General features: G+C 30.3%; 1 protein-coding gene across 2 annotated transcripts; it reads right to left on the reverse strand.

The window, feature by feature from the left end:
* Positions 1–1,414: 1,414 nt before the first annotated feature.
* On the reverse strand, positions 1,415–34,286 carry LOC142324954 (aldo-keto reductase 1B-like). Of its 2 annotated transcripts, XR_012756459.1 has the most exons (8): positions 34,097–34,286; positions 24,047–24,214; positions 17,275–17,391; positions 16,081–16,275; positions 12,097–12,303; positions 11,782–11,854; positions 5,443–5,591; positions 1,415–1,669 (listed from the first exon to the last, which is right to left on the reverse strand). XR_012756459.1 is itself a non-coding variant. In XM_075366119.1 (7 exons), exons 1-7 carry the CDS (start codon positions 34,169–34,171, stop codon positions 1,627–1,629), a joined length of 954 nt encoding a protein of 317 aa, XP_075222234.1. In that variant the 5' UTR covers positions 34,172–34,285; the 3' UTR covers positions 1,415–1,626. The 2 variants fall into 2 exon arrangements, 1 of the variants encoding a protein (XP_075222234.1); XM_075366119.1 differs by lacking the exon at positions 11,782–11,854 and having other exon boundaries at positions 34,097–34,285.
* Positions 34,287–72,089: the final 37,803 nt, after the last annotated feature.

Here is a 72,089-nt window from a genome sequence, read left to right on the forward strand (position 1 = left end):
CAATAAAAAAAATATGAAAAAGAATCAGAAGTTATTAGTGAAATAAAATTTTATGTACTTTTAAAGATGTCTATATGTAATTTAATAGGCATTATTACATATGTGTATATAATAGATTTGGTAAAACATCAGATTATTTAATATTATTTGAAAATTATAATTTAGAATTGTATTATGTTTGGATTTTTTAATTAATTTCTCTTTAATTTTATTTAATTATTCTGGAATTTCTGTTTAATCTACATTAAAATTAACTACAGACTGACTGAAAAATAGATCCTTACAAGAACAAAAAATACACAAAGGCACACATGCTCGATCTTTAATAAATGCAAAAAATTGTTATCTTATAGTTCATTACTCCTCTGATATTGTCAGGACAATCAATTCGTTCGTTTTTTGTTGGCAGTCATTTAATCGCTCTTTGATATAATCAGTCTTTGGTTTGATATAATTCTTCTGATCTTAATTTGTGTACACGTTCTCTTGTTTTCAAATTTTTTCTCTTTATATTCATCATCCTCTCTTAATTTTTTAAAAATTCTTTCCTTGGTCTTAACGTTTTCTTCCTCTTCATATTCATCTTCTTCTCGCTTTTTTGAGATATATTTCTTTATGTTATCTTTCTTTTTCCTGTATGATTATTTCTTTTCAATTTTTGATTATCCACCAAATAATCCAATAATAACTGAATATTTTTCACTGTAATGTTGAAATTAACATTTGTAACCAGTATACAGGAGTTCACTAAACGAAATAGTTTAATTATTATTAACTTTTATTTATACGATACCAGAATTTGAAACTTTTGTTAAACAGCAACCCACAAAGATACAAGTAATACCGATCTAGTAATACAAGTAATAAAGGGACTTTTACTGTATCCTAATAATAACTGTACAAATATATTTGATGTTAATGAAAACTAATATTTCAGCAATTATGTAACTGTCCACTTTATTAAAGAATTTGAGGATCGTATCTCAGCAAAAAATGTGTATATGTAATTTAATAGGCATACAAGGAAGTCATGTGGTACCCACATCAGATTTTTTTTATATTAAGGATGTGGCAGGTAGATAAAACTAGTACAATCATGGCATTTTAATAAATAATGATTACTTATATAATTAATGAAAACAATCTTTGTAAGATTCATATTATTCCTTTGTAATGTTAAATTATATTAAAATAAACCAGCTTGTACAGAATATTGAGATAAGACAAATCTTACCTTAATTTTTTTTGCTTGAAAGTACTTTCATGAAAAATCAAGGTATTCATAGAAAAATTAAGGTAAGATTTGTCGTATCTCAATATTCTGTAACAGGTGGTTTATTTTAAATAAATTAATGAAAAGTAGGTCTATATATATATATATATATATATATATATATATTAAAAAAAACAAAGATAACTGAAATAATTTATTTACTGAAAATACATTAAAAAAAAATACTTACAAAAAATATTCATGATAATTTTATTAACTTGCTCTTAAGCAAATTTTGAACATGTGGAGAAAGTGCAAATTGGATTACAAGTGTCATTGTATGTAAATATTTGCTTAACAATATAACAGGTAATACAATCTTTTTATTTTTCACATTTCTTCATAATTCTCTTTTAAAATTCATTGCTGAAAGGATAATCCTTATGATCCTTAACCCTGAAATAAAAAAATAACAAATTAAGGCAGCTATGATAATACTAAGGTACTATAACGTGTACACTCCTCAAATCAAATTTGGAGGAGTCTAAATCCACAAACAAGCATCAAGAATTGCTTTTGGATAGAAAAAATCTTTTGTATGCTATCTCTTATAACAAAATTATTGACTTATAATTTTAATGTTATATTTATCTTCACTTTTATTAAAATAAATAAATTTATGTTCCTTTAGAACTTGAGTTAATGTATTTTTTATCTATATGCAAGTACCACAGCACATCAAATTAAACAGAAATAAGCATATTTTCAATAAGCATGTTTCATTTTCTCCCCTGCCAGCCATTTTATGTTATGTTTTTTCAATAAAAATGTGTCTTGAGAAAAGATTGAGATATTTTAACCAACATCTACAACTGGTATACATGTATCCAACATATATAAATAAGTTTGAAAATTTTATTACCTTTAACTTTTTATCAACTTATTTTATTAAATAAAATGTTAAAAACCTTCTTTGTGAACAAAATAATACCCCATTTATACAAACTGATAAACAGAATTATTTTTCACTGATGTTTTGCTTAGTTGAAGTATATCAACCTTTTTTCATTATTAAAAAAAAAACAGTTTATGTTACAATCCATATTATTTAAGTCCACCAAAGTCAAAGATGATAATTAACTGATGGTCATGTTCAGCTGTGAAGTGTAGGACTGGTTGTCCATAATTGTGCATTTTCATAATCCTTTTCAAACATCACAATTCCATTCACACCATCATCATGTACGGTCCTGTTCATGTGCTCTGTTGCAGTTTGTACTGCCATAACGTGAGAAAAATTAAGGACTTTAGGTATCTTTTATTATTTGCTGTATCAGTATTGCAAGAAAACAAAGTAGTTTTATGAACTGCTGAAATCTTTGATGAATCATTTTGGCCAACTCTCTTTTCCACTTATAGTTAATGTGAAATTACATAAATAGTAAATTCTGATCTTTTTATAGATTTCCAGAGAAAGATCAAGATGAATGGATTCTAATATTCCTTTTGCTACTTGTCTGTTAACTTTACTATTATCCGTATATTTACAAGGGTAAATCAAATATAAACTATATTTTTGTTCCTGAGCATCTACAATTGGTAGGACTGGGCCCGTGCTTCTAGTATGCTTGGGTGGGGTCATTAGGAGTGGGGTGAGCCGGTCATTCCACACTCCCAACCAATTCTTCAGTAACACTCATAATGTCAGAGCAACAGGTGCACCCCTCCACTGCGCAATGCATAATTATAAAATTTCCGGCTCGTGACGGAAATTTTCCAGAGATTGCACAGTTAGGGGACCAAACATTGTCAAGAACTCGTGTGCTTGCCTGGCACAAAGCGTTCAAGGAAGGACAAGAACGAGTGGAAAATCAGGAACACAATCTCTGTCCTTAAACCAGCATTACAGATGAAAACGATTGTGTGGTTTGAGACTTTCTTTAAGACGATCGACAGCTGAGAGTATCCTAAATTGCAGCACAGGTCGGAATAAGTTATGAGAGCTGTCAAGTGATCATCACAAATGACCTACAGTTCCGTAAAGTGTGTGCCAGATCGTTCTCTTGCCTTTTGACCACAAATCAGAAGTTGAGACATTTGGAGGTCTGTCAGAGACTTACAGCAAGGTTTGTGGAAGGTTATGTGCAATTTTGAGTCAGATCGTCACCTACGACCAAAAATGGTCCACCACTACACTCCCCAGTCAAAAATATTGCAGCGCCTGCTGGTGGCCTATAAGTGTAACACTAATCTAAGAATCTGCTTTGTGGTGATACCACAAAAACCGCATCAAAATCAGCCCAACCATTTTAGAGAAACACATTCTACTGCAGCACCCCCTGATAGCCTATAACCATAAAACATGTCTAAGAACCTGCTCTAAGTGGTACCTATGTAATGCAAAAAACTGCATCGAAATCGGTCAAGTAGTTTTGAGGAAAATGGTGACAGACACACATATACACACACACGCACAACCTTTTACCCCAAACATACATACCATCTCTGTTTTGTTGTGGGTAAAAAACTACTCGCTCAATTGCAACCAAATTTTTACCAAGTGAAGAAGCTTTCAGTCCTTCATCTGGGTTGGAAGGCTTCATTAAAACTAGAAACTCCTTTTCTGAAAAGATTATAATTTATTAACTATGAAAATATCTGTTCTAGAATTAGCAGCAAAACCCACTAGGCATGGTAGACTGAATAAATGATATACAAGAAATACCTTCCAAAAAGTATTATATGTAACTGCCGTACCACTGTAATGTTGGACAGTACAGATTTGTTATATACTACCAATAAGCTGAATAAGTCACAACAATAACAATAATAAAGATACCTTATTTCATAGCAAAACACATTAAACGTTTTAAATTTGTGTAGTTCGTTAGTACCAAATTCAGACACCAGCACTGTCATCAGTATTGTTAAAAATGGATACATTTACTGATGTGGAATGTGCTCGCAGTGTTTTGGTTTCATTATCTGTAGCCAGCAACTACAGTTCAATGTAATTTTCATAGAAAGTATGGTAAGGAACCTCTTAGTAGGCATACAATTTACTCTTGGCACCAAACCTTCTTTGAAACATATTGCTCTGTTACACATACAAAATCACCAGGATGCCTAATCGTCTCTGTAGCTGCTATGGAACAACTCAGAGAAAGCTTTACACACAGTCTGAAGAAATCAACTCTACATGTATCAGATGAGACTGGCATTCCATACATGACTGTTTGGTAGGTATTACATGAACGACTGCATTTGAAGTCATACACTGTTCAACACATTACAAATGATGACAAAGTTGGGTCAGCTGCAGTTTTATTTGAAAATGATGGGTAGAATTGCAGACGATACATTTTTAGACAGTGTAATATTTTTAGTGACTCAACATTTCACATCAGTGGAAAGGTAAACACCCATAACTGCTGAATATTGCGTAGTGAAAACCCTTAAAATTTGCAGCACATTCGTGACTGCCCTAAGATCCATGTTTTTCTATGCCATAAGAAAAGACAGTACAGCCTGTTCTACCAGGAGGCAACTGTAAATTATATTATTTATGTGGACCAGCTTCAAAATTTTATAATTTTTCATTTATATGATGATAACCAAGATGGACACCATTACTATTTAGCAAGATGGTGCACCACCTCATTACTGCCTAGAAGTCTGAGATTTTCTTGATATTCAATTCCCAGGTCAGTGGATTGGTTGTGAAGATCCAATTGTATGTCCACATTGCTCCCCAGATTTGACCCTACTAATTTTTTTTGTGGGGCTTCATTAAAGATTGGGTTTACATAACACCTTTGCCTGCTGAGCCTTACTTCTTGTTGAGCTAAGACTTTGAATTAATGTTGTAGCTGCAGAGGTAACGCCTGACGGCGTGGGACAAGGGCCTGGTTCACTATGAGAACAGACTGAAGAATTCTTCTCCATCAATTGGGAGTGGAACAGCTAGCACAGAACAGTAAAGTGTGGACATGAGATTTATCTATGAAGTTAAGAACTGACTTTGATTTTGACAGGTCACAGCAATATGTAAGGAAGAAATTATTATTCATTTCTCAGAAAAATATTATTCTCATAAATTTTCACAACTCAGTCATGGACAATAAAAATCACAGAATTAAAATTAAACACTAATTTAGAACAAAACTAAACACTTAAAACTTTAAAAACACAAAAAAATGTTCTTTTAGCTAAATTAAAAATGTACATACCAGTCCAAATGGAGAACACGTCCATTGCAATCAAAACTATCAATATACTTAATATCTTCTTCACTAAGTTCAAAATCAAATATGTTAATGTTGCTCTCAATACGTGACTTAGTTACTGATTTCGGTATAACAATATTTCCTCGTTGTACCTATATTACCAATAATTACACTAATGAGATCTTAATGAAAAAAATTTCATATATAACATTTATAAATAACTTACTATTACTTATAGCATATAACTTATTGTTAACTTACTGTTTATAGCATAAACAACTTTTGTAAATAGACATGCTAGGACATTATACAAGTCCCAACATATAAACAAATTGTCAGTAAAAACAAAGCTGATTTAAAATTAAAATAAGCCATTGTATGTAATAAAAACATATGAGATCTATTCAGAGATTAGGCCTAACTTTTTGAAAAAATCATTTGACTGAATGTTTACAGCAATATAAAATTAATATCCTTCAAAGTACTCTTTTTCCCAACATCCCTTCCACTTCAAGAAGCGCTTTGGAATTCACTTGTAAAAGTAGCTTTCAGAGTGTACTGAAAATTTTCTTTTATGGTTTCTATTTTGTATGTTTCTTTTTATCTATGTCCTTTTAACAGCACTTTTAATTTTATAAATAGAAAAGTCTATAGAGGCTAGGTCAGGTGAGTATGTTGGGTGTGGGATGACAGTGGCAAAATTTTGATACATTACTTACAAAGTACCAATGACATGTGGGCGGGCTGATGCACTGTTAAATTGTTTTGTCAAAGTTCAGGTCTCTTGTTCCTTATTTTTGCAGACGTTTGATAACTTCTAGGAAATAGTGGCAATTGACTGTGTCCTGCAGGTAGAAACTCATAGAGAACACAATATATCTTTAATGTTACAAAAGTCAGTCAATAGTACCTTTGAGTATGAACTTTTGTATGTTAATTTGGTCTTTGTGACTACCCACTACAATGACAGTTTTTATTTCAGAAAAATAGCATATAACCATGTCTCATCCAGTGATGAGGCATGGTTATATGCTATTTTTCTATATATATATCTGGTTATATGATAATAACCAGTTTATTATCATCGACAAGAAGGTTTTTTCAACATCCCCAAATTTAAAATTTCCTGACCGACTGCTGCTACATGATTTTTATGTCTAGATCTTTAAAAAAATTGTTGGCAAAATGATGTGTTCCTAATTTTTCGATAAGGATTTTGTGACAAGGATTCACTCCCAGTCTTTTCTTCTATTTTACAAATTATTAAACATTGAATTGACCTCACCAAATCATTTACTTGGGCAATACGGAATGTGTCTATTGGCCTTTTTGGATGAGCATAATGTTTGGTAGATTCTTAACTACTTTTAAAACACCTGAATCACTGCGATAGAGGATTCCTCCATGTAAGCCTTTAGAATTATTTTGTTTTAGTAAAATTTTTGCCAAGCTTTACACAAACACCTTCCAACTTCAAACGTTTTACAAAAGTAATCATCATAGACACACAAAGGTGTCGGGATGAGCAGGACTATTCATTAGTGACTATGCTGGGCAGTGAAACTGATCGTATGTCTGAAAATATCACACCAGAGAAAAAAAATTGGTTAATCTTTAAAGACCTCTTACATTATTTACAAACAGCAAAGATGTTTAGGATTATGCTGTAAATATTATACTTTAATTTAAAAATTCAAAGAATTATTTTAATTTGTAGTAACATTATAATGTCTCTGAATGAATTAACTGCCTCCACAATCATTAAAACTGGAAGCAGTCTATTAAAAATGTTTGAACGTAATCCATAAAACGCTCCTCTATTTTGCCTTCATTATACTTAATTGATGTTTGATTTAAACTATATATTAAAAGTATAAAACTTAATCAATAATCAACTTAAAATATTTATACAAATCTTGCGATCAACTTCAGTTTAAACCAAAGTATAAACAATATTAAAAGTAGAAAACCAAATCAATAATCAGTAACTTAAAATATCTATATAAACATTATAACCAACTTAAAGCCCAAATCATTACTTAGACCATACAAGCAATTGAAATTATTACCCACAATTTATAATACATAAATATTTAATAGTGGGCTGTGAACATACAACAATACAAATAGCATTACATTGATTCTTTTCATGTGATTTTCTGTAGTGACAGAATAATGAATTAAGCAATAAAATATTCATTGAAGGTAAATATGAAAGTTAATACACTATTGATTTTGCTTCAAAGAACTAGCAAATCACTTTAACAAGTAGGTCATTTTACAAGGATAATTTAAAATGACATGATTTATTATAACTTAAAATATCAAGGCAAAAAATAGATGAATATGAATAAATCAAGTTGATTCTTATGTAAAATAAAAAAAGAACTTCTCATGATTTATTTCATTCATCTTTCAATTAGCTCATCATTAAATAAAAGACAATCAATCCTCTTTAGAAGCAAAATACTTACAACATCAAAATACTTAAATGTTTCACATAATGTTTCTTTTACATAAAAAATAAAATTATGTCTAATTTTTCTGCCAGAGTATATTTACAAAGCTATTATGCAGTTCATTTATCATTGTTATTCCAGATGGTACTATCATTAAAAGTGCTTGCTTTGTAGCTATTAAGAAACGCCTTAAGAATAAGGATTGAATAGTTTATTTGATCTTTGTTAAGTTGATTGTCAATTTAGTATATTGTTTTTGTAAAATTTCTTATTTTTCAAATGTAACAATGGTAGCATGTGAAAAAAGTTCCACATGTTTAGCATACGACAAGCCTCATCTTCTTACAATTCCAGCAACATTTTGGTCATCCCTTACTCTAAAGGTTGGTCATATCAAAAATTGTTTCAGAAAAAAGTTTTAGGTTATATTTAGAGGACTAAGAACCACTTTAAACAGATTTGATACTCTGCCTATGAAGGGAGGTATGATTTTTTGTCTCTGAAACCCAATTTTTTCCACCCCTTGGGTCAATGACATCAAAACTTTGGTGACATCAAAACTTTAAGTTTTAGGCCCTTATCCCTTATTAGTAGAAACTTTAAACAAATTTGATATTTTACTTAATAAGAAAGTTATAGCAATATTTTGTTTTTTTCAAAAAAGCCCTCCCATTTCCACCCCCATGGTCCGATTTTGCCCATCAACAAACTTGACTGAGATTTTGGGTTGTTATTTTATATATCAATATGAAATTGAATGGCCCAAAATTATGGCAGTTATCGTGTCCGCAAGAAAGTGAAATAAACTTTTGAACTGACAGTGGTTTTTGGGTCTGGGGGATGTGAAATGCGAAAATACGTCCAAATTTTACAGTAGTTGAATCATGGTACCCATTTACAATAGGTAGCTTTCTTATGAAATCTACCAAAAATTTGTTTATTAACAAATCAGTTAAGGTGGAAATGGGCTTCATCTGACATCCACAGTTTAACAAAATCAATGTATTTGTTTACTTTTACAACCATTCATTCACAAAATCAATGTTGCATTATGTGTTTGTTTGATTTCAGCCCTGGAAAATCTGCAACTTGTATAGATGTAAAGTTAAGTCCTGCAACAATATTCTTTGAACAGTTAAACTTTGAAATTGTAAACACACTGCATTATAACAAACTGAATGGTTTGGGGGCTTCTTATCATAGTTACTTGAACAGTCCTTGATATTGTGTGGCATATGAACAGTTTGTAAAACATCTATGTATGATTTTCCAAAAATTATACATTTAGTGTTAAATGCAAGTGGAATTAACAGGATTGTGGCAAACTAAATTATACTGGCAGCAAAATTCTCTCTGTGCAATCCCATAATGTCATTATTTTTATGAAAAGCTTTGATGGCAAAAGCACGTTACAAACCATGCCAATTAGACATCATCACTAATTGGCAAGATGGTATGAGCTGATTTCTATGAGTTATTCAGTGCTGACACTCACCCAAGGCTACCAACACAAATTTCAAAATTTCCAATTTTTCTGAAAACCTTTATGTAATAAAATTCCATACTGAAACAAACCAGATGTAATTTCAAATTTTCTATAATGTTCACTCAAAAATTCTTTGTCACTTTCATCAACATTAAAATTTTCTCCCACTAAATGTAATTAATCTTCTTTCAGGTATAATCTGTAACATTCTACTTCTCCCAATTACCTTCAGATTCAGCCAATATACTGTTCAACCTTATACTCTCAAAGTAGTAGTAATAAATTTTCACTTATTGATCTGTCATTAAAGTAACAGTGAAATTTCAACTTGTATAAAGTCTGACTGTGGTTAAAATTACAAAAGAGAATATAGAACGGAAAAATATGTTCATTTTGCTTTTTGTTAAGAATAAATTTTACCTCATTCATCTTGTCACATTTATTATAAAAAAATTTATTTACTATTGATAAATAGATAATGATGACATCAATACTAAGTTTACAAGCTCTGATGTCAAGTATGTTAGTGATTTCAAAGGGTAGTAAAATAACACACCTCAAAAATAACTTGCATCTTAAATGAATATAAATGATTCTAAAAATGATCCTATCAAAATAATTACCATTTTTTTCTAAACTTTTCTATATCAAGTTACTGAAATATATCACTACACAAATTATATTTTGCGTTGATAGTTTACATTATAATTTCATTCTACCAGTGTGTTTATCAAACAATTTTAATCAATAATTTTGATACACTAAAGCAGTAATAAATTAAGCTCTTTTTTACCATTTTGATAATAAATTACTGTCACTAAAAGTAAATTACTATTAAGTATGAGTAAATAATTTTTTTTTTTTTTTTGTAAATTCTGGTCTTTTCATAAGTTCAAAATATCTTACAAAAAAAGTTATTTTAAATAGGTTCAAGCAAGTTTACACTAATAAATAAAATAATAAACAAAGTTTATAGGTACGATTCATAACATGGACCAAACTTCAATGAAACTGATATTGAAATAAGTATTTATTTATTAATAACATGAATAATTTTTATATGTTCTCACTCCTAAACACCATCACATTTTATAAAAACACTTATACATGTTAAAATATAACCTTTATTATTATCATGTACAAGGGTAAGTCAATTATTATCCGCAATGTAGTTATAAATTTTATTGCAATACAAATAGGAAACTTACATGTAAATCATTTTTCAACATAGTCTCCTTGCATTTCAACGCACTTGGTCCATCGTTGCACAAGCTTCCTGATGCCCTCATAAAAGAAGGTTTTCAGTTGAGCTGTGACCCAGGAATACACCACTTCTTTCACTGTTTTGTCCGAGGTAAATCGACGGCCCCTTAATGGCTCTTTGAGTGGACCAAACAAGTGGTAGTCAGAAGGGGCAAGATCAGCACTACACAGAGGATGAGCCAGTACTTCCAAATTGAGTTTCAGTAGTGTGAGCAGCAGTATGTGGACGGGACAACACCTTTCGACAGGAGTCCTTGGTGTTTGCTTCGAATTGCAGGCCTCAGCTTGGCAGTAAGCATCTCACTGTAACGCGCACTGTTTATTGTCGTGTCCCTTTCCTCATAATGTTCTACATACTGGACCTTGTGTGTCCCAAAAAACCGTAAGCATTAGTTTTCCTGCAAATGGTTGGGTCTTGAACTTTTTTTCAGGGCGAATTTGGATGTTTCCATTCCATACTCTGCCGTTTACTCTCCGGCTCGTAATGATGGATCCATGTTTATCACCAGTGATGATTCTGTCTAAGAAGTTCGTTACCATAGCGATACAAGCCTTTTTGGCAGAAGTCCATGCGCGTTTGTGTATACAACTGTGCGAGTTGTTTTTGGACCCATTTTGCACAGACTTTATGAAACCCAAGTCTGTTGTAGATGATTTTATAGGCAGAACCGTGACTAATTTGCAGATGATGTGCCACTTCATCAATAGTTACTCGTCTGTCTAAGAAAACCATGTCACCTGCACGCTCAATGTTTTTCTCAGTTGTGGTGGTAAACGGTCGTCCGGCTCCTTCGTCGTGCGTAACACTTGTGCGATCATTTTTTAATTTTTCAATCCATTCGTAGACACTCTGTTGTGGCAACACACTGTTCCCGTACTATACCAAAAGTCTTCGATGAATCTCGGCCCCCTGATACACCTTTCGACCACAAAAAACGGATCATTGAACACTGCTCTTCTTTGGTGCAAACAGAAAGCGGAGCAGCCATGGTTAACAGCAGGACAGTGATAATGGAACTAACCTAGCAGCATCAAACATGCACAATTAAACCACGCATGCGTCATCTACACAACACGACAGTAATACCAACATATATAAAAATATAACTAAATTGCGGATAATAATTGACTTACCCTCATATGTATGACATTCCAAACAGAAATTTTTAAAAATCATCATCAATATTATTTGTACGTGAATGCAATTCTAGACAAAACAAATAACAATGATTCAGATGAAATTATTATCTAAATTAATTTTATAATAAAAAAGCAAAGAAAAAAAAATAATAATAGTAAATGAATAAAACAAACACTACAAAAGAATCAAAATCATTCTTCACTTGAAAAGCACTTTACATCATTAAGACACTTCAAATGAGTAGTAGAATGATTTTAAAGTATAATTGACAAAAATTAATTTATTTTTAACAAAAAAAATTCATTTACCTGATATTTGATTAGCACCTGAGCTGGAGTTTTTGAATATTTTTCAGCAACATTTTTAAGGTTAGGATCATCTAAAAGTTGAGGATCTTCAGGTTTGGCCCATGGACGATCAGGTGAACCAAGCGGGCTGTATGCTGTCAAAATGATTCCCTTTGAATTGCAAAACTCTTGTAATTTTCTTTGATTCAAGTATGGATGACATTCAACCTGGAAAAAGATTAATATATATAATCTATATTGTTAAATGAGGTTAATTAAAAAAAAATTACAGGAATAGTCTAATAAATATATAAATATACATGATAATCACAGTGTTATCAGAATTATGTGTTATCTGTATATATAAAAATGAATGTTTTGTTTGTCCTATATGTGTTCCTATACCACTCATTCGATTGCGATGAAACTTCGGTGAGTTGTTGTGTGCAAACCTGCGAAGGTTTCTGAATTAGCTTGGACCCATTAGGTGGCCCTGGAGTCGAGATATTTAAAAAAAATTGCATTTATGGACCGATTTGGTTCATATTCAGAATATATATTAATTATGTGAAAAGAAAGATTTTTCCAAAAACTATACCTGCTAGGTGGCACCGGTATCAAGATATTTACAAAACAAACAAATATACAAACAGACTTTCTTCTTATATATATATATATATATATATATATATATATATATATATATATATAAAGGCAATGTTCATATATGTGTCCGCTATAGACTAAAAAACTACTGCACCAATTTACATGCGGGCTTTTGCAAAATGGTCCGCGTTCTCCGGCAAATGTTTAAAGCTATTGAAATCCTTGATCTGACCATTAGAAAGAAAGTTTGGAGTATTTTGAACAGATTACTGTGTTTAGAGAGTATGAATTAAATCCAATAGGTAGTGCTGTTCTGACAATTGGATTTATTTACATTCTGACTTTTGTGAAAGGTTAAATTTTGTGAAGTTTCTTAATGTTCAGCATTAATTGTGATGATTTTGTAGCCACATCTTTTTTCATTAAAAATCTGATAGGTAGTGCCTGTTGCTTTGCCAATTGGATTTATTTATATTCTGACTTTTATAAAGTGAAAAATTAAATTTTGTGAAGTTCCATAACATTCAGTTTTTTTAATGTTTTATCAAACTTTCAATTGTGTTCATTTAATCTATATATATATATATATATATATATATATATATACCTGACATAGCTTCACATTGCTGGATCTGCTAGTTAATAACAAATATCAGTTGTGGCACGTATAGGAATTGAAAAAAAATCTTGTAAAAAAGAATATTTGCAATTGTAGTGAAAAGAAATAACTAATAAAAATTAGAATGCCTGTTAAAAATGTGAGACTAATTAAAATTTTCAAATATTTAACAATTTTAGTTTAAAATGAAAAAAATTATCTTCCAAAAATCAAAAAAAAAAGAAAAACACTTAAAAGTGTGATGTTTTGGAATCTCTGTTCATATTACAATTGATCCAATAGGAAGTAATATCAAAGAATTGATATCATTAAAGTAATTGATTGATTGAAGTAATGATTCCAATTTTGAGGTAGTGCTATTCCCCCTCTTCATGGAAAATTGTACAATTTTAAAATAAATCATTAGCAGCGTCGCTAAAAAAGAGATTCACTTGCCATGGAATCCCTGTTGAGGTCAATTTATATTTATCTTTATTGTTGCACAAGGTTTATAAGACCCCCATAGACACTTATGTTGAATGCTTTATAGAAAATGTAAGAAGAAAAATTACACGACTATAAAAATTAAAAAATTAATGAAGACATCAGACCAACCATTAATCTGTAAAAGTATATAGAAATAAATATTAAAACTACGTGCAGTTTTGCACTTATTTATGTTTTTCTAAGAGAAAAATTTAAGCATCTTGAAGACATATCAACCTCCTCCTCCCCTTTTTTTAAACTTCAATCAGTAAAAATTCTATACATTTTTTTTTCTTTAATAAAAATATAATGGCCTTGAATGGACACTCCATAATTTAGGAATAACTTTAAGATAACTCATTGTCAATAATTCCCTACTGAACACTTTTAATATCCTAATATATACCTTATGTGTAACATCATCTTTACCAATTTTAAAATCTCTTCATATTTTGGGACACATTTCAGAGTATAAACATTTATCATGAACCTCACATATTTAGTAGTTTACTATCACACTTGTACTGTGATCATTCTTATTTTGGCTGCTGAATATAGCAGCACGCACTGTCCATTCATCATTCATCATTCACCATCATCCATGACTGTCAAATGCATGAAAATGAATCTCCAAACCTAATAAACTGGACTGCATTTTTTTCTAATCTCTTGTACTCAAGTATAGTTTCAACACTGGGGTTTTCATAGATAAAAATAATCATATATCTAAATTAACTAATTGTTATTGTTAATTAATTGTAATTCTTCCCAAACTTTAACCTAGATAATATGAAGTAGTGATCTTCTGCAAACATGGCAGTACTGGCTTTCTTCAAAATGATGTCCTGAAATTAGTGGATTGAGACTGAATAATTAAAACAAATGAACGCCTTATCAGTGACTTGAAATTTAATTTTTTTCTTCAAAGAATTTTCAGTACCAGTTGAGAATATGTTTGATAGTTATGTTTTTTTTGTAATGAATGTTTCAGGAAGTTGATCCAATGATTCCAAGAGTGCTATTAATAAACCTTAGATTACACCTATCCCGTATGGGGGGTAACCCATCTAAGTTACTTAAAATTTTTGCCAAATAAATTAATTAGTTTCATAAATTGTAGAGTATTTTGTTATTAATGATTAATAATGTGCTATACTTATTATTATTCTTATCTTTTGTCGATGAAATTACACAAAAGCTTTGAAACTTGTACTGGGAATATAGAAATGAAACCTAATAGTATATGAAAAACACCACGCTTGATCGCAATTTGAACCCGAGACCTCCAGATGAACAGCCTAGATTCCACCACTTTATATTAAATTTTTAGCTAAGATCTCCATTTATATCTACTTGAAAAGTTGGCTGGCATTTTCTAATTTCGGATGTGGCTTAAAGAAAAATTTTAGAAGATTAAACATGATTAAAAAAAAAAATTGTAATCTCATTATTTTACAAAAATTCTCAGATTACCATTTTCTAGACCAGAGGTTGGTAACACGGTGCCCACAGGTGCCATGGCACCCTTGATGAGATTTTTATATGCCCTCACCATATTACACACCTACTAAGCCCAACAACCACATCGGCATCGCACATATATAAGACAATCAAGATCAGTGTCAACAAATAGCAATCAAGGTCATACACTAACACTTGCTACTTAGCACGTAGGAATATTCTCGCTTCTGATAAATTTGGTAGTATGTTACCATATTCTGAGTGCTATGTATTTTGAGTGTTATTATTATTGACTATATTTCATTATTTACGTATTATTAGTAACCATATAATGCAAGATAATCGTGCTTTTCACTATCAAATACGTATTGTACTTACTGGTTAAATGGTACATACAGGATGGTTATTTTATAAATAGCCCATCATGAATAATTATACAAGAAAAAAAAATGTATTATTTTAATGTTGATTGGGAAGAACAATTTTGTTTTTTGTTTTTAAAGGCAAATGTATCTGCTTATAGTGTAATAATAGTGCAGTGCTCCCAATAACTTTTAAACTTATTTTGTGCCCATACTGACAAAAAGCTTGCCGACCTCTGTTCTAGACAATGATTGTTTTGTGAGACTTCCTAGTGAGGTTATAACATTAAAAAAAAGCTCTAACGAATAAAAAGAGCCCATAAATAAAAATAATATACTCTGTGAAGAACAGTCATTGAACTTCCATCAATAAATAAAAATAATATGCAACATATTACTATTACAAATAAAAATAGAATATAAAGCAACACCAAACAGACTTTAAAAATTAATTACAATCAATAAATTCAAAAATAAAAAAATAAGAAATACCTGAATGACAACAGGTTTGATTTCTGCTATACTTAATATTTTCTCAATCTGCTGGCTATTAAAATTTGATAATCCAATAGACTTGATAAGACCATCCTTAACACACTTTTCCAGCTCTTTCCATGTGTCAATATAATCTGTTGTACTATACAATATCTTATCATTTTCATCTTTAGGGAAAAGATCACCACCTTCCTTGATAGAAAAAAATACAACAAAAAATCAGGAATAGCATTTATTTGTACGTAAAATAAAATTACCATTATCTAATGTATTTTAATAATTTAATAACCAGAATTAAGATAATAGAAATGCTGAATATACAGCTTAACCAATCATTTTTAAGCGTTTGACATTCAGGTGGCGGGAAAAATAGCAAAAATGTCTGAAAATTACATTAGGCTTGTAAATTAAAAAAAATTGAAGAGCTTTGAAAGAAGTTATAGTTTTAACTAAACTGTCACAGTAGTGTTGAGTATGGTTAAAAAAAGAAAAAAATAGAACACAGCATTAATAACTACAAGAAAACTATTTGTTTCTGTGAAACTAATTATTATCGATTAAAATTATAATAAAAGTGCAAGATATCTTAACAACAAATCTTTAAAAAGCAAAAGTTAAAATTTTATTTGCTTTAAACATAATCAGTATCAGATATTTTTACTTTAAATTGATTTTTTTTTACTGATTATATGATACCTTTTCAGGCATTTTTAATGTGTTTACAATAGAAAAATGCAAAGGTAAATTTTGAGCTTTAATAAAATTATACATAATTTTATACCTGAAATTTAATAATTTATAATTAATAATTTATAGCTGTTAACAAGGCTAGCTCAATATAGACAAATTTATTTATTTTACAATGTGTAAGAACTATACAGTTATATATTTATTTACTTTTACAAATAATAAGGAGGAGATGAAACATGACTCTTAACACTGATCTCGTATAGGAAAATCACATGAAAAAAATATTTTTTTAAACAATAAAGAAAAGCCTCTTGATCTGTTATTGCATCTTATATGGACACAATAACTTCACGGAGAACATACTAAACAAAAGCTGGGAGGTAAGAAAAGTGTGCAGCACATTCATGCTAGGAAATGAAAAGCCTGACCAAAAGTCTTAAAATAACAAAGAGTATTTTAAAGTTTTAGGAAAAAAATACGTATTCAAATGATTCAACTCACTTTATATCCCATAGGCCAATGTATAAGATATAAATCTAAGTATTCCAATTCAAGGTCACTTAATGTTTGTTTTAAGGCAGGAACCACAAGATCCTTTCTGTGGAATGTATTCCATAACTGAAAAAAACAAGCGATCATAGTTTAGATTCTATTAATTTATTAATACTAAAGTAAATGTAAAAAAATAAAATTATGTAGTGTATATATGTAAACATATATAGTATTATATATATAAACATATAGTATTACATTCAATACTAGCAACATACTCAAATTTCTTCTTCAAATAGGGAAAGAATTAAATCGGAATCCAATAATTTATTACTTAAACTATATACATTAGTACAACAATTAAATGATACAGAATATTTATCAAAACAGTTCAACAAAAAAATCAAAACTTGAATACTTTCAGATGAATGTCAATTCGTAATACAACTACTATTAATATAACATTAATGTGTAATTAAAACCAGATTTCTCATACAGAAGCATGAAATAAAATTTATATCATTAAAAAAAAAAGTTATGTAAGAGTTATAGCTAAAAAACATAACAAAACAGAATTGCACATTGGAAACAGTCACTTCAAGGTTATAAGAACAACTAATCTATGACATTCACGTTGTCCATCAGGCGAAGGGGATAGTGAACAGTTTCCTGTAATTAAAATTAGTAGTGGCAATTATATGCATATAAAAAGCATCACACAACTTATAATAATAACAACTTTTATAACATTCATGTTATAAAAATAACATAATACAAATACACACCAATTTCAGTCATGGAGAGACATATTCTGCAATCTTTTTACTTTTGTTTTACTCAATACAAATAATAAAAAAAATGAATGAAGTTGTTTTTGAGAAAAAAACTAAATATTGACCACAGCTATGGCCAACCCCAAATATTAATACAGAATCATGAGTTCCTTTTATAGACTTCTAAAAAGGAATGGTTTTCAACAAAATATTTTTTTCACTTTCAAGCCCCCCAAACTGATAACCAAAAGTACTGTTTTTGATTATTTATTTGTACAAGTTACTCGGGAGATCACGTACTAAGTTTCTTATATTAAGATCACAAAAAAATGTTTTAAATAAAAAACTCACAGTATCACTAGCTAACTGGAAGAGATTTGTTTACTTTTAATCATCACTGCTTAATATCATATTGTTATAACATCATACACTATATGAAGTTATTCTGATATCACAAATATTTATCCCAAAATTTTAAGTAAATTATTTTGAATGCTTCTTATGAAAAGAAGAAAAAATATATTTACCACATAACAGACAACTTAAGTTAAAACTCAGTAGTAACCATTGTTTCTTTGTATTTCTGTTGTTACTTTTATCAAAAAGTATATATTTCTTTAAAATTTCTGCATTTCTTGTACCATATCCTTAATATTTTGCTGAATAATTGACACTATGGTGGGTGAGGTTTCATACTACCAGCGTGTCAGACAGAAAGTCACGATTTTCAAAACTGACTTACAATCTTTGAGATACTACAGATCATTGAGGCAGAGGTGCGTCAAGTGATCTGCAGTATGGCACAGCACAAGGCCCCCGGATATGATTGTATCACAATGGAGCTCCTAGTCTGAGCACTTCCAGTAGTTCTTGGTCCTCTAACTAGAATATATAATAGGTTGCTCTTTGTCGGCCACCTTCTGGCATGTTGGAAGTGTGGATACCTGATATTGTTGTACAAAGGTGGTGACAAAGATCCTGCTGTTAGTTCTTGTTACTGTCCACTAACGCTCTTACCTGCAACTGGCAAGGTGTTTAAGAAGGTCCTATATTTGCATATTAATGTTAGACTGGTCACTGATCATTTGCTAATGGACAACCAGTATGATTTCCGACCGGGCAAGAGCACTGAGGATGCCATACTAAAGGTGATGGACATAGCTTCCTCCAGTTCATGCAAAATGTATTAGGGATTTTTCTGGACATATCCGAGGCATTTAACAACTTATGGTGGCCCTCTGCCCTGTTTCAGATGTGGAAGCATAAGTGTACATGAAATGAATTAGAATGCTCTCAAGTCACTTCAGCCATTGGATCGTTTACCTGCATGATAGCAGCTTGGACGTTCATAAGACCTTAACAAAGGATGCCCTCAGGGCAGTGTTCCGAGTCCCCTTCTTTGGATTATAGAATTCAATTTCATGTTATGTTTGAGGTTGCCATGTGGTTGTCTTGTCGTCGCTTATGCTGACGATACACTGCTACTAATTGAAGGGGATTCACGTAACAAGTTAGAGTTCCGAGCTGCACATGCTTGTGAGACACTTTCACTGTGGAGTTTCCAACATAAGATGATTTTCAGACCAGAGAAAACCACAATGATGTTGCTTAATGGCTGATTGGCTGCTTCCTGATGAATCCGGGTTCAGATGGCTGGTCTCCCCATTCAGTACGTTACGGCTCTAAAATACCTGGGTGTTATCCTTGATGAGAATTTTCAGTTCAAGGAACATCTAGAGTATGTAGCAAAAAAGGCTGCTGATGCTTTTTATGGAGTCATTCATCATGATTGGGGGTTGAATTACCATACCATGCGTATCCTTTACAAAGGTGTCAGCAAAGCTATTATGCTGTATGCTGCGCCTGTCTGGCTCACTGTCATGGTTGACAAGCCTGTCATGGCTTTTAGGTACTGCAGGAACATTTTTCTGCAGGCCCAGCGACTCCTCTTGCTGGCTGTTATAGGCAGTTATAGAACAGGCAGTCTGTGTTAAAGCTGGAGTCAAACCAATAGATATCTTAGCTAATGAGCCACATTTCCAAGGTAAATAATCTATTGATGTCAGAACAAAAGCAGGAGATTGAAGACCGGGACCTTGCATCTTGGCAGGTCAGGTGGGACGAATCCCCCACAGGTCACGCATAGTATATTATAGTGTCCGATTTAGGTGTGATTTGATGGGTCTCCCCCAATCAGTATATTGCAGTTTCTCCAGGCATGGTACCTTTCGGGTGAGTTTGGCTGTTTCATTTGGTGGATTCAAGTCAATACCTGGATTGTGGGACTGATGATACAGTGGACCACATCCTCTACGTCTGTCCCCGATACGAGGTCGAATGTTCAAGAACTATTACAGATTTGAGAGAATACATTACTTTCTGAATTTCTGTATTATATGGATGATCCGCGAAGAGTGATCTATAGTGACTGGTTTTCTTTGCGCCCTTGCGATGTGTAGGCCTGCAGAGGGAGTTTAATCGATGTACTCGATAGTGGTAGGATCCCGGGTGGCTAGGGTTCCGGCCTAGGCATTGGATTTGTTGGAGGAAGGCGCACTGACATCATGCCACGGTTATATTGGTGTTTGTGATTCGAATTGGGGGTCCCGCTGGTGGGGGTGGCCGCGCTACCAGGGGGGGGGGCTTCGTTCCGCCAGTGGCGATCCTGGTTGTGACTTGGAAATCCCGCATGAGACTGATTGAGGTTACGTTACCCTTGTTAGGTGATCTAGACTAGTCGACTTATTTGGGTGGAGGTCTTAATTTCTATCTTGGGTAAAACATAATTTTGACTGGTATGAGTGTAACACTGATTTAACTTTCAACTCGTTCGTTTTCGTTGGCATTCACAGTCACGAACGGTGCTGTCAAATCTGGACTAGGTGCGGGGTTCGCGCTTCCGCGGTTTCGGTCAGTTAGTTTGAGGGAATCATGTTAGGTTGAATGTTTAGATGTCCGTTTGAGGCCTACGTGAAGGCGAAATTTGATTTGTACTTTACTGATGCAAATGTCTGCCGAGGCATTTCCATCGGTGGCATCCCGATCGAGGCTTGGCTGACGACTGAGATGTAATCAAAGGGTCTAAAGACGACCTCCGATAAAGCCCCTCAGGCTCAGAACGGAGGGGGTGTTGTGGCGTCACAAGGTGGGTGCTACCTCCTACTGGGTTGGGATGCATTTCTGTTAATTTTTTTTTTAATACAGATGTAAATTTTGGAAGGCCTACTCATATCTTAAATGTAAATAAAATTTAAAACGTAAAAACAGGAACAATAATAAACTACCTTCAAAATCATATAAAAAATATTACTTTTGATTTCTTTTTTAAATTGTAACATTAAGAATTATAGTTTTTAGTTTTATTTTGGACAGATATCAAAACGTTGAAATTTTAAATAAGTGAATAATTTATCTGCGTTTACTTTTAGGTCGGTTTAGTTTTTTAATTTATCCTGTACTGTTTTATTAAAAAAAAAAGTAACATGGAGGAAAATTGAAACAAGTTGTATCATTATAACAAACATAAATATGGGTTTTTTTTTGTCTTCAGTAATTTTACTGGTTTGATGCAGCTCTCCAAAATTCCCTATCTAGTGCTAGTTGTTTCATTTCAATATAGCCCTACATCCTACATCCCTAACAATTTCTTTACATATTCCAAACGTTCCCTGCCTGCACAATTTTTTCCTTCTACCAATATTAAGCAACTATCTTTGTCCCTTCAATATTAAAGCAACTATTTCAGTATGTCTAAATATGTGGCCTATAAGTCTGTCTCTTCTTTTAACTATATTTTTCCAAATGCTTCTTTCTTCATCGATTTGCCGCAACACCTCTTCATTTGTCACTTTATTTACCCGTCTGACTTTTAACATTCTCCTGTAGCACCGCATTTCAAAAGCTTCTAATCTTTTCTTTTCAGGTACTCCGATCATCCAAGCTCCAAACAAATATTTTAAAAAATCTTTTCCTGACGTTTAAATTAATTTTTGATTAAGCAAATTATATTTCTGACTGAAAGCTCATTTCGCCTGTGCAATTCGGCATTTTATATCGCTCCTGCTTCGTCCATCTTTAGTAATTCTACTTCCCAAATAACAAAATTCTTCTACCTCCATAATCTTTTCTCTTCCTATTTTTACATTCAGTGGTCCATCTTCATTATTTCTACTACATTTCATTACGTTTGTTTTGTTCTTGTTTATTTTCATGTGGTAGTTCTTGCGTAGGACTTCATTCATGCCGTTCATTGTTCCTTCTAAATCCTTTTTAATCTCAGCTAGAATTACTATATCATCAGCAAATCGTAGCATCTTTATCTTTTCACCTTGTACTGTTACTCCAAATCTAAACCGTTCTTTAAAATATGGGTAATTTATATAAAGCACAAGCATAAAAGGACCAATTTATACGAATCTAAGCTGATACAGATAGTCATAAGAGTCAATATTTTAAGCAAAATATAACATAATTAGTAAATTGTGATTTATAATGTAAATCAAAAGAGTATATTTATTAATTTGCCCATTTTAATATTTTACCTTTCTACATGTAAAAAATGCTTGAGTATTCATGGACAGCACTTAACAAATAGTATACTACTGTGGGGAAATTGATTCAGTTTGTTTTACTGCTTTTGTGATTATTCCATGTTTAATATTTTGCAATACACACTATTACGTAAAATTTTATAAAATTAATAATACTTACGTCATTATATGTTTACATGCAAATCTCTTTTATCTAATATTAAAAATAGAAAATGATAATGAATCACACATTAAAAAAATAAAAAAAGATAAAAATAAATATTATTTGTAAATAAAATTAAAAACTGATTAAACAATAATTAACGTCATAAAAACACATATCACTAACAAAAAACTAAATTTTAATACACATTTTTATTTATTATATTCACATTTTGTCATCATTGAACTAAAAATTAATTAACTAGTTTAAAATCAGTTTACTACATTTCATGGATATTATTACTAAAGTTCTAAGTAAAGAAGTGGTAGTATATTTATAAAATAGATGACTTGTAGATATGTATACAAAGCATCGATATTAGTAAACAGCTATGAAAGCTGCTTAAACTGACTGGTGTGATCTGGAAATAAAGAAAGGTATCCCGTCTATCCCTACCCTCATTGAAGTTATGATAAAAATGTTTAGAATAGAATGAAAAGATCAGGGTCTGAGTAAGAAAAATAACTTGTGCAATGTTCTCATAACAATATGCAAGTTATTTTAGGGCAGTACAAGGTTGTTTTAAGATACTAAGGAGAATATTAAACAAATGATTTCAAAATCAGAAAACGTGATAAAAAATGAGGTATGAAAATGAATGTCAAGAAAACAAAATTAATGAGGAGAGAACAGAATAAGTCAATTAATATCTTCACAAAGGGAGAAGGATTGAACTAGTAAAAGAATACAGACACTTAGGATGATACAATAATATAAAAGCTACTGCATAAGAGAAAGGGATGTAAAATCTGGAATACCAACAATGAATAGGAACAAAATTTATTATGTAGCAAGATGGAGTAATATAAGAAGAAGCATTTTCTGAATTTTATATCTCTAGTCTATTTCTGAATTGATATAAAATTAGACATTAGTGAGAAGGAGAAAAATAATGTCTGGAAACATTTAAAATGTAAACATAGAGATTGGAAGAAAATGAATGAAAAACAAAGAAGAAATGAAGACAGTAAATAAGAGTAGGAGCTTAATTACCACAATCCAAAATAATAATAGTAATAACTAATGGCAGTGAAATATAATGCAATGGGTCAATTAAAACAGTGTTAGAAGAAGCACCAGAAAGCAAAAAAGTAAAAATGATGGATGATCTAAAAGAAATAAACTTAATTTAAGAAATGATCTAAATCATAAGCTTACAAATTTAGGAAAGAGATAGGAGATAAACATGAAGTAAAAGACATGCCTCACACCCACTAAAAAACCTTATGATATGATGCACATAATCAATATCTTACCTTACTAGTAATATAAATATCTTCTCTTTTTACAACACCTTCCTTAATTTTTGTAGCAATACCTTCTCCAACTTCTTTCTCATTTTGATAAACATGAGCACAATCAATATGGCGATAACCGGCATCTAAGGCATATTTAACAGCTTGTGTTACTTCACCAGGCTTAGACTGAAACATATTTCAAATGATGCATTCGTAAAAACAACCCAATAAAAACATTTTTCATTAATAATAAACATGTTTTGTATACTTACTTACTTGAGATCAAAGTATGCAATCATCTATTACTAAAACAATATAAATAAAATGTGTGGTACATGAAAGCTGTATAAGAAAAAAGTTTAGATAGTGTAAATCAATAAATTAGTTTATATAACATCTGTAAGAAACAATATATTGCATAAAAGGTGTGATCAAAAAGGTCTGAGCAAATTTTGTACTTTTATGACCTCGACATGCAGGGATAAAACTTTTTTCTGATATCAGTATAATAGTCCTTCATATACATTTACAAACATTGAATGTGTCATTTAAATTTGGCAACTACTGCCAAATTACAACTATTATTTGGCAACTATTGTGTTAATTTGTTACATTTATAACAGAAGCTTATATAGTATGTAAAAATTTCATGTAAATGATGAATTTTCTTTCTCTATTTTTGTGAAGATTTTCATTGAAGTTTTTGTGAAAATCAAGCAAGCAGATTAGGCAATTTATAAATAATAATACTTAAAAGATTTTATGAATAATAATACTTCAAAGATAGTATTGAATTGATTGGGCATGATGATAGAGATGGAAGACAAACTAATAATCAACAAAAACATGCAAAAGTTCAAAAAAAGTCACAGCTACTTATTACTACTGATCATTTTTAGAGAAGTTGTTGAAAGCATGGATTCTCATACGGTTTACTACATGGTTTTACTACTGTTTTTTGGCACAAGGATGGCAACAAAATCTGTTGCATAATCCTTACCATCTTTGAAGACTCTAATAATGATTATTTATTTATAATTTTGTAATTAATTCCATCAATCAATTCACACAAGCAAAGCTCAATTATGTCTGACAGAAACAAAATGGAAACCAACCGCTGCACCAGACAGGATAAGATATTCATGCTTGATGTCTTTAAAATCATATTATCTTGAAGGGCTTTTAACCTTTTCAATCAAAACAATACTTTTTGTAGGGATCAATAAAAGGAAGGTTCCATAACTGATTGAACAGACTTGAACAAATGGAAACTGCTTAAATACTGTATAGAAGCGTTTTACAAAATCAGCGGATTTAGATTAATGTATTTTGAAGCAAAGTTTATTTAAGTTATTTATGTGGCTTTCCAAATGCTCTATATGTAAGGACAATTTATATTGTTTGCGAGTTAAAAAAAATATTGACTAATGATGGATGATGACTGGTTGTTCAGAAAATAACATTGTATTCATCAGACCTGTTCCTGAACAACATATTTTTTTTAGAGGATGAAAAAACGATAAAAAAGAACATTATTTTGTGACTGCTGAGGCATTCAACAAAAATCACTAAGTGATTTTATGCCTTTCTTAATAAGTGAATTGAATAAATATTTAAAAAAATCCATTAATGTAATTGTGAGATAGGACAACATAAACATAGATGAATACAATTTTGAATTGATGAAGTTTACAAATTGATTTTTATTACAAATCTTATAACAATCTATTTTCACTTCATTAGAGAAAGTTCATACTAGTATATATGTACTTTTTATGAACTAATAATGAGTTAAGTCATCGATTACTAATTTCATTACATCTGACAGTTTTTTAAAATTAAAATTGCTTAATTTTTTTTTTTCATAGAAACAGTAATTTTTGTAAAATGTAAAAATAATTAAAATAATATATAATACAGGTATTCATAGAAAAGTAATATTCACTTAACCATAATATTTTTTAAAAAAATTTAAGCATTAATCTCTCATAATATTATGACACCTATCATGGTGAGGAGGCATCTCTATGATTCACATGGAAGTTTCTGGGTTCAAATCCTGATGAGGCTCAGCATCTTTTCATTTATCACACTACAAAAATGTATTATTAATTATAAAAAATCTAAAGGAAAGTAACATAACTAGGTATCAGTTTGCAGTTGAAGGATTAAAGTAATAAACAAATATTACATAAGTTTTTCTTAAACTGTTATAAAATTAAATTAATAATTAAAACACAATAATCTTAAAAAAATTTCTTACTATTCTGACCAATCTTTAAATAGTTTAACTTTAATTATCCTTTATCTGACATTTCTTTTTGATAACCCTAATTAATGAACATTTTAAATGTTTCAACTTTAAATTAACATTGATAAGAGCAATTCAGTAATACCAACTTCCTGATAATTCTTGCTTTCTTATCAATTAATTTATACAAATAAAATCCTGAAATATTGCAGCAAAATTAAAGTGTAATGTCAGTTAAAATAAGACCACATAAATTAGAACAGCAAAAATAATAACTTTAACAGATTATCTTTCTACGTAATTTTAACAACAAAAAAAATATAGTAAGACACAAGTGATTTTTCCCAAATATACTGCATTGAAATCTCTGGTAATATCAAAAAAATATTATAATTAGATGAAATTATATTATAATATTATAAAAATATTATTCTGCTATCAATAGTAGAAAAAAAAATCATTTTTATAAAAGTTTTGGCACATTGGTCTTCTTAAAGTGTTTTGTTGCATAAATTTTTTTATAACATTAAATAATATATTTCAGTCACTATAAATTCATCTTGTTAGCCTTGATTAAACAGGTTGGGCCATGTGATAGATATAACTAATTATTTTACATTACTGGTGCTGTAATATCACAATACAAACAATTTTTGTTTTCTATAATTATTAAATAATTATCAAAACCTAAACCGACAACGATTGTTAACGTCTATATGCCTACAAGCGCCCATGATAATGATGAGGTAGAGTGTGTATACAAAGAGATTGATGAAGCAATTAAACACGTAAAAGGAGATGAAAATTTAATAATAGTTGGAGATTGGAATGCAAGCACTGGAAAAAGCAAGGAAGGAAATAGAGTGGGTGAATACGGGCTGGGCAAAAGGAATGAAAGAGGGGACCGACTTATAGAGTTTTGCATGAAGTATAATTTAGTAATTGCCAACACCCAATTTAAAAATCATAATAGAAGAATATACACTTGGAAAAAGCCAGGCGATACTGCAAGGTATCAGATAGATTATATCATAGTTAAGCAAAGATTTAGAAATCAACTCGTTGACTGCAAAACTTACCCTGGAGCAGACATTGATAGCGACCATAATTTGGTGATAATGAAATGTAGATTGGGGTTTAAAAACCTGAAGAAAAGGTGTCAGATGAATCGGTGGAATTTAGAGAATCTTGAGGAAGAGGAGGTAAAGAAGATTTTTGAGGAGGACATCGCAAGAGGTCTGAGTAAAAAAGATAAGGTAGAAAATGTAGAAGAAGAATGGGAGAATGTTAAAAAGGAAATTCTTAAATCAGCAGAAGCAAACTTAGGCAGAATAAAGAGAACTGGTAGAAAACCTTGGGTTTCAGACGATATATTGCAGCTGATGGATGAACGTAGAAAATATAAGAATGCTAGTGATGAAGAAAGTAAAAGGAACTATCGGCGATTAAGAAATGCTATAAACAGGAAGTGCAAACTGGCGAAAGAAGAGTGGATTAAAGAAAAGTGTTCAGAAGTGGAAAGAGAAATGAACATTGGTAAAATAGACGGAGCATACAGGAAAGTTAAGGAAACTTTTGGGGTGCATAAATTAAAATCTAATAATGTGTTAAACAAAGATGGTACACCAATATATAATACGAAAGATAAAGTCGATAGATGGGTGGAATATATTGAAGAGTTATACGGAGGAAATGAATTAGAAAATGGTATTATAGAGGAAGTTGAGGAGGATGAAATGGGAGAAACAATACTGAGATCTGAATTTAAGAGAGTATTAAAAGATTTAAATGGCAGAAAGGCTCCTGGAATAGACGGAATACCTGTAGAATTACTGCACAGTGTAGGTGAAGAAGCGATTGATAGATTATACAAACTGGTGTGTAATATTTGTGAAAAAGGGGAATTTCCGTCAGACTTCAAAAAAAGTGTTATAGTCATGATACCAAAGAAAGCAGGGGCAGATAAATGTGAAGAATATAGAACAATTAGTTTAACTAGTCATACATCAAAAATCTTAACTAGAATTCTATACAGAAGAATTGAGAGGAGAGTGGAAGAAGTGTTAGAAGACCAATTTGGTTTCAGGAAAAGTATAGGGACGGGCAAGGGAAGCAATTTTAGGCCTCAGATTAATAGTAGAAGGAAGATTAAAGAAAAGCAAACCAACATACTTGGCGTTTATAAACCTAGAAAAAGCATTAGATAACGTAGACTGGAATAAAATGTTCAGCATTTAAAAAAAATTAGGGTTCAAATACAGAGATAGAAGAACAATTGCTAACATGTACAGGAACCAAACAGCAACAGTAACAATCGAAGAACATAAGAAAGAAGCCGTAATAAGAAAGGGAGTCCGACAAGGATGTTCGCTATCTCCGTTACTTTTTAATCTTTACATGGAACTAGCAGTTAATGATGTTAAAGAACAATTTAGATTCGGAGTAACAGTACAAGGTGAAAAGATAAAGATGCTACGATTTGCTGATGATATAGTAATTCTAGCCGAGAGTAAAGAGGATTTAGAAGAAACAATGAACGGCATAGATGAAGTCCTACGCAAGAACTATCACATGAAAATAAACAAGAACAAAAGAAAAGTAGATGGACCACTGAATGTGAAAATAGGAGGAGAAAAGATTATGGAGGTAGAAGAATTTTGTTATTTGGGAAGTAGAATTACTAAAGATGGACGAAGCAGGAGCGATATAAAATGCCGAATAGCACAAGCGAAACGAGCCTTCAGTAAGAAATATAATTTGTTTACATCAAAAATTAATTTAAATGTCAGGAAAAGATTTTTGAAAGTGTATGTTTGGAGTGTCGCTTTATATGGAAGTGAAACTTGGACAATCGGAGTATCTGAGAAGAAAAGATTAGAAGCTTTTGAAATTTGGTGCTATAGGAAAATGTTAAAAATCAGATGGGTGGATAAAGTGACAAAAGAAGAGGTATTGCGGCAAATAGATGAAGAAAGAAGCATTTGGAAAAATATAGTTAAAAGAAGAGACAGACTTATAGGCCACATACTACGGCATCCTGGAATAGTCGCTTTAATATTGGAAGGACAGGTAGAAGGAAAAAATTGTGTAGGCAGGCCAAGTTTGGAATATGTAAAACAAATTGTTAGGGATGTAGGATGTAGGGGGTGTACTGCAATTAAACGACTAGCACTAGATAGGGAATCTTGGAGAGCTGCATCAAACCAGTCAAATGACTGAAGACAAAAAAAAATTATTAAATAGATATATATAATCCAATCTACTACTAACATATAATGCAAACAATTTGCCTATCTCTAACCATAACAGAAATTTTTTTATTACAAAGTAATAGTTATTTAATAAACTATATTTAATAAACTGGGACAGAAGATATACAACATTTCCAAAAATGCTGCAAATATTAAAATGTTCTGAAAAAGAAATATGCATCAGCCAAATATGATGAATTCTATCCAAACAGTAAACAGTAAGAATATCTCTTAGAGTATCTTTTTCCCTCGCGATAACTATCTGACTTCCGTTTGGAAAAAAAAAGTTTTTTCACCAATTTCATCGCATAGATTAGCAAACAATCTTTTCTGCAATGTATAAAATAATATTCCCACTTACCAACAGTTTTTAATATAAGTATCCGAGCGCTTTCGGAGTTACTTGGATTCGGAGTCATCATGGATTATCTGAAGTTATTAATTTAATATTCATGTATGTAGTTTTTAATGTACAATTATAATTAAACTTAAGTTAAAACTGTTACGTTCATAATAGTCGATTGTCAATTAATAAAATAAGTTACACGTAAATAAAAATGTAACATCATGTCCGTAAGATGTTTACGACTATTATCATAGTCGTAACACATAAATCATAGTAGTCGTAAGACATAATAATCGTAAACATCTTACGGACATGACGTTACATTTTTATTAACGTTTTATTATGATAACGATTTATTACCTTATTTTATTAATTGACAATCGACTATTATGAACGTAACAATTTTAACTTCAATTTAATTATAATTAACATTAAAAAATTATATACATAAATATTAAATTAATAACTTCAAATAATCCCTGATGATGGAGAAGTGACTCCGAAAGCGCTCGGACACTTATATTAAAAACTGTTCTTAAGTGGGAATATTATTTTATACATTGCAGAATAGATTGTTTGCTAATCTATGCGATGAAGTGGATGAAAAGTCTCTTTTTTCCAAACGGAAGTCAGATGGTTATCGCGGGGGAAAGAGTTAACCCGGTTGTTGGAACTGCGAGATGAATTAATAATATTTTTCCAGGATAAACAAACGCCATTCTCAATATTTTTACAGAGTGATGAGTATATGTTGCAGAAGCTTGATACCTGGATTAGTTCAAGGCAAATTTTTTTTATATATTTCCTCTCACTTTCGATTTTACTGGGAAAAATTTGGATGAAGGTACAATTATTCACCACAGTTTGGATAGCATGAAGATGGATTTGCATGAGCTAAAAATTTAGTTGGCGGAGTATTTCCCGGAAGATAAAAATTATTTCTCGAAGAGAAGGGTGCTGAAACCATTTAGCGAAGTTACCGGTTGAAATTCACGACCAGCTCATCGAAATGTCTGCCGACAAAACGTTACAACTACAATTCACATCTGAAGATTTAGTTACGTTTTGACTTGCTCATCAAAGTGAATTTGAAATTTATACACAGAAGCATTGAAAATATTAATCCCTTTCGCCTCGTCTTACCTCTGTGAAAGGATTTCCGTCTACGACTGCGCTAAAAACTGAACAAGGAATCGTCTTTTATCACTTGAAAACAAATTGCTTTTCTGTGTTTCCAACACAGATCCACGTATGGAAAAACTTTTAAATAAAAAACAAATGCAACCATCTCATTAATTTTACATGTATACTTAAAAATGTAAGTAAAATATTTATAATAAATGATTTTTTTCTCGTAAAATGATTTCATTATTGTTTACGTACGCTAATTTCGCGACCCCCAGGCTGAGAAACGCTGCTTTACACAATTTACTTTTAGTTTCATTATTTGGGAAACGGATTGTAAATAAAACATTTAAAAATTTTAAACAAAGAAAAATTGTTTTATTTAAATAAAATAGTCATGTAAATTCTATTACTGACAGTAATAAAATCTTTGAAGGAAAGTTTATACAGCTTTTTGAATCAACGACTATATATTTTGAATCATCTCTGTAATTTGAAAGAGAGAAAAATAACAAAAATACATACTGCTTAGGTGTACTATTATTTTATAATTATAATATTTAACTAGAGCAAATATGTAATGTATATATTATGAGCTATTTATATATTAACTGCATTAAAGAATTGCATTACTGACATAATAGTTGGATATTATTACATCTATTCATACACAAATGCTTGTTCGTAATATTTTTTTGTTATATTGTTAAAACTAAATGGTTACTTTTTTTTATACTGCAAAAAATAAATTAATATTTCATTGACATCTGGGTAAGTTACATAATTACGCATTATATTGATCATGTCAAAAATAAATAAGATTGTTACATCAAGAATAACAAAAAAATTGCTCCATCATTTGTTGGGAAAAATCAAGATAAACTTCAAAACATTAGGTCAGAGTTTATAACAAATATTAAAAATAAAACAGAAAATCTTTAATGGAATCATTCATACAAAAAAGAAACCACATGAAGGAAGTAATAAAAACATGTGAAAATAATAAATAAAATTAGTACAGAATAAAATAAAAATGTTTGAAGGCATTAATTGAAAAATACTTAAGTACTCATTAAATAAATTGGATGTAAAATATTTAGTTTTTTTTTTAGGATGATTAATTTACCACATAATGTGTATTATTTAAAAAAACTACCAAGTGTATTATTGGTTATGTAAAAGAAGTATTTATTTTTTACATAAACAAAATAAAGTCACTTATTTTCATGCTACAACAAAATGTAATACAATTATATAATATTGAATTACAAAGGTCACATTCATTTATCAATTAGCTTACCACAATACATATTATGTATAAAATAGAAAGGTAGTTATTTGATCACATTGACTTGTAAAATTGATTAAATACAGGGAATATGACCTTGATACTGTGTAATTTTAATATTAACTCTAGTAAAATATTTATTTTTTTGGTAGATGAAATTACACAGAAGCTTTTAGGCTTATGCATTGAATACAAAAATGGAATTTTGTAGCATATGAAAAATGTCATACTGACCAGGATTCAAACCCAGGTCCTCCAGATGGAAAGCCAAGGTACTACCATTCTGCCACGAAAATCAGCAGAGAAATGATTTTATCTAGTCCCTAGCAAATTTGGGGGAAAACATCATTATTTTATTTAATATGAATTTAAAAACAAAAGTAAAAATTTGATCAGTAGCAACTAGTTAATAAATGTGAAATTAAGTTATAAAGTTAGTTAATAAATGTGAATTAGTTAATAAACTAATTCCTGGCAGGATGAAAAGCCTGGGTTTAAATTCATAGCTTTAAGTTCTGGATTTTTCATAAAATTAGCAAAAACAATTTCTTTTAAATTGACAATATACATATGAATGAGTTCATATGCATAGCACTCATTAGAAAATATTGTAAAACAATATTTTCTAATGAAGTTACAAGAGAGGAAGATTTACTCATGTGTAAACTACAGACAACATTGAACAAAGAATTTTTTTAAATTATGTTCATTATATATAAAAAAAAAACATGATTGCAGTTAATCTTGCAGTAGGCTATGTGAGATTTTTTTTAATAGTGTGGGCTGGTCCATCGTCTGAATTGTACATATTGCAACAATGTGTATGTGCTAGGAGATTCATTGTATTAAGTACATTTCTATAATCTTATGTTTACAAAATAAGTATTGTAAGTTGATATTTGGATTATTTTTATTAAAAAAAAAAATATTATTCCTTATTAATAAGGAGGATATTAATAAAAAAAAATTATCATAAAATTAAGCTCCAGAAATGGCTAAATTCCAGCAGCTGAGTTCTTCCTCTAAAATAATGTTTATTGTAAGAGAAAATCAATTCAAACCATTAATAAAATAATTATTATGAAAAAAAAATCAAAAGGATATAATCCAACATAATCTGATTACTAATTAACAATCTGGAAGATTTAATGAATGGAAAAGAAAATTTCTGTTTAAGAAACCAGTAAGGGAAACATGATAATGCATGTTCGATGACAACTGATAATAAAACAATTAAGTTTTACGTATGGTAAATTAACTTCAACAAGATAAAAATGCCAATAAAAGTTTTAAAAAAACATTCAAGTATTATTACTTACTAAGTACAAAGTCAGATATACAGTTTAATTGTAATGCAATCAGGGCAGTACATTGTACAGAAAGCAATTAAGATCACAGAGTGGAAATAGCAGAGAAAGGTTACCGTGACCACCACAATCAATAAATAATTACAAATGAAATACAGTATTTAAAAATATTATCCAATTCTTATGTAAATGACTGTTTCTTCAAATTATCTTAACATTTCACATTAAGTATAGGATGCACTGTAAATACAAAAAAAAATGTGATCAAGTCAACAAATAATGATGAAAAATATATTAGAATGAAAAACAATAATTTAAGAAGCTAAAATAATGTTACATTTTGAAATATGAAAAATCATGAATGGACAATGTAATTTGTAATTTTTTGGACAATGTAATGGACAATGTAATTTTTTTTTGTAATGGACAATGTAATTTTTTTTTATGTCACAGATATCAAAATTATATATTCTAGCTATTATAATGTAAGAAGCTATTACCTTCCAAGTTCCCAAACCCAACGCGGGGAACTCTATTCCATTGCTGAATTTCACGAAAGGAACTTTTGAACCCATAATAATAAAAATGCGTTAAAATTAAATAAAGCAAGAAACTGGCTATAGCTCCAATATAACTGCCACGAAAACCTAGGCAACACTGTTAGTGACCGCCGAATCGTAATAGTAGTTTGTCTCGCAGCATAAAATATTATGGGATAGTCAGTATTACCAACGTAAAATTGTAAACTATCGTGCTTTGTTGTTTAGATTTTTTTTTCATTAATATTGTATCTGTGCAACAACCAGGTATCATGGAAAGATCTAAAAAAAAGCCAATGAATAAATTTCAGTACCGTATAATACGCTAATGATAAGTCTTCACTAGCCAAAAATATTAAATTTCAAACATATTTGATGTTTTCCTATTAATATTAAAAAAGAAAGTGATGTAAACAAGTTCATTTATAACCAAGTAACACTTGATCAATTAAATTTTCGCTAATACTGATAAGCGAAACTTACGGTATTTGTCATATTTATGTACGTTAAATGTAACGTGTAAATATGTCGTCATGTTCCATATCAGAAAGGTTGTGGACGACCTGACATGACACACAAGTCGCAAGTTATTGGTTAAATTGTTATAGGAATTTTTATGACAATATGCATCTCGTAACAAGCTTAGTAAGGATACTGAGAAGTGAAGTGGTTTCCCATTACCCTCTCCATCTCTCTCTGAGCCAAATATACTAATGCACATCGGCATGCCAAGCCCACTAAAATACACAAGTGTTCAGCAACTACAGTAACACTTTTATTCTTCATCACAGAGACTGGCTGTATAATGAACGCCATTACTTTCAAAGAAAGCAATTCTGACTGGTTGTATATCAACAGCAGTGTAAAGTTTAATGAAGAATTTATGGGAACATTTAGAAAGATTAACTCATTTTTTATTTGGTATTTCTTTTTAAATAAATTTGCAGTAATTCTGACAGAAATTTTTTTTTAATATTCCAAATGGGACTCTGCTCCTTGCATCCATCTAGCAAAATATTTTTTTCATGATTTACTTGCTCCTTCATAATTTTCTTCTTTATGATTTGCTCACAGTTTCATTTTAAAAAAAAGTCGATCGTCTAAAAACTAAAAAGGTTTTGCAGGAAATATCATTTAAAGATTGTGACTAAATCACTCTATCTTTGCACAATCAAGGTTTAAAAAATGTTACTTTTCATCTAATATCTTATAAATTTATTTATCAAATATTGACTATATTATAACAACTCATATAGGTGATGTCATCTGAACCATTACCTAGGTAAACCCAGGATTAAAAAGAAAGTAATAAAATCTAGAAAGTAATAGAAATCTGATTGCAAGAAAACCACTTATCATAGATCCATGATACACTAGAATTTAATTCTTTAGTCTACAAAGGGAACGTGGTTTGTGCAAACTTGCAAGATTCAAATTTTTATGGGAAAAGTAAAAATATGAGATATTTGAACTGTTCTTTTTCAGAAGTATTCTATCTTCAGTGTTAACTTATAAATGATTCATTTCTCCTGGATCCCTCACTAATAAAAGTTAACATATTATACAATACTCAAAATGCTTTTAGAGAAAGTAGTTCTCCTTCCAGAGGCTAGTTAAAACTTAATAGTCTGAGTCAGTTGCACCCTACGTCCCCTAAAATATTACATAAAAAGTTATGTACCCTTAGATAGGACCCTTCCACCATCTTAATCTCCATTCTCCTCAATTTACAGCTAAATGTTTGCTAAATGAATTGCTGATAGCTCCTATTTTGTTTTTATCACCAACAATTTTTATTTTTTCGGCATTTATTTGCACATTCTACTGCTCCTTTAGCCTCCTTCATATTAACATAAAATTGAAATAAACAGTACTCTAATCACTATTTTTCAAAATGGATTTTACCTACAAGGACAAATAAAAAACTTAAGGAATTTCAGGATCCCTTTAATCTAACACTACTTCAATTAATGCAGTATTGTAATCAGTCTGACATCAAAGTAGTTTGGTCCCTCCTTAGCTCTGCATCAGTTCTTGATTTATTTAATGAAAATCTGATAAACCCCATGATTAAAATAAAACTAAATATGTCAACATTTAAATTCTTAGGTATTGACTTATAAAATAAAACTTTTGTCTTCAACTTCTAACAAAAAAAATAAAACATATTCCTCACAATATAATCTTCATGTTTTAACATTTCAAACACAATTAATGAACTTGTAGCAAATCTAGTTCCTTCATTAACAATTTGAATAACTTTTTTTTTTGAATTGGTTAATTTTTTGATTACAAAGACTCACTAATTTTTACAAAAGTTAAAATAAATAAAGTGTAGGCAATGAATAAAGTGAATAATTTTAACTCCAATGTTGGGAAACTCGTCAATGAATTTTTTCAAGAAGATAAAATCTAGTCAGAGGCAAAATATAGTCAAGGGAGGAAATATATAACAGAAAAAATTGATGAAAATTGTAATGTAAGCATCACTACAGTTCTCTGGATTATTCAAAACAAACTACACTAGCATAAAATATGAGGAAAATGAATTCTAAGGCAGCTTATAAAGATCATTAATAAACCAAACTTTACACGTGTAGGGAACTCAAACTACGTTATCTAACTGAAGGAAATATTTATTTGGGGGAAAATGAAGTGGAATCATCCAGTTCTTTTAAGGAAAGTTCTTTAAGATCAATCATCACCTAGCAGAGTAATAATATAGCAGAGTAATGATCTTTAAGGATGCTAGAGATCTAATTTTCTGTGAATTTGTGGAAAGGAAATGTTCTTTCAATAATCAGTACAATTGAGATATGATTGAAAATAAAGTAAAGGTTGCAATGCCGAACAAAAAGAATAGTTTACAGAGAAAGATTCCTTCTTCTTTGGGATAATAACTGTCCATTTTTGACTCAATCAACATTTGTAACTACTGAAAATTGAGGCAAAAGACTCTTCTAATACAAATCTCATATTTCAGACGTCCTTTTGTTTGGATGCCTTAAAGAGCCATTCCAAGAAGGAGAAAAGTTTTTTTTGCGAATAAAAACAAAATTCTTTGAAATCTAACCAAAATTTTGAAATCCTGTTCAATGACATTATGATTTTTGGTTTCTTTGAATAAATAATTTTGAAAAGCTGTGTCCTAATGGCTTCATCATTTTTAGTCCAAAATTAATTACTGAATTATTTGTTTCTATATTAATTTTGCGGGATCTTTTAAAATAAGTAAATTATTTTGTTCAGAGTATATATCGTAACTACGATATACAAAAAAATTCATAACTTAACTACAAAAAGTGAGTAAACATATCCATTACATTAAAGTGGCTTGGTCCCTCTTAATATCTTTATTTCTTACTAACATTACTAATTTCTTACTGACATTAAAAATTTTACATACCAATCGTTTGAGCTAATTTGAATGTTATTAAAGGCGGATTAGCATGTTATCTTTTTTTTTTTTTTGTAAATATTCTGTTAAACTGATTAAAACCTCTTTTTAAGTTGGACAAAATAAAAAATACCCACAGTTTCAACTGAGCAATACTATAACGTCGTGACTTATTAGTGAATAAGTTAACAAATTGCAACTACGTAATGTATTATTACAACCAAATTGAACTTGACGAGAAAATTGCCGTTCCACGCGCGACGTCCTAATTCGTGACTAGTTTCAGAACTTCATCCATCAAGTCTCCGTCATTGTACTTCGCTTTCAAATTTTTATTGTCAAATTCGAGTTGCACTGACTATTCTAAACAAAAAAATTATCGCAAAACGCACGTCAGATTCCTGAATGCACTATTTTTTGCAAAAAAAGTCACGGGAATTTTAAAAATATCAAACTGATACTCAGCAAAGTAATAAACAAGGATTAGATGTTAGGGTACTTTTTCGGAATTTCACTGCCAAAAAAAAAAAAATTTTGTTTAAATGTCACTTTTGTTATTAATAAATTGTATATTTAACGTTAATTAGATGAGGTGAGAAATTAATTTGTCAAAACGTGAATCAACATATCTAACCATACACAATCTACGCTCGCTAACCTCGTTTTTTTTTTGTTTAACCTCCGGATCCGCAGTTAAGTATTGCTTCAGAGGATGAGATGAATTATTTGTAGCGTGTGCGGAAAATGGTATACCTGACCGGAATTCGAACCCGGGACCTCCGGGTGAAAGGCCGAGACGCTACCGCTCGCGCCACGTTAAACCGCTAACCTCGTTAGGCCGCTAACCTCGTTTAATTAACATTATAGTTACCTTTAGTTTTTTATGTTTTTTAACATAATGCCTGTATGACATTTAAACTAGATTTCTATTTATTTTTTCTGTGGAATTCCGTAAAAGTACCTAAGCGATGTACAAATATATATTGATGTAAGTATATAATTTTTTTTTATCGCCATCGGTTCTTATTTTTACAGCTGTCCAAATTTTTGTTTTTAAAATATCTCCTGAAAAAAAACCAACGTCTTTTTATTTTTTTACGCTAATAAAAAGAAAATAAAAAATGACAAGTAAGTGTTTTTTTTATACATTTTACAAAAAAAAAAAAATAATAATAATAATTCAATGGCGTAATTAAATTTTTTCTACGCTTTTGTTTGGCAACAGAGTAACACGGTAGAGTCATCCGCAACAATCATACGACGCTTGTATAAACGAATTCATTTATTTAACAATACTTTCATTTACAAGGATTGTTGTAATTATGATTTCCAGGATAATAGCAGTAAAAGATTTGCTTGAAAAAAAAATTGGCAACAATGAATTTAATCAAAAGATTGTAATGATATGGATTATAATGAAATATATATAGTAGAATGGATAGGATAGTATTCGACGGTGATGTTAAATCATGAAAATTACGACCACATTATACTCGTTTTATTGCCATCACGATGGGGGGGGGGGGATTTTTAATCTGGATGATTTAATAAAATAAATTTGGTAGAGAGGTGGTGATAACGTAATTTTTTAAATCTATTTTTTTTTTATTGATTTTTTTTTTGTTGTAAAACTAATCAATACTTTATCCAAGTTTATTTTAATATTTATTTTAAATAATTTCATTAATAGTGTAAAAAATAATAATTATAAGAAATCTAATGTAATGGAAGTTAATAAAAAGTATTAATTGAAAAAAATACGAGATACCACATAGCAAAACGTAGTTAATATTTATAAATTTTGGTATTATTTATTTACCGCAGATTTAGCGAGAGTTTCATCCCTTAAGCTATTCAAATTATTAATAATTAATTTTACTGAATTTTGAATTTGTATCATTTGTTTATCAATAAAAATTTTTAGTTTACAATAAAAGTTATTTTTTTACGGAGTGGATAAATCGTAAAAATTAACTACATTATTAAAATAATTTTTTTATCTTTAAAAATTAATATGAATTTTTAGAAAAAAAAAGCAATTTTGTACAGCCTCCTGTACCCGTGTATTGTTTATTCTATAACATATAAAAAACCCGCTCCCAGATATATTTTTCCCCTACTCTCTTGGGCCGGACATACAATGAAGTTAAACTCAGCCCAGGGGAGTGTTCTTCAAACTCAAACGAGCCTCCAGTTCGTCTAGCCGGATGGATCTTTTGTAATCAACGCCTGCCTCAAATCGTCAGGGAGGGTTAACCATGCCCGACTACGTCGTTCCTGAGCTCCCCTCCAAGGATCCGGGACTCGGTCTGTACATTTTCTCGTCTGCTTCTAACTACTAGGGAGGGAGAACCGGGCCCGATTATGTCGTTCCCGGGCCCCACCCAGCAGCCCGGACTTGGTCTCTTTATTCCCCAGCCTACAGAGCCCAGGAGTTCCCGGTTGGTCATCGGACCGACACACCTCAGCATGCCGGTCCTCCCAGCAGGGGCTGTCCTCCCTGCCCTAAACTAAAATACCCTTCAACGTCCTTCGTCATCTTTTTCTCTCAAAATCGTCCTCGCCAAACGGTCGACGGGTCTCCAGTTTACCGCTGAAGCGAGCATATAATCTACTAGTTCTGGTATTAGGTCAGCGAATCCCGTCCTTGCCCGAGAATTTTGCCATTTCTGGCAATGGATACAGAATTTCTTTTTCGTGATTAATAAAAAAAAATTATGATATTGGATTAAAAAATAAATAATTTATCTATATATATATATATATATATATATATATATATATATATATATATATATGTGTGTGTTTTTAGCATTCATAGGGAAAGACACCCATGTGACGGTTTCGATCGCCACGCCACCCCCTCCATACCTATCCCTGATAGGCTTTACCGGAGCTCATCTTCAAAATCTCGGCAAAAGGCATCTTTCAGCCTTGTTCCTGTTTGAGTCAGAATGCCACATGTGGCATTCCCATCGGTGTACTACTACCTACTAGATAACGTTTTAAAACAAGTCAAGTCTTTAACAAGACTGAAGAGGCAACTAGAAGCAACTGAAATCACAACTATCTACCCGAAATAGGAAAAAATCGAGTTCAACACGCAACGTTAGTGCAAAAGATAACACGAAAACAAGAAACAATAAAAAAACTTACCAAAAACAACCACAAAAACATGTAGGATAAAACAAATCCAAGCGGACCCTAAACTTCTTCGGCAATCCTTTCCTTTGCCAAGTAAATGATGAAATTCTCAACGATCGCTACTCGGCCTAGTCCCTCCAATTTAAACGAAGATCTAACACCCGATAATATCGAACCGACAAATAGTCTTCGTGCGCATTAATTTTTAACAGTATTAATGATAATCATACCCGTGCATGTCGTTTGTTCCTTTACAATTTTTTAAAATCATTCTTGTATTTTATAATACCCATACGCCATTGTCTGTATACCGTTCACATTAGAGTTTTTACGATCGAATGAAAAAATAGCCATTTTATTACACTTCAGTCTCATGAAGATGAAAAATATCCTGACTAAAAGTACGGGAATTTATAATTACAACACATTTGTACGTCACCGATTAAGTTATAATCGGTGGTAATATGGAAATAAGATTGAATTTGTAACTGTTGGTAATGGTCCTGTTAATATTAGAGAATGTTATATTATAATTTACGATACTGTCACCCAATATACAACGCTCGAGTTAAAATACCTTAAAAGGTAATTTAAGGTATAAGATTAATAGTATATTAGTAAGGCTAAATAAATTATTCATTATTTTAATTTTGTTTGTAGTCTTTGGCAATGGAGATTTCCCGGGTTAAAGAAATCATTCTCAGATGAAGTCTATAGAATTGCCATTATTAATTTTAATTTTCTCGTGACTTTGGGAAAAAGCCCAAAGGTCAAGGATATGCAGAATTAACGAACCTGTTCTATTAGAGTGATATAAGTTTCTTAAGTCTGGAAATTCAAGGCGTTTCTATTTCTTCGTCGGAATTCCGGAAGATGTACTATCGAGGTGATTATTTAAAAGACTTGACAGAGGTTTGACATCGTTTTAAAAAGTAGTAAAACTCAAGCGATCTCTTTCATTATTAATTAAATTTGTTAGAAATATTATGGGCGAATCTATTTAAATAAACGCATGAAAATATAATTTGTCATAAATTTTCCGTTAATAAACCCATACGATAATGAATGTCTACATCCTGGAAGAAACGGGATGTACCGATCTTATATCGAGGATTAAGAGAAATTATTTTTATAAGTCGTGGGACAAAGATCTTAATTCCGAGTTCGAAGAATCTCTGGTGTTTGAGTCGAAGAATATAATGAGTGTCAATCGTCATAACTGAATGGTTGTGGTTTTGTTTTTGTGTTGGCGATAAATAATATCTTGCTTAGCGGGTAATATTGAGGAATTAATTTTTTTTTTAGTTTGACAAACTATAACAATCGTTCAGAAGAACTTTTATGTTTGAGAATCATTTGAATCATTACAAAAGTAATCTGCTGAAAATTATAGTGTTATCTGAGACATGGATTTTAGAAAAGGAAATTAATTTGTATGAAATCTATAATTAAAATTAAGCGAACTCTGCTGCTAATCTTATCTTAATACGCTATCGCAAGCGTATAGTTCACCGCCGCTTTGATTGAATTAAATTTAATGTTGTTTCATTAAGACATAATGATTATTCCGAATTTATTTTGAGAAACTAAATATAATTTTATCAAAGTTATATAACATCGATTATACAATTATAACTGGAGATATCATTAATTTATTAGATTACAAGAATTGTATAGATGGTTCATATTGTCTAGCTGGAAATTTTAAATTCTACATAAATTTAATTACTCATCCTTCATGGAAATTTAAATTTTATTTAAATTTAAATAGTATTATATATTATAATACTATAATTAAATAGTATTTAAATTTCCTAATTTAAATAAAATTAGGTTTATGTACGCTAAAGAAATATGTTTATTTCTTTAGCGTGTGTGTCCGGATGAAAGCCGGAGACATTACTACTCGCGCCACGGAGTCCGGCTGTGATATGTTTACTAGATTCATTAAGTTTTTTCTCCGGGACCACCGTAAAGTATTGCTTCAGAGGATGAAATGAATGAAAATTTTTTTAGCGAGTGAAAATGCCATTTCTGACCGGGATCCGAACCCGGGACCTCCGGATGATAGCCGAGACGCTACCACTCGCGCCACGGAGAACAGTAGATTCATTTAATTAACATTTTTATTCTTCTCCATGATGGTCGACCATGATAAAACACATTTTTTATAAATTTATTATTTTGTTTTTATTTTTTATACAAAAGTTAAAAATTTTTTAAATATTACTTTTTTGGTGTTGTCACTGATTTTAAAATAAACCATTCACTCATTACACTGTTGACTGAGTAACAGAATTTCAGTAAGCAAAAAGATAAATTATAAAAACAAAATATATTTTATAAGCTTAAAAAATAAATTCCAGATCGATAATTGAAAGGAATAATATGGCATTGTAGATTTTAATAAAGCCTTCCAGTTTTTTATTACAGATTTGAATGATCACATATTTAATAAAAATTAATTGTATTGTATCTTTAAAGAAAATGGAGGTGGAAATGGAATTAGCAGAGAGATAAGTTACAAAGTTTTTGTTACACATTTTTCTTCTTTTTAATAGAAACTTAACATTTCTCATAACCGCTTCTAATATTTTTAAATAATTTTTTTATAAATAAAATGTTTATTGTATTTTATAAATTTAAGATGTTAAACTCCAGTACAGGCTACCACCCTCTGGGGATAATTAATTTTCCATCAATCTGTTAATGTATTTTCAATTTATTAATTATTATTAATTAGATATTAATTACTTTTCTCATGTAATTATGTAATGTTCTACGTTTTTAAATTTTCTTGTTTGGTTTGATTGAAAGTAAAAATTATTATTATTATTATTATTTTATAAATCTGAAACAGATCCAGAAAATTTTAAAAATGAACTGAAAGATTAAAACAAGATGAAGAAATCCAAAATAATTTTAAATCTTACTCAAATGTGTGATATGATGAGACTGCATGACAACCACGTTATCATAAATAATAATAAACTGTACTAATAATAATAATTATCATTGCCACTGCCATCACCATTATTATTATATTAAATGACAAACTTTATAAATATTATTGTAAAACAAATCATACAATAAATTACTTTAAATTTTGTTGTTATTTCATTTATTTTAATTGCTTTGTTTTAGATTCTCGAAAGGTATTCTGTATTAAAGTTTTAATCATTCATCTAACGCTGAATGATTAAAACATAAGTAAAGCATATGTACCAGATACATCTCATGATAAATATTTATTAATGGCGGTCTTTAGAAATTTGCAGTTTATATTTTCAGTTAGCATTTTTATGATTTTTAGGTAGTCATTAAAGTGACATTTATCGTCAACAGTATACTGGAAGAGCAGTTGTAATTGAGCATCAGATTGTAGTCATTGGAGCGAATTAAGATAAATTTTAGAATAAATTGAAGTATTAGATACATAATATGGCGTGTAAGTGGTAGCGTCTCGGGCTTTCATCCAGAGGTCCCAGGTTTGAATCCCGGTCAGACATGGCATTTTAAGATGCTACAAAAATTGTCATTCATCTCATCCTCTGAAACAATACCTGAAGGAATCAATTTTTCATATGCTACAAAATTCCATTTTCCATATTCCATGCACAAGCTTCAAACTTATGTGGTAATATCATCATCTGTAAAAAAAAAGTAATAAAATAATTTTCCAAAAAATATAAAGTAAGAAAGAATTTTGGTTGATGAAAAGAAAAAAATATGGTAACAGGAAACAGGTCTACAAGTGATAATATAATTTTTTTTTAAATCCTTTTGCAGATTGCTTAAGACATCTGTCTGATATTAATATTTATTTTCAATCTTAATCTAAAAATGAGTGACTACTCTTTTTAGCAAAGGTAGCACCTTCATAAACATATGCTTATAAATAAGTTAACATATTTAATTTACTAAATATCAGAACGTAATTCGCAACTAAAACCACCAAACAATGATTTCATAGTCCATTTTTTGTTTCGAAAACTCTTGCAGAATTTTTTGAGGTGCTCCAAGACAGAATATACTTCAGATTTATTTAGGCAAAATAAATATTTAATACAACGATAGGCTTACTATTTTATTAAGACGCTTCAACCCAAAACAATATTATTTGATTTTATTGCAAAGAAAATCAATTTCATCATTCCATTGAAACATTGGCTAACTCTTTAACAAAGAAACATTGAAACAATGTTTCTTTTTACTAAGACTTAGGTAGAAATGAAACTTTCTGGAAAAAATTAAGAGAGTTATTAAATTACTTAATTTTGTAATAATTGTTTTCCCAATTTGTTTCTGATAATAAAGTTATTAAATTTGTAACTGAATTTTTATTGGTCACCCTTTTAAAAAAATAAAAATAATCATTATTGTATTGCATGTTTTCATTAATAAATTATGCTATTGCAATTTGATTCTTGTAGTTTGAAAGATCATATATAATCTGCTCAAAAATATAAAAATATCTTGTTACAAATTTGTAAAAATATTATCATTACAAAAACCAAAAGTAAGAGATGTGCATGTAACTTTAGTTAGCTGGGAGATAGAAATATTTAGTTCTGTTATCTTAGTTAACCGATAACAACATTTGTCACAAGACTAGACTTGTTTAGAAAGTTAATATCAAAATCCCCACACACTATGACATTGAATTTATAAGAATTTTAAAGAGTTTTCAATAGTCTATGTAGAAAAAACAGTAAATCTATAAATTACCATCAATATAAACTTTCAATCAGAGCACTGAATTGGATAGCGTTAAAAATAAATTTCTTACTTGAATATGTGGTAACTTTCAACTTTGTTAAAAAGGTTGTCTTTAAAAAAAATTGAGAATTCCCTGTTTTATGTGCAGTTTTTTAAAAAGCTTCAGCAACCTTAAAATAACCTAGCTACGAAATGGCTTCTTGTCTGTCACCTAATGTTCTGAAAATCTGGTAACTCATTGGAAAAAAATATTACAATTTGTTCGGTTTTATTTCTTAGGTATTAAATAGTTATATGAGAGCTCATAATGTTAATGTAATTAAATTTTTTTTTCGGGAAGGAGGAATTAGAATTTGATATTTTACGAAGATCAGAATCATTATCACTGCCATTGTTAGACATATTATTAGAATTTATTGTATTTTTAGGAACAGAATTTTTAATATTGTTTATTAAATTTATTTTATTCAGAACATTTATGGGAGGTATGTGAAGCATTAAGATGGTATTTGATTCAAAGAGAGAAAAAGGACACCCCCATGTCATTTATAAGAAACATCCTTCCTCAGAATTTCCAGTAAGGTTTCACAGAGACCGCTACGTTACATAAATTTATTTTTTTGAATTTTTCTGTGCTGCATATACATATGGCTTACACATATAGATCCAAAAAAGAACAGTTCAACATAATATTGATTTGTCTTCCATGCAACCGTTCACAAATGAAGTATGAAATGTGGCTGAAAGAAGAATACTGAGTAATTAAAAATTAACGTAGAATAGAATATATCAGAAATTGGAGAATTTTATTATTTCTATAAAAAAAATGACAAGGACAGACAAAGCAAGGCTGACATCAAAAACAAACTGATACAAACAAGAAGAGGTATCATAAAAAAAGAAGTCTGCTGACAACAAACATACAATTGATCTAAAAAAGAAATGATTGATAATATTTGGGTATAGTGTTTTATGATAGTGAAATGGATAACAGGAAAAACAGAAAGGAAAAGAAAAAAAAGAAAAGAGGTTTTCGAGATTTTACAGGAGGCTATTGAAAATTTGATGTTGATAAAATGAGATCTCAAAATTAATTGAGAGAAAGAATATTTGTAACAGAGTCTTGTAACAATTTGAACTGTTGGTGGACCATATAAAAACGATAATTGAGAAGGCCAAAATATAGTAAAAATTCTGAAGTAAAGCTTAAAGAAATAACTCAGAAATAAAGAAGTAGAAAACCAGACGACTGACTAAGAAATAAACAAAAAATGGAAGTTTTAAGTATTTTTCCTTAAGAAAAGAAATTACTTGGAAAAAAACATTTTTAGGAAACTAAAGCTGATCTGACTTACTTTAGAGCAATTAAACCATATAAATTGTTAAGTCATTCTTAAATGATACAAGTAGTGAGTTAAACCATATAAATTGTTAAGTCATTCTTAAATGATACAAGTAGTGAGTTAAACACAAAAAATATTTGAAGAACAAATAATCATTTTAAAAGTTATGAAATGATTATTCTGAAATTAGTTTCATAAAAAAGCAGCAGAATCAGAAGATGATGCCTAATTAAATGTAATTATTACTTTCCTACTTATAAATTTTAAATTACCATATTTTTTTTTATAAGTTTTCATATATAAAACGAAAAATTGAGACTCTTACAACAAAAGCTCTGAAAAAAAAAGCTGTTGAGCGAATTTCCTGTTTATAAAAAATAATTTTATAAATGATAAAATTATCAAACTAGATGGTATATCAAAAGCCTTAGATATCATTATATTAAAACAAACAAAAGAGTTCATAAATATGAGATAATGTTACGAGAGTAATGCTAACAAGAAAAATTTACTTTAGTATATCATTAAATATTAATATAATAATACGGTCATACATACATAACACTCTCATCATTATAAGAGTAATAAAAAAATTTGCTATAAAATATCATAAAGCAGCAAAGTTACTATAATAATTGTTAAAAGTAACTGAAAACTGTTATTTTTACACATTTAGCCAAATTACCAGATTTTGGCATCGAAAGAAAAAAATTAGTAAGATATCCACAAATAATTTATTCTACACCATAATGAGGACGAATTATATGATAAGAAAATTAATAGCAAAAAAATTTTATTCGATTTCAAACAATTTACCAAAATATAAACTTTTAAAAAATTATGCTTTTTCAATCCTTCTTTTAATAATTGTTTAACAATTGGTTAATATAATAATGATTTAAAAGGACAGATCTACAAAATATGCTGAACAAATGAAAAAAGAAAAAACACTAGCAAGAAATACAAAGGCAGGAAACTTGAATCTTGATACAAATAAGAAATCAAATGCAGAAAAACCATATGAGAATATTTAACCCAGTACTGAAAATCATAAAATTGTTTGAAACATTAGGATACATCATTTGTACATTAATATTACTTTAGAGTACCTTGGAATTTTTGCATGAAAATACTTTTAATATCAGAATGACACCAGAATAAATATATCAAATCATTACACTATAATAATTAAGCACTAATAACAATAAGTGTTCTGCTCAAATACAGGTTTTCACATGGCCGCCGTCCATTCTGCTTGATTCTGTGCCATCCGTTTCAATTTATAGTAACTTCCTTCCCTTATATTGTCTTCCAACCCCGTATGGGGAAGACCCATACGTCACCTTGTGACGTTACCGATCGCCACATTACCCTTTCCGTTCAAAGCCCTTAGTGGCTTTACCGGAGGTCGTCTTTAGACCCTTTAACTGATTACATCTCAGCCATCAGCCAGGCGTCGATCGGGATGCCACTGATGTAAATGCCTTGGCAGACATTTGCATCAGTAAATACATATTAAATTTCGCCTTCATGTAGGCCTCAAACGACATCTTCACATACAACTTAACATGATTACCTCAAATTAACTGACCGAAACCGCGGAAGCGCAAACCCCGCGCCTAGTCCAGATTTGATAGTACTGTTAGTGACTCTGTGAATGCCTCAGAAAACGAACGAGTTTAAAGTTAAATTATAGTTAAATCATTATATTTTCATTATTATAGCTTCATTCGTTTCCGACCTTTTGCTTTCCTCCCCGTTACAAATCTCTTCAACGCCGTCACCAACAGGCAGTCATGACTCAGCCACCAATCTCCCAACTAACTAAATTTTCTTCTTTTTATTATTTCCATAATCGGCCTCTTTTCTCCCACTCTACGAAGCACCTACCATTCCGAATTAAGCAGTGATGATAAAATAAAAAAACTCTTCAAATGTACACAATGAAATTTGTATTTAAAAATTTTCTCATAACGTATCTGGAAAGAGTAATATAATACTAATAAAGGAACTTAATCTATGAAAAAAAATCTGATGTGAAAATGTATATATGTAATTTAATAGGTGTACCTGTACGCCTATTAAATTACATATACATATTTTCACTTCCCTGTACAAAGTAAAGGTAGTATTGCATTGAGAAAAGTTTCGGTTTTCAGATTTCAACCGAAATATCCATTTTGACCATCCCTGATTTCATTTTGACTAGTTTTGGCGTGACGTCTGTACGTACATATATATAACTCAAAAACGATTAGCCGTAGGATGTTGAAATTTTGGATCTAGGACTGTTGTAACATCTACTTCTGCACTCCCCTTTTGATTGCAATTGACTGAACCAAAAGTGTCCAAAAAAGCCTAAAATCCTAAAAATTTGGATTTTGAACTTTTTCTTAACTGCAGTAGTAAGCCCTCATTAAGAGCTTTTCAACGATATACATAAGTGGTACTTATTTTTATTGGTTCCAGGGTTATAGCCAAATAAAATTTGAATTAATGAAATATTTGGATCTTAGGAGAAGGCACATCGGTTCGATTCAGACTTCATCTCCTTTCTTTTTTCTTTTTAATTTAAATATATCGATTTATTAATAGTTATTAACCCGTAATTGTAAAAAAAGTTTTACACATAATAATTTTTCAATAATAACAATAAAAAGTTTTTAAATATAAGAAAAAAATCAGAAGTTATTAGTGAAATGAAATTTTATGTACTTTTAAACTTGTGTAAATATAAATTAATAGGCATTATTGTATATAATGCTTAGATTTGGTGAAACATCAGATTATTTAATATTATTTGAAAATTATAATTTAGAATTTTATTATGTTTGGATTTTCTAGTTTAATTTCTCTATAATTTTATTTAATTATTCTGGAATTTCTGTTTAATTTTATCTACATTAAAGTTAACTACAGCAGAGTGACTGAAAAATAGACCCTCGTAAGAACAACATATACACTGAGGCATACATGTTCGATCTTTAATAAATTTCAAAAAATTCTTATCTTTTAGTTCATTACTCACCTGATATTGTCGGACAATATTCTCCCTAAATCGGAGTCGATCATAAATTCGTTTATTTGTTTTTTGTTGTCAGTCATTTAATCGCTCTTTGGTTTGATATAATTCTTCTGATCTTAATTTGTGTACACGTTCTCTAGTTTTTAAATTTTCTTTCTCTTTATTTATTTATTATCTCTATTTATTTATTTTTTTTTTTTATTTTTTATTTCACTAATAAGTTCTGATATTTTTCATATTTTTTTGTTCTTGATCTTCTAATTGAACCTCTTAAACTTAAAATAATGATAGCCTAAAAATATTAAAATTATGAATATCTTAATATTCTTCGTAATTGTTACATATTTTTTTTAGATCTGTACATTCTGAAAATAAGCTGGTAGGTTCCAAGTAAAAATGACTGTGTATTAGTAAATTTCAATTAACTTGAATATGATCAGTGGCAGATAATATTGCTACCAACTAAATATATTTAAAGTTGTAGAATTGTGACACTTACATAACTGTCAGTACACTAAATCACTGCCCTTTATCATACAATATATCCAAGATTTATATTTAAAAGTACACTGGAAAGTCCAGGTACAAACTTTTTTCAAAAAACAGAAGTTTTTTCTATACAAAAGAGAAGCTACCTTGTTTCCTCAAATGAGATTATTTTATGCTATTTCCACAAGTTACTAAATAATTTATTGTTTTCCTGATAATGATAAAGATAAAAGTCAATTCTTTCTTGTTTTTTAATCAACTTCAAAAAAAAATAGTTGATTCTCAATTATACCCATTTGTACTTCTAAAAGTACTTTTGTATTTTTTTAAGTATGTTCAAGATTTAGCCTTCAAATAAAAAGTTTCTAAGATTCAGTTTTGTTTCGTTGAGATGTTTTATCATACTAGAATACTCCCTGATGTCATTTTTATATGAAAATGCTAAATTCAATAAGATTAGCCAGAAAACCTAGGGTAAATAATGATAGTTGCACATTCCAAAGAGGCTTAATGATTTTGTTATACATTGTTTCTCTGCGTTAATTTTCTTATTTTTCACAAGACACAGGTTTCTTGTCTTAGCATTTCTTGCAAACAGCATGTTTTTATATAGGCAGTATTTATTGCTAGCACTTGCATAAATTAAAATAAAAATAAAAAATCTGATGACAACATATGACATGACTTCCTTGTACGCCTGTTAAATCACGAAATTTGTTAGAACATCAACGTTAAGAGTCCGGAGAACTGGACGGCATGGCGAAGTCAGTGAACTATGTTTACAGTTCTAAACATGAAAACTAAAAGTGAAATGAAAATGAGAAAAAAAATTAAAAAATAAGTATGAAAACATTATATTTCAGTTCAGTTAAATTTGCAATAAAGAATGCTTTTAAAAATACCTCAGAAACGTTGAATACCCCAACCTTTTTTTTTCATTTGATGAACCGCGGAGCTCGAACATGTAATTTTTTCATTTTTTAAGGTGACTTTACGAATTGCGCCGCTAGATAGCAGTTCTTGATAGTACTAGGTAGGGTACAAAAACTTGATAATCTACTTGAAATAATTTAATTTATAAGAAAATATACTACAGCTTTTTTAATAGTAAATGCTGTTATGTAAATGAAAGTACTGAAGATGAAACAATTTTTTTAATTCCCATCACTTGTTTAAAAAAAATAAAATTATTAGTTTACAAGAGATTATATTAGTTTTATTAAGAAAATGAATAAATAAAACAGAAATAAATTCGATTGGTAAAGTTTTTATTTTACAATTAGAACTATTTGAACTAACTGATGGAGAAATAAAAAAAAAGTTCATTTAATCTAATATATACGAGAGGTTATCTCTAAATTAAAAACCGTTTCATTGTAAAAAAAAATAATTCTGAAAACTTACACATATTTTTAATAAAATATCATATATTTTTATTAAGTTACTCGTACATACCTTATACTACTTCTCTATATAATCGCCACATGAATTAAGATATTTATCGTAGTGTAAGATATGTATATATGATAGTGTAAGGTAAGATATTTACCTACTTCAATATACCCTCATCATATTCTTCTGCCACCAGTCCATTTAGCCATTGCTAAGCAGTATTTTTAAGTTTATCGTCACCCGCGAACTGCTTACCACCCAAAACTTCTTTCAGTTTCCCCAAAAAAATGGTAATCAGACGGGGCTAATTGCGGACTACATGTAGGTGATCGTAGATTTCCCATCCAAATGTTCTCAGTAAATCACGTGTCGGACCTGCAACATATGGACGTGCATTATCGTCCAGCAGGACGACGCCGTTGGTCAGCCGCTCACGTCGCCGATTTTGAAAGGCGAGCCGTAACTTACGTAGAGTTTCACAATAGGCTTCTGCATTTATAGTCGTTCCACGTGTCATGAAATCAATCAGCAGTACGCCAAACCGATCCCAAAAGACCGCGGCCATCAGTTTGCGTCCAAATGGCTGTGGCTTGACCTTTGTTGGTCTGATTGGTGATTGAGGATGATGTCATTCACTTGACTGCCGGTTTCTCTCTGGCGTGTAATACGAAATCCATGTTTCATTGCCGGTAACAAATAAATTAAGGAACTCATCACCTTTTTCAACGTAGCGTTTCAAAAATTCCAAAGCAGATTCCACTCGGATTTTTTTGTGACGTTCCGTTAAGACGTGTGGTACGTGCACAAACCTTTCTGAAGCCTAAATGGTCATGTAACAATAGTGTGTATAGTAACAATGCAACCAATAACAGCTCGTGAAACATCAGGACAAAGAAGGACAATATTAAAAATTGTTGAGCGATGATCTTTTCTGATTTCATCATCAAAAAGATTTTCTGATTTCAACAAGTCCTCGATGATTATCGAGGCCATCCCCGAACTTTCTTCTTCATGCCCATTAGTTTTGTTATTTCTAAACCTTCACACTACTTTCGGACGTTTTTTTTTTCATTCATTACAGTATCATCGTACACAGAAACCAACTGCATATGAATTTCAGCCGTTAAGGTTTTGATGGTTTAAAAAAACGTATGACTCCACGTATTTCACAGTCAGCGGCAACATCGATTTTCCTAAAAATTTTGTAACGTAATAACTAACCCATAATTAAAGATAATACAACGCGACAATTTACAAATAACAATGCAGTGTGTACCTTAGTAACGTGGTCATGAACGACACAAGTTCTCCAACCTTAAAGAGAAAAACTTCCCAGCGGGCTTTATTTTAGAGATACCCCTCGTGTATAAAAATGAATGTTTGTTTGTCCCGTTTGCTTTCCTATATCATTCATCTGATTGCTATGAAACTTTCGTGAATTGTTGTGCGCACGCCCGTGAAGGTTTTTGAATTAATTTGTACCCGCTAGGTGGCACTGGGGTCGAGGTATTACGAATTATTGTATTTATGATCGCATTTGACTCATTTTTAGAATACATATTAGTTACGTGAAAAGAAATATTTTTGCAAAAAAGGGAAGAAGGAAAAAAGGGAAAAGGGAAAAAGGATAAGAGGGTAAGAAGTGAAGACGTGAAGAGGAAAAGAGAAAAGAGGGGAAAAGGGAATGGTTAAATATTGTGATGTTCCGTAATGTTCACTTTTTTAATGTTTTATCAAACTTTCGTTTGTGTTCATTTAATCTATATATCTACTCAAATCTAGCAATAGGGAAGCATTGCCGCATCAGCTAGTAACAATTAAAAAGTGTGTCCACGGATACGATAAAAATCGAGGGTTGCACTGACAAAGTTATTTAATAAGTTCAATATTACATCACGGATCTTCGATTCGTGAAGGTCATTATAGTAGTTTTGTTAAAAAAGGAAAAATATGGTATGAAGTGATATGATTACAAAAAAATTGGCCGTGAAATTCAAAAAATGTATTTTCGTTTGTTCTAGAAAGGCAATAAATTTTAATAATACATCCATAAGACAACAATCAGTAACTCATAAAAAAAATAAAAGAATAATCTAATAAAACATAGTGATATCCAAAAAAATACAATGAAATTGTAAATGTATACCGTACGGTAGGAGTCTCGCAGATATTTCTTCCGCTCAGAAAACAAAAATTTCTGTAATATAAATAAAACTGTTTTTAACAGAACGATACTGATATAAAAAAAGGTAAGATATTGCATTTCTATTATCAAAATCTGTTATTAATTCAGAATTTTGTTTAAAAAAATTGCATGTTAAATATATGTAATAGACAATAGATATACAATAATAGATAATAAACAATATTTAAGGGTTCCATATAACAAGCAAAAAGTAGCAAAATTTGTTACAAAACTCTTACCGGCCCGACTTCATTTAAATGTAATCCATATCACATTTACAAAAATAATACATTTCTTATTATTTGTTGTTTAATAAATAAATTCAGGCCAGTAAGAGTTTTGTAACAATTTTTTGCTTATTATATGGAACTCTTGAACATTGTTTATGATCTATTATTGTAGATCTATTGTCTATTACATATATTTAACATGTATTTTTTTTTTAAACAAAATTCTAAATTAATAACAGATTTTGATAATAAAAATATAGTGTTTTACCTTTTTTGATAGTATCATTTTGTTAAAAACAGTTTTATTTATATTACAGAAATCTTTGTTTTTTCAGCGGAAGAAATGATATCTTTGTTTTTCCTGTTTAGCCTCCGGGAATTACCGTTCAGGTATTACTTCAGAGAATGATTGAGGATGATATGTGTCAGAGTAAATAAAGTGTAGTCTTGTACAGTCTCAGTTCGACCATTCCTGAGATGTGTGGTTAATTGAAACCCAACCACCAAAGAACACCGGTATCCACGATCTAGTATTCAAATCCGTGTAAAAATGAGTGGCTTTACTAGGACTTGAACGCTGTAACTCTCCACTTCCAAATCAGCTGATTTGGGAAGACGCGTTAACCACTAGACCAACCCGGTGGGTAGAAATGATATCTGCGAGACTTTTACCGTACGGTTTACAATTTCATTGTATATTTTTTGGATTACATTTACATGTTTTTTTAAAATGAAAATTACATAAAATTTTATTTCATTAGAAACTGATCTTTTTTTTTTATATTGAATTATTATTAATCGTAATTTTTTTTATAATGAGAGATTAATAATTATTAATAAATCAATATATTTAAATTTAAAAAAAAGTTTAAAAAAGAAAGGAGATGAAGTCTGATTCGAAGCTATGTACCTTCCACTAAGATCCAAATATTTCATTAATTCAAATTTTATTTTGCTGTAATATAGTAATATAATATTTTATTTTGCTGTATCTCTGGAACCAATGAAAATAAATACCACTTATGATATATCGTTGAAAATCTCTCAATGATGGCTTATTACTGCAGTTAAGAAAAAGTGCAAAATCCAATTTTTTTGAGATTTTGGGCTTTTTTGGACACTTGATTCAGTCGATTGCAATCAAAAAGGGAGGTGCACAACTACATGTTACAACAGCCCTAAATCCAAAATTTCAATATCCTACGGCTAATCGTTTTTGAGTTATGCGAGATACATACGTACATACAGACGTCACGCCGAAATTAATCAAAATGGATTCAGGGATGGTCAAAATGGATATTTCCTTTGAAATCTGGAAACCGAAATTTTTCGCGATCACAATACTTCCTTTACTTCGTACAGGGAAGTAAAAATGTAAAATAAAAACTATTTTAAAAAAGGGTTTAAAAACCGTCCTTAAAAAAAAAATATAATCTTTTTTATTTTATTTTATGTTTTGACGATTTCAAATTGGTGCTACACTGAGGATCACAAGTTTTTTTTTTTTTTAGATTTATTAAGTAAATAACTCTTCATTAAAGACTTAATGATCAATTATATGACAGAAGTAATTATAAAAAATTTAATATCTCAAATTTGTTTTTATTTACCATTGAAGGTAAGTTAATATAGTCATGAGACAGTGATTCCTGGTCCAATCTAAATATTTAAACCTCTAACTGGAAATGACTGTAAACATTTAGATATATTTGACTGTTTTAGCCCAAGAACAGATACCCAATGGATATCCTATTAGGATATCTTGGGATGTTCCTAACAAGTCCAGTAGTATTACAATGACATCCTTAGAATATAAAAATGTCCATTCCTGGAGATGTCCAAAACAAAATATATTTTTACTCGTAAACTTCTACTTGTATAGTCTTCGGTTGATATTTATACTTCATAGAATAGCAAATGAATATTAATATTGCTATTAAGTATGAATATGAATTATTTTGTTAGATTATAATTGAATTTGATACTTGTGCAAGGTGATACTTGTACCATGTTAAAACAAAAACATAAATTAAAACAGTAAAAATATAAAAAACAAAAACAAAATGAAAACAAATATTAATGTATACCAATAGATTTTTCAAAAATGTTTTATTAACTATTGAACATATTAGGAAAGTTAAAAAATACGAGTTGGAACATATTTTTCTTGCTCGTACATCTGGAACAATAAAAATAATTACAAATTAAAAGCTACTTATGAAACAACAGAATTATTCTGTTAGCGTTAATCTGCTGGGTGCAGCTTCTTCAATATCGACCCAAACCTGAAACCGGGCGAATCGAAATCGAAAATTCCAAATGATTGCCAATTTTGTTAAATCACACAGTTCTAATTAAGGTTTCTCAGGGATGTCTTGGGCTATTTAGTTTCTTGCAGTTCAGCAACTTATTGTTAACAACTTATATAAGCGAAATTTAAGTAGTAATAATGAAACTAATTTAATTTTGAATTATCATTTATTTAATTTTGTCTTTTATTTATTATTAAGAAAGTTCCTAGTGTTTTTATTGTTTGTAGTGTTCGACGGTGAAGATAAAATAAATATGAACATTTTTAATGACGAACACAATTAATTTAAATTAGGAAAATATTCTTTGACTGTAAGTTAAAATTTGGTTCGGATTGTCATTACAAATTATTATTAGCAATTATTTTGAAAAATAGTTTCTTAATCAAGTTGAACTTACAAAAGCTTCAGATTTTGTCTGCATATCAAATTGATAATGTAATAACACATGTTATTTATTTTTTCGTATTAACACTTCTCCACAAATAACCTAATTGTTCTGTTTGTTTAATTTGTTCTCAGAAATATTTATTTTTATTATTATTTAAAACAATTTTGTGTGAGGAGGAAATATCATTCATTAAAATAATAGTATTATAGATATTTTATTTTACGATAAGTCGACAAAAAAATATCCGTTAACTACAAATTACCGTAGTTTAGAGACAGAATGATCCACTGTTTTTTATTTTTCCTTATCAAATCTGTTAAGAAGAAGAAGAAGCAAGTTGATTTGTTTTGACGTCCAGGATTCGTTTTACAAGTCATAAATAACATTTGAGGTAAATGATTGTATATAACTGCAAATTAATTTAAGTTGCTGTTCTACATGAAATTTTTTTGCTTCATAGTGATATTTGCGGTAATAGAAAACTCTTACTGGTTCTGCTCTGGAATGAGGTAAATAAATCTGCCGTACACTCGTGTTACAGAATAAAGTAGCGTACTCAATAATTTTCGAAGATTTTCCTTGAATTCTAATTTCTGCAGTCAGTTGATTTCGTTTCTAAACAGAAAAAAAGATTGACTTTTTTATCACAATAACTGTATATTAAATTTACACAACATTTTTGGTGTTTGTACTTAATAAAAATATATAGGTTACTTTTAATGAGATTGTATCACTCGTAAGTTCAAAGATTTTTTACTATTTATTGTAAACAATAAAATACTTAATATGTTATAAGATTTACTTCTTGTCCACCTATTCAATATTACTCCACGTTTAATATTTCAAAATCTTAAAATATTTTAAGCCAACATAACCATTACACAATGCTTATTTGTTTTTCCAACATAAATTACATGGAATGTGCCTTTTGATTTAAAAATATTGAGGTTATATGGTATTACCTGGTAATAAATCATAACATTTAATGTCCTTTTTATAACTTTCGCCAAGCTGATCAGACTATCTTTAAAACAGACCAACTATAGTTACATACATCCTCATTTTTACATGTTGTTTATTGTTACGTGAAGTCAGAATAGTGTTTTTTAATTGTTCAGAAATATTCATAAGGTTAATGATATGCACATGTTATTTGGATTCTGTAAACTAAATCTTTTTGAGTGTGAGTACACTGTTACAGTTTTTATTTATTAACGTACACTATATTAATACTAATTATTAACATTAAGTTATAATGTTGGTATATCAAAATCTAAATAAAAATTACACTTCATAGATGAGATAAAAAGGTGATGTGCTACAGTAGCCATCATACAATATTTTATGAAAGCATGCTATTTTAGTCCACTATTCAGTTATAAAAGAAAAATTATTCTTTCAACAGAGTAAAAATGATGTGTTACTTTTTAAATTAAAGAATCTTATTTTACATTTTTAATTTACTAATTTGCTAAGAATGTTCTTAGTTCTTAGAAAACTAAAGATGAGATTTTATTACTTTTTATGTAACCAAGTGAAAAAAGAAAACTCATTTTCTAAATAAATGAGTATGGATTTGTACTTCCCACAGACCTTTTCTGTGCTATTATGCTACTCTTTTATCAATGCTGTTGTAGGTAGCACTTACCTCCAAATGGTACTCTTCTGGAAATGGTGAGGAAACTGTTTTGTTTGTGGTTGAATTCTCTCATATTAGCTCAATGCTGTTTTATTTATTTATTTTTTTTTTTTTGTTTAATATGGTGTGAAATATAATGAATCAATAAATTTAATTTTGTTCAAGCATGTTGACATCATAACCCATTTTTCCATGTGTAAATTTAATATATTGTACTTTTTCCACTTTTTTGTGTTGTGTCATGTTACTTTGTACATATATAAGCATACTTTTTTGAGGTTACTTGCATTGGTTAATTCTTTTCTGCTTGCCTGTTATTTTGTAATTATGCATTTAGTGATTCTAAAATTTAATTTTTATGCTCCTGTGCTGCTATATTATCAGTATCTGTATCACATCAACCCTGTTTTCTGAAAATATTGGCCAGTTTGTGTTTGAGTTATTTTCTATTTCTACATTTGTTCTTTGAACAAATTTTAAGTTTTATTATGTATTTATCTAATATTCTGTCTATAAGATTTATAAATCATATCCACACTCATGCTTAGTATAAGTGAGAGCCAATAACAAATAACAGATACTTAATTGTGCTGAGTTTTTACTGCAGCTGTTAAAGGTTTGAATTAGAAAATGTAACTTTGTATGAATAAAGTTGCATCTCAATACTGTTTTAGGTGATTATATGTATTATTTATTGTGTATGATTTGTGATTGGTTTTCTGCACATTTTGAAAGTGTGTATGTTGTTTGTTTTTGATGCGGTAATGAATGTTATTCTTATGCAGAATTTTGGTTTTTTATTTCTGTGATCTTATCTACTTCATATTCCGATTTTCTGATAAAATGCATTATATACACTGTATTTCTCTTTGATAAAAAGCATCATTTATCTTGAGTTATAATCTGAAAACAAAAACCTCTTGAACCACCTTCTACCACACCTTTGCAAACCTTGACCAGGATTCAAGCCCAAGACCTCTGTCTAAGACACTACCACTCGTGCCACAGAGGCCGGTTACTGTGATTAGTTTTTGCGTGGTATCTTGTTTTGATGGAAGTCCTCTCATTAATTAAAAACTTTGATAAACTTAATAATTTTGATTCCAATGAAAAACACAACTCAACTATTTTTAAATATTGGTATTTAATTATTTTCTTAGATTCTTGAGGACTATATTGAATGTAAATTGTAACCAATGATTTTAGAGGTCTCAGGTTGTAACAGAAATTAAATATTTTTATTTTATTTATTTTTTATAAATATTAAAAAATGTTTTATTACAGAATTTTATATTACAATTTTTAGTAAATACTTAACAAAAAGCTCTACAATTACAAAGTATAAATCATTTTTGTTTTACTTTTAGAAATGCGGAAAAAACATTACATAAAAAGACAGCAATGTTAAAATCTAATGAGGTAAATAATTTTTGTGTTATATTTAAACTGATTAAAAATGTATCTTTATTTTGTTTACTTATTATCCTCTCATAACTATACGTTATTATTTTATAATTTATTATTTTTATGTATTAGTTATCGATTACTTCTTTATTCTGTATTTCTCCTTTGATTGAATGTTATCCTTGATACTTTCAGGAAATTGCTAGAGTAATTCCATTTTATTATCTGTAAAGTAGTTAACGTACCATTACTTATTTTTTTATAGATTTGTATAATATGTAAGTATGTTCTGATCAGAATAAAGCATCTATTGTTTTAAAATAAACAAATGTCTGCTGGTCTTGATGATTTAAGTCCAGCAGACTCATTTACTAATAGATACTTTATATATAATGCATTAATTATGGCAGGTGAAAATCTGTCCATGTAAAGTGATTTTCTACACAAACAAATTCAATCCAGCAATTTTTTTTAATCAGTTTTAGACTTTCACTTGAGCTAAGAAGCAGTTTACTGGACTGAATTCCTGTACAAAACCAGTAATCTGTGGATTATTAACTGGTATAAACAAATGTCATAGCTTTTTGTAGAAAGGAAGAAATTTTGGTGTTTTAGCTCAATAAATGTCTGGTAATAATTTTCTCTCTGAATAGAACAATTACTCATAGTTATTTTGGATTAGTTTTTGGTAAATAAAAAATTAATGCTGTTGAGTATCTTTGGTGTGGTACACTTTATAACGCTAGCCTCTTGATCTCTTCGCAACTTCCACACAGCTGCCCAAACTTTCACCACTAAACCGATTGGGAGAGCCTTTCCCAATACAGTAGTAGCCTCATAGGAGATTGTTCTCATATAATGGGAGCTCTGCGCTGAGCACTTCTAAAATTTAGAATAAGTTCTCTATTTCTTTCTAACCTATGCGCCTATACTCATATACTTCGTCTTGGGCACAGAAATCTTTAAATTCTGACTATCCATCCAGCCCTCTGCAGCTGACAAGGCTGCTTGCCCTCTTTCTTCTAGCTGCGGTCGTGAATTATCACAAACTAATAGGAGACAGTCATCGGCGAAAGCCTGGACCGTGACCCCTTCTAGGAAAGGTCAGTCTCAGAAAGAAACATCTGGTTTAACCAGGTTATGAAAATTCATGGTTTTTTTTTATTCTCTTCGTGCAGCTGGAAAAGATAGTTTCTGCTTTGACAGATTTGAGAATTGCCTTCCTTCTCTTCTTTAAAACTTGAGCAACCTCGGGAGCAAGCTGTATGTGATTCACTGCAGTTCGCACATTTTTCATCTTCTTGGCAGTTAGTGTCACTGTTGCCTTCCTTAGCACATCGAGCATATATTTCAGTTTCCGAACTATAAATTGTAATGTATACCTTACATTTGGAAACATCACCGTGGGTTGGGAATGAAAGATCATACTCGAACTGACATATAACCAACTATTATGTTTTCCGATGTTACTGGAAGGTTGAAAGTTAATACAAGAGGTGTTGATTCTTTCGTTCCACTAAGCCAATTCATTGTTCGTTTGACATCTACAACTTCTTGGGTTCGAAGCTCATCAGCTATTTCAGTTTTTCCATTTCCAGAAGGTATCGGCAAAAAATTACTCCCCGGCTGGTATTTAAAGTTTTGTGACACCGCACTTACATTTATATCATCCATATTAGTAATACGTAAGAGAGCTCAACTCTGCTCATCATTGTAAGTCTCAATTAGTATCAATCCATCTTTTAAATTTTTGATTTCTTCAATGAGCCACATGATCCTGTTATTACTTTGTTGATCAGGAACGGCAAGACCTCGTGAAGAGAACCACCGTCCTGAATAATTTGCAAAACAATGAATCTAATATTTTTAATCTGTGAAGAGGCGCTTCAAAATTGACATTGTTTTCTACATTACTGATATCCTCATCAAACCAAGATGATCGAGGCCTTTTCACAAGACTTTTTTAGGTGGTTTTTTCAGATGGGCCACTAGCCATGATGTTTTTAATGGACCAGTAATTTTGGTCCCACAAGTACTGGTGTTACAATGAACCACTCCAACAGAACGCATGCCTACTGGAATTAGATCTAAATACAATTGGGTTTGCCCAGGTGCCCAGAATACTACACTTGTGTAGAGAAGTGAAGTGAAGTGTCCAAGACTACACTTCATTTACATTCAAATATATCATACATATCCCCATCGGGGAATCTTATTCTTGCTGTTACTCTGAAGAAATTACAATACACCGATAGTTTTTATAGATTGAAAGGCTTTATTTGCTGTTTATCATTATTATTCTCACAAACATAATTATATGGAGGTCCAGCTGGGAAGGGCAAGTGACGTAAGCCCTGAATGGCTGGTGGAGTTCATCACATTACATAAGAAGTTAATTCATGATGAATGAAGTAATAACTGCTTGGCAGTTTTCCTAATAACTATACAAAAAATATTTTTGTTTTTTAATTTTATTATCATTTTCTTTTTGTGGATCTCTGTTTCTTTTTTGATAACCGTTTTTTAATATATATTTTAGATGTTAGACATGTTTTTAAATGGTACTAGTTTCAATCTTTAGCAAAAAAGTATGCAACTTTTTCATCATCATCTACATTTTATCCTTATTGTAGAAAAGATTGTTAAGAAGAACAAGTTGAAAAAACTCCTTTGAAAAATACTTGGAAATGTGCTCTTTGCATAATCTTTGGAGTCACTGACCTGTTTTGAATAAATCCAAACAAAATTCCATGAATTCAAAAGCAAGTCAGTTTTTAAATTAGTTTTTGTTTGTTTAATTATATTTTTCCATTCTGTTTAATAAATTAGATTCTCTGAATATGTACCTGTTAATCAGTTTTCTTTACCTGTTAGAGAATAAATAATTAAATTACAGGAAAATTCTTAAGTATAATAGATCTGTGATTTTTTACATGTTCAGTTGGAATTACTATGTATGGTGTTTTTTTTTTTAATTTTAGGATTTCATACAGTTTACTATGAATAATTAGGTGTGTTACTAGGTTTGTTCTGAAAGTTTCATTTCTTTTAAATAACACAATCTGATTTTGGTAACATTACTAATCTATTTATTCATACTAACAAATACAGGTTATATGTAGAGGTAGAGAAGAACTATGAAACTACTTTTTTTTGAACTACCACTGATGAAATTTTTAATGTGAAAAAACTCCAAGACACCCACGGAATTGAAATCCAGATAATGATAATCAAAATGAAATCACGAAAATTTATAAGTTACTTATTAAAAAAAAAAAATTGCAATATGGTTTCATAGATTACATATGGCCAATCATCAGTAATAAAACACCAAAAGGGAACAGTTACCAAGACTGTTTATCGTCTGTAGAAGCTGATTTATTGAGTATGACTTTAACTACAGACATTTCATTTTTACTTACACTCTTCAATATCCAAGATATTTCTCCCAAAGCTATTCCAGATATTGTGGGATGTAGTTTACCATTTAACCCTCTAGCATTTGCCATGTTGAAATATAGAAGTGATGTTATTATTTAATTTTTTTTTTTTGGGGCATCGACTTCTAAGGTCATCACATAGCTGTCGTCACATCCTTAAAAGAGGTTTATATCACCATCAGGGTCGTCATATGTAAGGGTGTAAAGGACCCTTACATTTTATTTAAAAGCACAAAAATATACACAACATTTAACAACAAAACACTAAAACACCACAATTTTGTAAAGGACACCAATCTTAAAATTAAAGAGAAATAAAATTCAAGTATATACATGGAAAAGAATCTCTATGCAACACCAATATCTTCCTCTTTTTCCGTGTCACCCTTATTTTATTTTTAAAAAAATAAAATAAGGTTCTGGTCACCCCGGGGTGACCAGAACCGTCGTTCAGCAGCACATCAGTCGCCCTAGGATGCCGTGTCAGTTGACTCCCCCCTTATAAATAGTCCCGTAGGACATAACCCTCCGGGGTCCCCCACCACGGTCCTGACCTACTTGGCTCCAGGCATGCCTTCCGCATATCCTTGGCCCCGCGTCCTCAGTCCGCCTTTGAGGGTCCCCCATGCCATCATTGGACACATCCCGACTCCCCTACTCTTGTACGCAGGCGAGCCCAGACGGCCTAGACAAGAGGGCTATCTCCCGTTATTATACGTGCCACGCTTCGAGACTCCCATTGTATATAGAAGCTACTTCCTTAGAGGTTCTTCAACAGCTTAATTTTTTTTTTTTTTTTTTTTTTTTAGACTTTTAAGAAGTCACGGGTTTGTAGATAAGCAACTATCTTTTTCTTGATTTCCATTTTTCAAATCAGCAACAATATTATTTCTTAGTCGGAACCTCTTTCTGAGGTCCTCATATATGGTACACTCTTCCATTAAATGCTTAACTGTAAGTGTTTTATTACAGACTGTCGCATTTCTGGCAGCTTCGTCTGCGCTTTCATTTCCTGGAATACCAGCATGCCCTTTTAATTATTTTTTTATTTTTTGAAATTTTAGGGGCATCGACTACTATGGTCATTAGCCCCTTCCACAACAAAAAAATAAAAATATACTATTCCTTCCCAGTAATGAAACACTAGCGACATAGTCAATAGGCTTGTCTTATCAATATGAATCATCAAAAACACTGACTTGTCATAGGACTAAAATCCAAAAGAACACAAAATGACAAGGGTGTAAATTGTCCTTGCCACTTAAAAAACAAGAAACCATTTCTTTCGAAATGTCAATCAGTTCAAATTTTACGTCTAGTAAAAACTCCATTCCAATCATCATTCCAAAATATGTTAAAACATCGCTATGTAAGTTATGACAAAAATGTAAAGGTTTCTTGCCACTTAATATCTCACATCAAAATAGACATACCTAAAAAGTTATTTTAAAAAATACATATCTATAAATTATCCGTAGAAATACAAAATCAGTTTTCCTTTAATTTTATCGCCTCGTTTTCCTTTCGGGCATCCTTTTTTAGTCCTTTTCTCCATCTTCCGAAGGGCCTCGATGTTGACATCCATTGTGTCCGAGTCCTCCTAGATGAAGTCTTCAGTTCCCTCGCCGTAAGTCTCAGAGGATCTCCTGCTCCTGGCGTCGGATGACACCGGCTCCGCTGGCGCAGACAAAAGTACATCGCAGTCCATACTGGATGCAGTTACAGCTAAAGTTCGTGGGACAGCCGGTTGTGTCGCCTTTTTTTGCTAACGGTCTCTGTTTTTTCGGGGGTTTAACTATCGGTTTTTTAAAATCCTCCTTTTTCAGAATCATAACTTCTATTTTGCAGAACCCTCGGTGGGGGTTTTTATTTCTTGTACCTTTACTTTAATAGGTTCAGTTTTCTTTTTGGTTACTGCTTTAATTGTAGAAACAGATTTCGGCTTTACTGTGCTACTTTCAACAAATCTGCATAGGCTTCGGACTGATTTCTCTTGATAGATGACTTCATTTTGTCCTCGATGATATGTTCGATCATCGTACCTAAGGCTGGTCCCAATTCTGCAAGCACATACTGTGATTTTATAGGGGCTGTAGGAGTCTGCAGGAGCAGCTGCGACTTGCGCATACGAAGCTGTTTTTGGTGTCCTGGCAAGCACAATTTTTCTTGCATCAAAGTAGCTCACTTTCTGTGCTGTCTTAATCTCTTGGACACCTTGCCGTCGTATGTCCGAATCGCTGACACCCAAAGCAACGCAAGGGTGTTGGTATAAACGGACGCACATCCAACCTGTAAAAATCAACCTTAATCTTCTCTGGACACTTTGGTTTGTTGAAAGTTAGCACATGTATGCGGAGGGTTGAACTTCCCCATTCCGACGCATGTTTAAGCGACGGCACGCAACACCTTGATTATGCACTTCATCTACAATCTCCTCTTCTGTGCAGTTTAACAAATCCCTGCACACGACAACTCCCTTTGAGGTATTTAAAGTACTATGAGGAGATACCTCAATGTCCATGACTCCGATTTTCATGGATTTTAGCAATCGCAGAGACTGAACGTCGTTGATAGTTTCTACAGAGTCCCACTGCAGTTTTTCGCGTCTCCTTTACCGGTCCTCCAGCAGCTTCCGTAATGCCACGAGCTATCACGAAAGGACTAGTTTTCGTAAAATCACCTCTTTCCTCTTGATAACCAAATATTTCGGTACTGCACCAATATTCTTCGGTCTAAACTTATGTTTTCTTTTTCTTCTATTCCAATTCTATGATCTCTTCCTTATCGCTGAATTCAACACTCTTCCTTCCCATCGGTTGTGAAGACAAAGGCTCTCCAGGACGAGGGTTTTGGACCCTCTGCCACGTTAGGTGTGGATGATAATTTGTCCATAAACCTAAATTTTGCCAGTCATAATGTCACAAGGTGCGGGCGGAGAGACGGTTGGGCATGCCCCGGATTATTGATCCTGGGACAATCCCTGTCAAAGACCGAAGTGATTAACTGACGCTTACTGCGCAAGACATCGGCAGAGCAAGCTCACAGCAGCCTACCCTCAACCCGGCTCCACAACAGACAAGAGGGATGGGCACTCCGCCCAGCGTCGACAAACAGATCACGGTCATACCTCCATCACGGAAACCGAGAAGCACAATCGCAACCAGCTCGGATAGCTCGGGACCGCCAATCTCGTACTTCAAAAAGAGTTCCTGAGCAAGACCATTTCCCCGTTGGCTGACATAAGTGGAGGTACCGAAGTACCATCTCGTTGCCCGCCCCGGAAGTGTGCATAGATGTTGTTGCACGGACGTGGGGTAGCAACATTTTTTAAACTGAATTGTGGAAGATAATCAAGAAGTTTGCAACATAACATATGAATATAATATTTGAAAAATGAAATTTTTTAAACATAATTTATTTGTTAGTAATGAGGACAAGTAGAACAGAGGTAAATGCTAACTGCTAACTGACTGCTTCAAAAACAGTCAACTGCAAGTATGAACAAAAAATAAATAAAAAGATTAAAATGAAGACACGCATTAGTATGGTTAGTATGGTTTGAACACATAAACTATATATCATGTACCACAGCAGCTTACCACATAGTTATTTTGTGTGCTTTTCCCACAAAAAACAGGTTGGCTGCCATTGAAGGTAATTTTAAGATTTAAGTTCAGATTTTAGTTTTTGAAAATTTGCAGAAAGCTAGAATTTTAGGAACTTTTATGATGGAGTAGCTTATGATCAGCTGGTGTATGGAATTGTTAATATATGATAGGCTGCCAAAAGTTTTTCCATCTAATTTTAATATTTGTTCTTTTCAGAACAAACAAAAATCTGATATTCTTATAACCAACCAGTTAATTCCTTACATATTGATGAATCATTTTTAAAATGTTTTTCATGTTTGAACAAATTGTTGAAAAACCTGGTTCAGTCTTTCAAAAAATAAATTATTTTTAATTGAATCTATGCTCCTTAAACCTAAATTATCAGCAGCTTGTTGTCTATAACATTAATTAACATTTGAGTCCCGTAACATGTAAATAAATGTGTAATATGTTTACTTTTTAATTTAAGGAAGAAGTAAATAGTGAGTTAAAAAAATAACTGTAAATACTAATACTTTTTAATGATTATTCTAGGTGAAATTTACCAATATTCAAGACACTGCATCTTCAAAAAATATATCATCTAAAATTTATCCAAGTAAAACAATTGTAAGACGTGTTTTTGAAATAAGAGTACCACTACTGAATTCTTCCACATCTAAATATTTTCATGACAAAACAAATATAGATTATAGCACCAATCATAAGTACATAAGTACTTATCAGGTAAAACAGATGAAAATCTGTAACAGGAGTGATAATCCATATAAAAATAGCAGTATCAACCTTTTGAATGGATCAAAAAAAAAAACAAAAAGTAGCTCTTCTAAAATTTATCCAAGAAAAGCAATTGAAAGACATATTTTTGAAGGAAGAGGACCTCTAAATAATCCTACTTTTCAATATTTTCATAATACAAATATAGATGGTAGTAATAATACTGATGAGTTAAAGCAAGTACGGATTTGTAACAGGAGTGCTGATCCATACAAAAATAGCAGTATCTTTCATTTGAATGTAATAAAAGGCAAAAATAATAGCGATGAAACTTCACCAGTTTTAAAATTAAATTTTAATAAGCATGATGGTGCTAATAATTCTACAAAAAGGATTAGTTTAATTGATATGTTTAATATTACAGAATTGGACATAAAAAAAATTATATTTGATGTTGAAAAATCTCTTTTTGAACATATGTTAGCTTCAAATAATGTCAATTATAGTGCAATAAATAGAAATTTTGGCAAAGAAATTAATCTTTCACAAATTAGGAATATTAAAACTTCTAGCAGTACTGAAAACAGTACTAATCAAATTGGTATTATTGTTGATCATTGTAATAATAATAATAATAATAATACCAGCAATATTACTAATGAAATTTCTGTTAATGCTAGTAGGACTACTATCAGCAGTAACATAATAGGAGTTCTTGGTCATACTTACAGCCAACGTTCATACTGCAATAACATGTCAACCTGCTTTAAAAACAATGGAATCCTTGTTAGTGAGAGCTCTACTGTTAGCGAAATTGTTAATCTTATAAATGATACTACTACTACTACCACTACTACTACTACTACTACTACCAGTAATTGTCAATGTGTGACTGTTAATAGTTGTGAACCAGTGAAACTGAGCGACGACAATAATACAGCTTCTGATTTTACAATTTCTGACGTAACAGTAGTTGATGAAACAACTGATGAAATAAGGATTATTAATTCTCCTGGAACTACTTTTACTTTGAGTGAAATACAATCAACAGTTTCAAAAAATTTATTCAGAAGTGGAATAATTGCTTCCAATAATTCAAGTAATACAGTAAAAAATAGTTCATTACCTATCATTTTATCTGTGAAAACTCAGGTGATAACTAATATAACTGCAAATGTAGATGACTCTGATGGAATTAACAGAATGATAATTAATCAACCCAAAAATAATACAGATATAGACATTGATTCAAAAGTTAATGTGGGTACACATATTGATGAATCACCTTCAGCTTTAGTTTCTCATAACATAAAAAGAATCCCTATACAAGTAATTTACAATACTGGCTCAAATTGTTTAGCTAATATAACATCGCAGAAAAAAAAATTAAAATCGCAAGGTAATGTGAAATATGTAGTGACAAATTATACTGAAGTAAAAAAAGTTCCGGTTTCATTATTTATGTCTGAAGGAGCTGAGAATAGAAAAAACAGTAATATAAAGGTAACATTTTTCCAAAACAGTAATTTGTATCCAAAATCTATTACAATTAAACAGTTTGAAAGTATAGAAAATAATTTAAATAATAATGTTGTGTATGAAGATTCATATTCATTAATGGGGCAGACGACTATAGGTTTTTCAAAAATATCTCAAATTGATCAAGCTACCCGTGAGTTTAAACATAGAAATATTTTTACAAGATTGACAGATAATATGTTTAAAGAAGATAAAATCATTCATAAATCTTGTAGAAATCTATTTAAAAATAAATATAAAACGTTTTTGAATAATGATATTCTCAAGAGTAGCAATAAGTTTGTAATTCCTAGTTTACAACAAAATAGTCATAATACTGATAAATCTAATACAAAATCAGCACAGAGTGATACTTTTAATAATATATTCTTAAGAAATGGTGAAACTTACCGTGATGTTTTAGCAAAAAATATTTCAGATTTTTTAAAAAGAAAATGTACTTTTAAAATTAAAAATTATAATGATGTTTTTTTACAACAGCCTTATAAAATTCGACTGGAGAAGGAAAATAATCATGAAGCCATGTTGAAACCAAAAAATAATGAAAAAGGATTTGTTTTGGAAAATAGTATCTTACCCTTGGCTAATCAATTACCAATTACTTATGATATTAATAATGAGTTAGATAATGGAGGAAAAGTAGTAAATAATAATAAAAAACCTCACACTTATAACAGTTTAGTCAAATTTACCAGTGATCGTAAAATTCCTATAAATCTATCTGTGCCTAAATTAGTTAAACCCCGTATGATTCCATACAATCGTATGAAAAATTATGAAACTAGTAGAAATAAGTATAATAATTTAAATGGAATAAAATTTAATGATAATATCTTTATAAGTCACAATAATAAAAATATGATAGTGACTGTAATACCAAAAATAGAATCAAGAAGTGGTTGTAAGTATGGGTATAATTACACCTAAAGATATTAAGAGTAAAATCAAAAGAAATTATCTTACTGTAAATGATAAATCTTGTAAAACTTAAGCCAGAATGTATATACAAATGAAGCTGATTTAATTACAGTACTAATATGAACACAAGTAAATAATGATCATTAATAATTGTATAAAATAGATTAGCGTCCCCAAAATATTGTTTGATGTTTTTTGTTTAAACTCCTATTTACTGTCTTTCAATTATAAATCCTTCTACCACCACCTATTTTTATTTGTTTAGTATTAATGAAATCTGGAAAAGATTACAATATCCTGCTTTATATTATTGAATAATCTCCTAGGCACACTAGTGCCTAGGAGATTATTGCCTAGGCTAGTGCCTAGTGCCTAGTTATTAGTGACTAGTGCCTAGGAGATTATTAGTTTATGTTAAAAATTTCTCTAGACATTGTGGCTCTATTCTACCTATTGTTGTACTGTGTATATAACAACAGAACTTACTGATCATAATTTTTTTAACACAGATTCCAGTTACTATTTTTTTTTTTTACTTGTATGATATATTGGACGTGATTAGTCATTAGCAATTTTGCTGTTCTTTATATTTTGCTTAATTACACAGTGAAATTTAATGGTCTCATTTTAATTAGTTTTGTAATGTTTAATGATTCAATTAAAAGTTAGCCCTTTATATTTTTTTTTAAGTTGTAAATCAGATTTTAAAATAAAATACATATTACTTTAATGTCCTATGAATTTAAATTATCATATAGTAACATTCATTTTTTATAATATTTCTTCTTGACAGACTGTACCGTTTTGGAATCTCTATTGTGTATGATCATTATCTTGAATCTTTATTTTCATGCAAACTTTGTTCTAAAATTTCATACATTCAGATATTAAACAATTTATAATTGTTTATGTAAATCTGTTGATAATAGTATTTAATTCCTTTGGATTAGGGTTACTGAAATACAGTTTTAAATTATTAATTCCAATGCTTGTTAACAGTAATAGAAAATTGATTTATTCACTTTCATTATCATTTGTCATCTTCAATGCTGTATTTTTATGCTTATTCAAATGCAAACAAATTAACTACAGGTATTATTGTAGTGTAAATTCTGTTGTAATATAGCAAGAATTATATAGATTAAAAAAAAATTGTTAATTAGTTCATGATAAATATTGTTACATTTTTATTTTTTAATTTCTTCTGTATTGGTTGGTTTATTAATTTATAACTTACTGGATCTGAATTTTTATCTCTGATCTCAGTTCAGTATTCTTTGCTTGTATGATATGGTGAACAGATTAGTCATTAGTAATTTTACTATGTTTTGTATTTTGCTTAGTTAATTTATGTGAAGTATTTCATATTCTGATTTTGATTATTTAAAAAAAATTATGTTATTTTATATAGAAGTATGGATAAAAATAATTAACCATACTTTTTATGTGTTTTTCTTTTTTTTTGTTATATTTTAATGTATGTTACGACAATTTTGCGCTGATAATTTCTTTTTCTTATGGTTTATCTCACCAATTTTGTTGGTAAATCCATTTTTGCAGGTTTGGTTTGGTGATTGATAACTTAAAAAGGTTTTAAATTTTAGTAAATGGTGAAAAGATATTTTTATTGTACAAATTTTAACTAATTAAATTTTATAAATATTACACTGTCTGAACCAAGTGAAAAATATTTTCAGTAAATTTGTTTGTCGATCAGTTTTGGCAATTTTTATAAACAATTCCGTAATTAAATTAAAACTTTTCCATTTAATATATAAAAGTAACTGTTTGTTGATAAAGAGTTATCCAAATCTTTCTGTTGTTAAATAAACTATTAGACTGTTAGTAGCAAATAACTATTGGAAAAAATCTAATGTAAAAAAGTATTCTTAAGAAAAACTTATTTCAATATATTGTTTACAACATACTTTTTTAGCATTATTCAATAAATATAGCACTTATGATAATGCCAGTTCACAGTTCAATTCAAGACATGTTTTCTGATAAAAATGATGTAACTAACTTGAAAAGCTAAAAGTTGTTGATACTGTCTTTTCTGGAA

This window comes from Lycorma delicatula, chromosome 5 (genome assembly GCF_047948215.1).
Source record: "Lycorma delicatula isolate Av1 chromosome 5, ASM4794821v1, whole genome shotgun sequence".
In the NCBI taxonomy this organism is placed as follows: domain Eukaryota; kingdom Metazoa; phylum Arthropoda; class Insecta; order Hemiptera; family Fulgoridae; genus Lycorma; species Lycorma delicatula.

Excerpts from the sequence above, each read along its gene's own strand:
- LOC142324954 (XM_075366119.1), bottom strand. The coding sequence starts at position 34,171 with ATGGGTTCAAAAGTTCCTTTCGTGAAATTCAGCAATGGAATAGAGTTC. Across the intron at positions 5,592-12,096 it reads AGGTGCTAATCAAATATCAG|GTACAACGAGGAAATATTGT; the intron begins GTAAATGAATTT and ends TTGGTAATATAG. Across the intron at positions 1,670-5,442 it reads CGTGTTCTCCATTTGGACTG|GGTTAAGGATCATAAGGATT; the intron begins GTATGTACATTT and ends TTTTTATTTCAG.